The sequence below is a fragment of the Olea europaea genome, unplaced genomic scaffold (genome assembly GCF_002742605.1).
Source record: "Olea europaea var. sylvestris unplaced genomic scaffold, O_europaea_v1 scaffold1019, whole genome shotgun sequence".
Lineage (NCBI taxonomy): Eukaryota > Viridiplantae > Streptophyta > Magnoliopsida > Lamiales > Oleaceae > Olea > Olea europaea.
Window position 1 is genome coordinate 210,395 of NW_019227515.1, and position 72,089 is coordinate 282,483.

The 72,089-nt window shown below is 34.0% G+C and overlaps 5 protein-coding genes and 1 pseudogene across 6 annotated transcripts in view; 3 read left to right on the top strand and 3 right to left on the bottom strand.

The window, feature by feature from the left end:
* The first annotated feature begins 10,814 nt into the window (after positions 1-10,814).
* LOC111372636 (probable serine/threonine-protein kinase PBL7) lies at positions 10,815-13,634 on the top strand. Of its 2 annotated transcripts, XM_022995020.1 has the most exons (7): positions 10,815-11,791; positions 11,914-12,171; positions 12,283-12,455; positions 12,588-12,667; positions 12,773-12,920; positions 13,043-13,385; positions 13,497-13,634. In XM_022995020.1, the coding sequence occupies exons 1-6, from the start codon at positions 11,227-11,229 to the stop codon at positions 13,376-13,378; spliced, it is 1,560 nt and encodes a 519-aa protein (XP_022850788.1). In that variant the 5' UTR covers positions 10,815-11,226; the 3' UTR covers positions 13,379-13,385; positions 13,497-13,634. The 2 variants fall into 2 exon arrangements, with proteins under 2 accessions (XP_022850788.1, XP_022850787.1); XM_022995019.1 differs by having other exon boundaries at positions 13,043-13,634.
* Positions 13,635-13,852: 218 nt separating this feature from the next.
* On the bottom strand, positions 13,853-14,456 carry LOC111372637 (polcalcin Ole e 3). Its single transcript, XM_022995021.1, has one exon. The coding sequence runs from the start codon at positions 14,258-14,260 to the stop codon at positions 14,006-14,008; it is 255 nt and encodes an 84-aa protein (XP_022850789.1). The 5' UTR covers positions 14,261-14,456; the 3' UTR covers positions 13,853-14,005.
* A 2,196-nt stretch (positions 14,457-16,652) lies between these two features.
* Positions 16,653-20,842, bottom strand: LOC111372638 (probable fructokinase-6, chloroplastic). Its single transcript, XM_022995022.1, has 7 exons — positions 20,368-20,842; positions 19,325-19,533; positions 18,732-18,944; positions 18,293-18,490; positions 18,047-18,184; positions 17,770-17,886; positions 16,653-17,154 (listed from the first exon to the last, which is right to left on the bottom strand). The coding sequence occupies exons 1-7, from the start codon at positions 20,534-20,536 to the stop codon at positions 17,020-17,022; spliced, it is 1,179 nt and encodes a 392-aa protein (XP_022850790.1). The 5' UTR covers positions 20,537-20,842; the 3' UTR covers positions 16,653-17,019.
* A 10,066-nt stretch (positions 20,843-30,908) lies between these two features.
* On the top strand, positions 30,909-31,621 carry LOC111372639 (calcium-binding protein CML24-like). The gene has a single exon (XM_022995023.1). The coding sequence runs from the start codon at positions 30,979-30,981 to the stop codon at positions 31,432-31,434; it is 456 nt and encodes a 151-aa protein (XP_022850791.1). The 5' UTR covers positions 30,909-30,978; the 3' UTR covers positions 31,435-31,621.
* Positions 31,622-58,234: 26,613 nt separating this feature from the next.
* Positions 58,235-60,938, bottom strand: LOC111372625 (annotated as a pseudogene).
* A 10,953-nt stretch (positions 60,939-71,891) lies between these two features.
* Positions 71,892-72,089, top strand: part of LOC111372626 — a 2,157-nt gene continuing 1,959 nt past the window's right edge. Inside the window, exon 1 of the mRNA XM_022995007.1 lies at positions 71,892-72,089. This exon is cut by the window's right edge and continues 26 nt beyond it. Coding sequence (XP_022850775.1) covers positions 71,935-72,089 — 155 coding nt within the window. The 5' untranslated portion in view covers positions 71,892-71,934.

Genomic DNA, 72,089 nt, shown 5'->3' on the forward strand with positions numbered 1-72,089 from the left:
TGAGAAGTGCATAACTTGTAAACAGGCTAAATCAAAAGTTTTACCCTATGGCTTGTATACACCTTTACCTGTACCTAGTGAACCTTGGGTGAATATTTCTATGATTCCGTGTTGGGGTTACCTAGGACAAAGAAAGGTCGAGATTATATCTTTGTAGTGGTTGATAGGTTTAGTAAAATGGCACACTTTATACCATGTCACAAAACCGATGATGCTACTACATTGCTGATTTATTCTTTAGGGAGATAGTACGTTTGCATGGAGTCCCTAAGAGTATTGTGTCGGATTGAGATGTTAAATTTTTGAGTCATTCTGGCGTGTTTTGTGGAATAAGTTAGGAAATAAATTGTTGTTTTCTGCAACTTTTCACCCACAAACGGATGATCAAACTGAAGTAGTAAATAAGACCATGACTCAATTGCTTCGAACAGTTATTAATAAGAACTGAAGAAATTGGGAAGATTACTTGCCATTTATTGAGTTTGCTTATAATCGTGCTGTTCATTCGACTACTTCTTATTCACCTTTTGAAATTGTGTATGGATTTAATCCACTAACTCCATTAGAGTTATTTCATTTGCCTATGAATGAACGAGGTAGCATGGATGGTAAGAAGAAAGCTGAGATGGTAAAGGCACTTCATGAGAAGGTACATACACAATTTGAAGAAAAGAGTAAGCTCATCGCATCAAAGGCAAACAAAGGGCTGAAGCGTGTGACATTTGAACCCGGAGATTGGTTGTGGGTACATTTCAGGAAGGAACTTTTTTTGAAGCAGTGAAAGTCCAAATTGCAACCGCGGGAAAATGGTCATTTCCAAGTCACTGAGAAGATCAACGATAATGTCTACAAAGTGGACTTGCCAGGTGAGTATAATGTATCGGCTACATTTAATGTTGCTGATCTTTCCTTTTTCGATGCAGATGCAGATTTGAAGATGAATCCTTTTGAAGAGGGAGGGGATGATGTGATCCAAGAATCAAGCTTGAAGATGGCGAGTTCGAGTCGAGACCCGTTGATTATTGAAGGCGAACCCATGACGCGATTGAGAGCAAAGCAAGTGAAACAAGCGATGGGATTGCTCATTCAAGAAACCATTGATGGGACGATGTTCGAGATTCAAAATGGGACAAGTTTCATGTTTGGGTCGAAAGTCGAATCAAAGTGGATCAACTCAATACAAGCGGACGAGGACGGAGGACAAAGCAACAACCATGCGACCGCATGGTTTTAAAGTGGTACGGCCGCACAGACCTATGCATGGTTTTATCGAGGGCCAAAAGTTCCTTCCATGCGACCGCATGGTACAAAAGTCCAGCAGAATTTTCTTTTTTTCGCAAATTTTCTTATTTTGTTAGAATTTGATATCAATTAAACTTCTTTTCATATTTTGACGATTTTGCACGATTTTAGCTAGGATTTTAGCTTTAGTATAAATACTTTCTCCATTACATTTTAAAGGACTTTTGGCAATTATTATTGAATTAAAGCGAGGCTTTGCATTCTTCCAATTTGTTCTTCTTTGAACAATAATTTATAACTTATCGAGGATAATTCCTTATAGTGTTTAACACCAGATCGTGGGTTCTTCAATTTGTAAGCAAGAGGTCCATTGCATCACCGTTATCTTTGGGTTCTTTATTTCATCTTGTTGGGTTCAAATCCAAACTGATTATCAATTGGCGTTCTTGAGTTCTGCTTCAATATAGTTGTGGGTTTTGTACTCTAAGTTGCTACGGGGTTCGCATCAACACATCTAAGTTTTATAAGATGAACACTCGAAATTCTTAATGTTGATTTTTAATATTACATTTGAGAATGTGCCACCATTCAACTCCTATATTTCACCTGCAATCTTTAGATTTAGAGAATGTTTGAGATTTATTTTTATGTAAAATGCATTTTAGAATAGTAAATTGATTGAAAATGTGTGGTTGAAAAACAAAGAATTTTTTTTTAATTTTCGTGTAATATTATTTTAATAAAAACTGTGTGATTGAAAAAAAGAGACGAAAAAATGCATTTTGAAAAAAAAATGGGTACCAAGCGAGGCCTTAGTCTAAACATTTTGCTCAAAACATCAATTTCATGATAATTATGAATAATCAATATGGATAAAGTACATATTCAACATATAGAACTTTTCATTTTGAAATTATCAATAGAACGATAACATTTGATACAACATGTGCCATATTTTGTACTCAATAGGCAATACACAAAATTAGAACAATTTTCACTTCTATCATTTCTATCTCTTTTTCTTTCAGAAATTTCAGCTGTAGTTATAAGAAATTATAGATATTTCTCACCACCTCCTTAAACCATTCCCCAATTAATTATTAGAAGCTTGAGGCATCATTACCATAGCTCTTGCCGAACTCTTTCAACTCATATACACGTAAAGTTGTGGATATGAAATAAATGTAAAGAAAATGTTTAATATCCACTTTCAAGTGTTCTCTGTGATACACTGAAAAATTTATCTTCTGTAACACCTCGAAATCTTTTTCATCTTCATTAGTTTATTCTTTTATAAATATAGGCTTGAGATATTATCAAAATTTTCTTCATCTAATTTAAGCGAAAATATCATTTTTATTAAGTGTTGAAATTTGAAAATGTGATCAATAATTCGATAACGATAAAATAACAATTAAAGGAAAATTTTCATATTAAATATAAATCTTGAAATACACCATTCCAAACTATTAATTTAAGATTTAACGTAAGATGTCGAATACTGGATTTGGATCTCTAAAAATATTGAATAACGTGCATTAACATAAAAATATTATTCAAATAAAAGTTGTCAACTATATTTGCTGGAAATTTTACTTTGCGACCCCATAAACATTACTAGATCAATCTTCCACGCGTCCACACGACCCGTTCTCATCTGAAAAGTTATTGTAAACGTGAGTATTTTGAAAAACACTCAGCAAGAATACGTGCACATTCTTATTAACATGATATAAATATAAAACTAACATAACATATCGACATTTCTTAGATTTAGAGCTCAAGAAAATTCTTAACAATTCCCCACATTCCCTAGGATTTAATAAACTGACCCAAAGGTTCATTCCATACGATTTAACATACTTGACTTAACGGTCTATCCAGAAGGATTTAACATAGAATTCGAATCGAAGGCCTTGCAATATTTCATGCCAAAATTTATATAAATATCAAGAAATAAGAATTTACCACTTTGCACGATGTATTCTTACTTCAATAGCTATTGAGATATCTGAAAATATAGCTAGTAAAAAAAATTAAAAAATAAGGTAATCTAATCCTAATCCTGCTGCGCTTGCTAATCTTTCAAAGTCTAACAAAAATGGTTGTATGTATTTCATATTACCAATACTTAATTTTTTGATACTTTGTTCAATCCCAAAAGTGTTAATCTTGTGGTAGAAGAAAAATCATTCTTTCTTAAATATACGCGTATATATTTTCCACTACCATTCATGTAAGTTACATAACTTAAAAGGCATTTTTTCATGTTAATGAGGGTTAATGGAATTAATCATCATTGATTAATGATTTTAATAAAATTTAAACCAATTTAAAGAAAGGTTATTATTTAGGTTTTAAGTTAATTTACCTTGTTTAAGTTCCATTTTTTGGGGAAGAATGAATTTTTGAATAGTGTATTGATGAGAAATGTGAGGTTAAAAAATAAGGAAAAATTTTGGATTTACGTGTAATATTATTTTATTGAATAATGCATGATTAAAATAATGTCAAAATACTGTTGAAAAATAAATTTTTTCAAAGGAATGGGATTCAAACAAGGCCCCATTACCGTACTATTGAAAGCTCCATTTTCTCTCTCTCTTTATTATTATTATTATTATTATTATTATTATTATTATATATTAATAAAACATTTGTGGATAATGCTTTTTCTTTCTATTAGGATAACTTCAGCATCACTAGCTCAAAATTACTTTTTCTTGAGCACAATTTATATTATTTAACATGAGCTACAAAATGAGTATAATATAGATATATTTTTATCAATTACTAAAATACTTAATTATTCAACAAATAATTTACGATAAATTCTAAAAAGTACACGTAAGCAAAATTAATTATTTATACAAATAAGTGGGTCGCATTTATAGTTTCAACTTGTGGACTTTAGTGTGATAACAAGGTTGGCACGAACGATTTCATCTACTAAATGACCAACATTAGATTTAGTTCATATGAAAATATAATTAAAATTCGGGGTGTTACATCTTTACTGCCCGATTTTGCTACAAGATATCGATAATAAATATTACACACAATATTTGTTTATTCAATATTATATTTTCAAGCAAGGACTACTCCTCATATATTTTGCCGTGTAAATAAATAGTATGACATCATTTTTCATCTTCTCATTAATGTTTCTTTTAATCAGGTAACCAAAATATAATTCTCATTACAATAATACTAATAGTTACAAATTTCAATAGAATAAAATTACCATCAATCACAGGAGTTACATAGCGGCTAATTATGCACATTAATAATGAAATTAAACCTCTTGTAAAATATTAAATTACCAGATTAAATTCTTGTTCCATCCAATGTTATTTATCATCCCCTACATTCAAACCAAATTTCAGGAAAGATTCTAGTTTGTTTGACATCTCACCACTATAATTTCAAACCTCGTCTCTACTCCACACATTCATCGAATTTCCAAAACAGGTTTCACTTTGTGGATACCATTTTTTCTCTCAAAATTTGTGAACTTTGAATGGACATATTTATTTATTTATCTTTTATTACGTATTTGAAACCAACACATACTAATATATACTATAACCATAGATTAAATTTGCCTCTCAGAAATATCCATATGGCCAAAAATGACATCATATGAAGTGTCAGACTTCATTATGAGTACCATACATTGTATACAAATATGGTGTTTAAAAGAGTCTTAATTTCTCACCACCCGAATATCTTTTGAAAAAAATTCCAAGAATGATAATTAAAAATAAATAAATCTATACGATATGACATGAAGCATTCATAAGGCATAAATTATGCACAAATTAATAACATATTTTTTTCACAAAATGAAAATCCAAGGGATAATTTAAAAATGCAATATTGCTAGTTAAAAAATGCAATAACTACAGAATTTCAAATACTACAACATATGGTTAATAAAGCTGTAGAATAATTTAAAAATAATATAGAATGTGAAATACTCCAACAAAGATAGAAACAATGAAAAATTATAATCAATCATATGGGATTATGTAATTAACAATTAGTGAGAGTAGAAACAAATCTCAATGGTATAGACTAGTAGGTACTTACCGTGTTGAAGGAATTCATGTAGCACCTGAGTATTGAGCTTTGCAACCTTGTTGTGAATTCAAGGTCCCCCACAAAATTAATACTCGACAAAAGTATGAATTCATAGATTTCTTGTGGAATTAAACAACTTGTAAACTATGTCTGAAACAAAAGGTAGAGAAAAAATAATGGAAGATTTTCCAATATCGTGTAATATCATTTGGAACATAATAACAAAAAATAAAAATAAAAATTTAATTCATCTATAATAATTATTTAGTATTTAGGTTACATTAGGCATTCAAATTCAGAATTTAAAGTAACCAAATCGTTAAGGAATTTTTGAAATTTCAAAATGTAGATTTTGAAATATAAAAAAACAGATACAACCATGTCACATTGAAGGGTTGAGTGCATCATTGGTATTGATAACATATATTTTTTGCTAAAGTTAATTATTAACATATTATGCCAATAAATCATTGCAACTATAAGAAAATATGGGAGACGAGAATAGAAAGTATATTTTACTACTTTTCACAGTGTTTTCATGTTAGAGGATTTACTTCAAGTACTTATTTGATTACAAAAGCTTTTTGCATCTCTATCATCAAAATTCTTGAAAATAAACCATTCCAATTCACATTACATATCTAAATTTGTTAGTATACTAAGCAATATTATCATACACACAAATCAAACAACAAGACTTTAGATTGTTGAGAAATTGGTGATTTGTTTGTAGATAAACATATCAACTAATAAATATAAATAATATAATTCAATAATTGCATAAACATAATAATAATATAAACATTATAATTCAACAATAAGAAGAGAGTTAAAATGTAAGCCTTGGGGAATCATGTCAAGGACGTTATCCTAAAGTCGTATTGCCTTCCCTTCGTGTGGTTACTTTCAGCACTATACAGCTCCAAAATAAAATCAATGTGGCTTACTGCCAGTTCTCCTTCCATGGACACGACAATAGGGAAATAAGTGAACGAACCTTTATTGAATTTTCAAAACTATAGAAATATAATATGAAATATTGAGAGTATTTTCCTTTTTTTTTTTATCGGTAAATGTAAAATTCTATTGATTAAAATTCATATACAAATACACCGAGCATACCCGGGTAAAACAAAGCAAATGATTCATATAATTACTCTAGGCATACCCGGGTAAATAGAAATAAAGGATGTACTAACAAAGAATCAATAACCCAACACTAAGGACTCAAAATGAATCAAAACATATGGATACAAAGAAAACATTATTTTGTATACGTGTGTCTTAATTCGTCTCACAATACTATCCAAGTGTGGATTAAGATCTTCAAAAATCTTTCTATTCAGAGCCAACCAAATGTAGTAAATGGTGCTTGCAAGTGCAATCATCTTGGCTTTGCTTTGTCACTATGTCCCACGAGCCTCCTTTTTTATTTACTTTAACGCACTAGCAAGTGTTGTCATAGATCTTCTAATGTTAAGCCACTGTTTGATCCTCCCCCATAAGGACGATGTGAACGAAACTGTAGCACCACGCAATTCATTCTCATAATTACCATGTCCGAATAGATTATGTATTTGTAACGCACATATGATTTACGTGATAGATGTTTGTGCTTTCTTAATGTTTATTTAATGGGTACTAGATAAATAATTTTATTGTTATTGGGATTAATTTTAATTGAAACTAAGAGTAAAACATGTTATTTAATATATGTGTATGATTTTATAGCTTACTATTATTACGATAATTAATCTACCTATGAATGGTAACATTCAAGACTTTTTATATTAAGTAAATTTAATATTATTTAATTTAATTAATAGAAAGTCAATAATCGGGGCATTATCTCGGCAATGGAGCTAATTTGAAAGAGTTTTTATTTGTAAATTTACCATATTTTATTTATCTAAGAATGGAAGTCAAGATTTTACTAATTTAAAATCCACACTGCATAATGAATTACAAATTGGCATTCCTAGGATTAAATTCAATTCAATCCCTCCCAATCATTATTTATTGTTTTGACCTTTCTATAGCTAAATTATTTTTCCTATACTTCTATCCTACACCACACCAAAAGGAGACGGCAGAGAGTTATCGATACTTGAAACTTCATAATTCTTCATGCTTTTCATTAATTTTGAGGTTAGCATTCTATATTTGTTTTATTCTAACTTTTGATTTCCTTAATGATAAATATAAATGCTTATAAATGCTTATAATTAATTGTCTATAAAATATAATTTTTATATTGCATATTGGCCTTTTAGAGATCTATTGGGTTCAAAGAGGCCTTTTTTTTATCATTCTTGATATGAAATACTTATTTTCTTAACTTGATGTCCAATATCTAAATATAACATATAAAGAAAAAGAAATATAAAAATGAAACCACGTGACTATGTACACACTTTGCCGAAAATTGTTGAGATTCAAATGATATGATTTTATAAGCTGAGATTTATAAAAATTATCTATTAATAATAGTTAGAACATGGAGACTTTCTAGTTTATATGTGCTTACATACTCTTCTAGAATAATTGATAGTGTATGTTCATAATTTATTATATGGTTAGTGTGAAATGATGAAGTAAACGAACCTTAGCACATAATCTTATTTTCGCAACTTGCACGCCACAATGTTTATTGCATGCTCCCGTTTAAAACCTTCTATGTAATATATTGTTAAATACGTAATTGTACATCTACGAGTTATAAATAAATATGCAAAAAAAAGGGTATTGATATTTATGGATATGTCTATATTGTTCTAAAAATTAAGTATGTCAGAAATTTCTTATTAAATGGTGATGATTTAGGACTCTTCGACATGTTCATTTTGTAGACCGCTACAAACATCCATGTCTTATATGCTAAAAGTAAATTGTTAAGGATTTCGGCTAAATAAACTTCTCATGATCTTCATGCGCACGTTACATTATTAAACGTATATATATGTCACCAAAATCTGTTATTACGTGATCTTAATATTTGATTATTACGTTTTATGTTATTAATGCTTTTCATGACATATTCATGTATGTCAATGCATCCATAAACATACATGAAATTTCAAGAAATAAAAAATTTTCAAATATCATGGGTCAGTGAATGTTTTTAAAAGATATGTGTCCCTAATATTTTTATTACGATATGTAAGTCTATGTCATGTGAATGGAAAATGGGGCGAGGGGAGCCGGTGTACCCGACTAATGTTCAATGACAATGTTAATGTTAATCGCTTTGCGGTACACCGATAGGACTTGACCAGGTTCCAAATAATAATTACCCCCTGCATTCTGATTGGCTAGGTGATACACCAAGTAAGCTCATGACGTCAATGTTAAGTTTTCAAAAAAATAAAAGCAATGGGTACATATCGAAAAATGCCTTTTGTTTTAATGTAATTCATATGCATATCATAAGTACGCATCATATGTTTGATGTTTGTTTACTGGTGTTAGTTTATCCCACGTTACTCGCCCCCATTTTCAAATGATGAAAACAAGATGATTCCAGACGACCACTTATGATGCGATGGACTCATTACTAATACATTTAAACATCGACTTCTTTTAGAAAGTAAAGTTAACATTTAATCTTATTGTTTTTTTTTAAATTTTATTTATTTATTTAAGTGTAAAAGTTTTCTACAAGTTATGTTCATAAAATGAAGTCAATGATGTTCATTGTATTAAGAAAAATTTAATCGCTTTCGTATTTATGATTTTAAGAGAAAATGAAATGATAATTTTATGGCCAAGTTCCAGCAAATACCAAAGTAAACCCGGCTCAGTTTCACCATATAAGTCGACACCACCAACGGGTTGAGACAACTCCAATACACCACCACCAAATCCCACCTCCGGTTGCTGCAATACACTCACAAAGAGTTGGACAAGATGAAGAACAATAATATGCCCACAAGAAAACCACAAACGTCATATGAAAGAGGAGAAGTCGAGAGAGTGAGTCACAGAGAGAGATTGGACATTCTTCATATGGAGGTCGAGAGAAAGGCCAAGAATATAAGCCAAGCAAGTGATAATACACCACCACCAAATCCCACCTCCGGTTGCTGCAATACACTCACAAAGAGTTGGACAAGATGAAGAACAATAATATGCCCACAAGAAAACCACAAACGTCATATGAAAGAGGAGAAGCCGAGAGAGTGAGTCACAGAGAGAGATTGGACATTCTTCATATGGAGGTCGAGAGAAAGGCCAAGAATATAAGCCAAGCAAGTGACCAAACAAGGTAAGTTAGGTTAGGTTTATTTAGTGGACCAAACAAGGCTAAACTAAAAAATAATGGGCTTCAAATTAATACCATAGCCTTCCAAGGAAATGGGACGAACCGTGAACAAATTGCCTAACAATAATATTTCAAAATGTATTTAGATTTGGAGGTGTTACAAAAACACAATCATACCATTGAAACACAAGTTATAATATGTATCATGATGTTTTAATTGAAAATTAAGAGGTTTTAGTTTGGAAGGTTAAAACTTTTATTCTTAAGTTACAACAATGTTCACGTAAATAATTAACCTCACCCCCTAAATCCTCCTACCAAACCAGTTCCACGCTTGAAATGCTCGCACGGCCTAATTCGTACAATTCACAACGGCTATTACAGCTTTCAATTTCAAAGAGTCCCAACAAAAAGACCAGTAAAATACGACCAAACCAGAATTGAGGCTGTTTGCAACCTTTGAATTGAAGTGATTGTCAAGAGTTCCTACTAAAGAGACTACTATTCAAGTGAATAATGACAGCCTTCAACCGAAGGATTGTTGGGTAGTGTGGAAAGGTATTAAATGCACTAGTAATACATCTCAATCAAATCCATAAAAATCTTGATTACCCACAAGAATGCATAAACAGTTAACCAATTAAATGTTTAATTCAAAAACCATCTTAATGCAAAAACTTAATCAGCGAGGGAACTCATCGTGATTAGATGACTAAACTCAGTTGGCATGGTCGAGTTTTGGACAACTCATGCATAACTTCTTTATCTTTGTGGAAAATGTGTTCAGAGTGCTTAGAAAACTTGACGCAATTCAACTACAAGGACAAATCAGCCAATGACACGGCCGGGTTAAGAGCAGGCAAGGAGATCCTATCACGACTATCAAAGTATGATTATTTGTAATTTAGTAGATGACAAGTTAGGGAATTGGATGGTCACCAAACTATATGTATTGTGTCCTTTTAGTGTATTAAATATTCCTCACTTAAAAATCAAATCCTCATTGACAACAAAACTTCCCCTTTCCCCTAAACTATTATTCAATCAAATTCAAATTATCCAAACTTAATTAATTGTAATCGATCCTTAAAACTCACGAGCATTTTCCTTTCCCCCCTTCTGTCCTGCCTACTCCGGACTCCACCCTATTACATTATTTGCACCTAAATTCATATGCATGAAACTTTACTTTGTGGGCTCTTCCTGTCTTCTTCATCGTAAACATCAAGAATCTCTCTCTCTCTCACTCACACACAAACACACACACGCGCACACACATTTCTTGGTTTTAGTTTTATGCCTACTAACTACATTAGACTATATATCACCATACATTATTCTGGGTTGGTCTTCTTTTCGTTCTTGGGACTATCTCTCACCTTCTCCCATTACTATATTCCTCCCCACATTACAAAATCCCATACCATTTTATTTATGTATCTGTTTATTTATTCATATAATTTACACCCATTGGGAAAGAGACCAAGACTTGTTCTTTTTCTCTCTTGAGGAGTAATTTCTCTCCTCTCCTTTGAAGCAAAGTTGCGTCAGAACTTTTTCTCTTTTTCTTTTATCTTTATTGCTTTTTGGTTTCTGGGTTTCTGTGCGTTCACGTTTCGAGATCCATTGTTATAATCAAAATGGGTTTTGCAAGAATTGGTTTCAGCAATTCCATAGAGCCTCTGAATACCTCATTTCCCTCAAAAGCTGAAATTTTGGGCACTACTGAGGATCGTGATTATGATGAAACTGATGATGCCGAGGTAAAATTCAAGTCTTTTCTGTACAAAATGATCTGGGATTTTGGTTTAGCTTGTCTGGTTTCACCTCGACGGCGCCGGAACTCCGGCGAGGAACAGATGGTTGAGGGAAATTGTGGTGGAAACATTTTAGAGCACAACAAGGCTTGGTTGCTGGCGGAGTCTGGTGGATGCGGTGCAGAGGAACCTCACTCAGTGCACTCGTCTTTTAGGTTCAGTTTCTGCTCTCAGGTGGAACTTGAATCGATGAACGTAAACAACAGCTGTTCTTCCACCACTGTTTTAATGGTGAATTTGGATAATGGATTGCTGTCTGATTCCAAGTCCAGAGAGTTGAAATGGAGAAGAATTGAGTCCTTGGAAAGGAGTATCTCTCCAGTGGTTCACTCCTTGATTAGATTCAGCTATTCAGAAATTCTCTCTGCCACTAGATGTTTTTCAAAAGGTACTTAATCAAGTTTCCTTCAAAATTTTCGGCTCTTTTGTCCAATGATCTTCGTTTTCTTTTTCTTTTTTTTTCCTTTTAATTTTTTGCAGGATTATAACTTATTTTGTTGAAATGAATAGGTAGAGTCTTGGGGAGAGGGGCTTTGAGTTGTGTCTTTAGAGGAAGAGTGGGATTTCTGAGAACTGCAGTGGCAATTAAGCGATTGGACAAGGAAGACAAGGAGTGTTCAAAGGCATTTTGTAGGGAATTGATGATTGCTAGTAGTTTACATAACCAATACATTGTTCCTCTTGTGGGATTTTGTATTGATGCTGAGGAAGGCTTATTTTTAGTCTACAAGTATGTTTCCGGTGGAAGCTTAGAGCGATATTTGCACGGTATCATTCCATTTTTCTAGATCTTTTTTCTTTTTAATATAAGAATGCAGCTTTATTTGTAATGAAAAAATGAACATTTTGAGTGATTTGAGGTGCATTTATTGTGTGCAGAGAAGAAGACGGGTGTGAAGGGTCGTCCTGCACTTCCATGGTCCGCTAGGTATAAGGTCGCCGTGGGGATTGCAGAGGCAGTTGGGTATTTACACAACGGAACTGAAAGATGCATTGTTCACAGGGACATTAAGCCCTCCAACATCCTTATTTCTTCCAAGAAGTCACCCAAGGTTAGTAAAAACTTCATTTTCTTGAACAATATTTTAAGGTTAAAAAGTGATTTATTGATCATATTAGGTGGAAATTAGGTTCATTATGTCCAATATTGTGTAGTTTTTTAATTATTGTAATAATATATGCAGTTATGTGACTTTGGATTGGCGACATGGACTCTAGCACCTTCAGTGCCATTCCTTTGCAAGACTGTCAAAGGCACATTTGGGTATGTGCTCAATCAAGAACCTTCGTGGAAGAAGCATAAATAATGGTTTTGATGTTTCTTACTGAATATAAACTAATTTTTGTTCTTGATAAATCTCTGGGACAGGTACCTGGCTCCTGAATATTTCCAGCACGGAAAAGTGTCCGATAAAACCGATGTTTATGCATTAGGCGTTGTCCTCTTGGAACTAATAACTGGCCGGAAGCCAATTGAGTCGAAAAGAGGACCAGGAGAAGAAAATTTAGTTTTGTGGGTACGCCATTTCTTTTACTTCTGCCTAATTTGCCTCCAGCTCTGCTATGTTGCCTAAATTCATGGTGTTCGTTATATAATAATTGTATCTTAAAGGTGAATATTCTGCCTTCATCATTTTAGGCAAAACCATTACTCCAGCAAGGAGCTGTTGAAAAATTGCTTGATCCACAGCTCAAATTCACCGAAAAGAACTCGAATCAGATTGCTCGTATGGTTCAAGCAGCAAGCGCTTGCGTTAACAGTGAAGAATCACGTAGGCCTAACATGGACGAGATCATTGCAATACTGAGAGGAAAAGATCCCAGTTGCTTAAGCCGAAACAAGGCTATTTTGCCCGGTAACAGTATTGATTCTTGCCCTCAGTTACATCGTTCGAGAAGTGAAATGAAGAGTCACTTCGCATTGGCCATGCTAGGAGTCGAATTTGAGGATGACGATCACATTCACTGCCGGTGAAACACTTGTATGTTTTCAACTTCTTTGGATATTGAAAGTAGGGAGTTTTAGGCTTAGAACCAACCAGTTAGAACTTGTATATAGAATTAGTAGCCTCATGACTGTTTTGTTTGTATAGATCTGCATCTTCTTGGTTGTGCTCCCCGAGGGAGACTGGGATGGCATGATTTCTTTAACCGAAGTGGCAGATACAATAATTTGAGAAATTAGTTTGACAATTCTGAGCTGGGAGGTATATACCATTTTTTATGGTGGCCATGTGCATTTTTCTTTGTTCTTGAAATAGTCTTAATGGTGCCATGTGCAAGTTGCTGCAATCAAGAAATCATCCGACCTTGTACATGAGTAACTCCTCAACTATCAAAGCAATATTTGAAGTTTTAACGAGATGGTTCAATATGGTATCTACGATCCATTTTATGAAAATTATACATGAAAGTACAAAATAAATGTACTGGTATGAAAAAAGATTAGAAGCGAAACACATGAAACAGATTGTGAATAAGATGACGTGAAACTGTAATACAGTTTAACTACGACAACAGATATAGCCACGTAGAATGGACAGGCTACTCGAATTGAAATTGAATATAAATGAAATCCAGATGACATTTTTTGGATACAAAATTAGAATATCTTGGCAATGTCCTTGACTAATCCCCTATTGGCCCTTGCGAAAACTGTAAATTCCTCAAATGAAATGAAACCATCACCATCGGTATCAATTTCAGCCATCATGCGCTGAATTTCTTCAGGAGTGACTGAACCCAGCGTCTTCAAAGTTTCTCCTAGCTCCGAGGATGAGATTTTTCCATCCCCATTTGCATCAAATCTTTTAAAAATTCGCTCATGCTCGGCTACTTCCTGTGGATCGTCGGCCATTTAGGTTTGGATTGAAGATATGACCAGTGAATTGTTGTTTGCCTTTTCTCTTTGAAGTTTTGGTTAGAAAAGTTGGATTGAGGGAGGATGTAGATTGGCTAATAAGGAGGAGATTTTGATGAAGGATACGGTAATCCATGTGAGTCGGGAGGAGTTTGCTATTTTTAGGTACAATTTTTTTTTTTTTTTTTTTAATAGCCAGTAAACGTGTGAAGCTCAAACAGATTTACCCGTTTGTTGCTCATCCTTTCTTTCTTTATTGGTTACATTCCTATATTTCAATCCGAAAATAATACAATCTTCTAAAGTAAATATGAAAGTACCAAATAATCATCCATCATTACCCCCCCCCCCCCCCCCCTTCTAAAAAAAATAGTATTTTTTTTTTTATTTTTTTTTTTCTTCTTATGCGTTCTTCGTCATGATTATAATCATTATGTGGGACGACAATACAAAGAAATAATAATAGATAGGTTTCAATTTTCTTTGGGGAATCAGGTGTGGTATGGACCGCATGGTATAGTACCATTAATGCGATTTTGGCGCATTAAAAATTGTAACTTCAGTACACATGGATTAGATACCTTTTTCTTACCCATTTTGAGTACAAGGTTTTGTGCCGACTAGATTATACAGTATATGTACAATACTACATATAAAAAATAATTTTAAATTTATGAAAGTACGTCTTTCTTTTTTGTGGATGTAGATCTTGAAAAGGATCAAATTGTGTTGGTCCAATGTAGTTGGGCAAGAGACGGCTGTGTTGGGGCCTTCTCTCAACCCTTGAGCCGCCTTCTATTAATATTTTTCGTTCCTTTCGCAATTCGACTATAACTTGCTGGTCAAAAACTGTAAACAACAATGAATCTCGGAGCAAGTCATATTAATCCTCTTGAAAGACTGTAAAGATTAACTCGATCAATAGCTCTACATCTTTAGTTATAATGTGAATCGAAATTGGCTCCCCCTCCCTTTTAACAAAATTAATGGACTTTTTACTTAATTTCTATTTTTCAGTACAAGTTTCTCTAAAGATATGCATTTAAAGATTAAACCCCATCCTTAATTTTTTTTACAACGTATATACTACATTTGGTATATTAAATATTTATTTTCCATTCCATGAAAAGTAATTATTTACGATACTTGAAAGACTTCCTTTAGGAAACAACTATCATCTGATCATGATCATCATCGGAGGTCATGTTCATTAACTCTTTTCATCGGTAGGCTATTCCATCATTTTATTAGGACAATTCGAGAGAAGCTACCATCTATCACATTTCGTAAAATTGAAAGTGAGTTCACATAATTTATCGATAAATTAATAATTTATTCTTCGTATGAAATCTATTAATAATAATATAACAATTTTTCTTGATCCCAATAATATTATTTTATTAAGATTTTACGGTAAAGTTTGAACTTAAGAATTGAAGACTCATAATCTCAAACCAAAGCCAGTCGAGTTTGAGTAGCTTTTTGCTTCGAGCGAACATCGATAGAATGCATCTACTCAAGATTGACTTGGCCCTATCTAGGTCCTCTACCCAACAATATGAAGAGCCAAATCTCAAACAGTTCAGTTGATATTCAATTCTGCATGTTCTTGTATCAATTGAAAGGTTGTGGCACAATGATACAATTGTGTGAGTTGACCAGCTGACTTTTATTTGTTGTTTTTTAAAGTGTTAGCTGGTCCCTTAAAAACACACTTTCAATTTACAAAAATCGTGTTTCTTCTAATGGACGCTCATGATGATGCCATGTGTCAACCCCATGTCCATTGGATGACTGACCATTTGGTGACTCATATAAAAGAGAATCATAGGGTTTGAGACGCGTGATTTTTCTGGCTTTCTAGACTCTTCTATCTGCTCTCCGGCCGTTCGAGTTCATCTTCTTCTCTTCGAAAATTAAAGTTTCTATTTGATTTTCAACACTTTCTCATATCTGGTTTTGTAATCTTGAGTGATTCTTTTTGAGAAGTGTACTGTGTTCTTGTGTGAACCCTATTTGACGTGAGAAGATCGAATCTTCTATGATCTTGGGTGATTCTGGTCTGAGTGCGAAAAGTTCCTAATTTCTAAGCCTTGGTGTGCGGTCAACACTCGCAGTGGACTTGCTGGAGAAAACCGCACATATACATTTGAGAGATCTTCGAATTGATACTGGCTTAGGGCAATTTAATGAGATCCCCTTTTTCTTGTGCTTCAATATTTTCATATTGCAAGTTTTTTTTTGTTGATTAAATCTAATAGTGTTGGAACCTCCTCTTTACATCAATTTCCAGCTCAAATTGTGACAAACCTGTTTGCCTGGCTAAATGATTTGAGGTTCAAAAACAAGAAAATTCCATTAATTATTTGACGTAAAATTTGAAACCTTCTACACAAAACATCTAATTGAGTTCAATAAACGTTCAAGCATCACATCTTGTGATGACAACTGAGCCCTCAAAGCTCAATGGCTAACATAGCTTACACTTGGCGTATTGTAATTCCAGTGGATAGAACAGGCAAAATATCATCGCTCTCCATCACTTACAGATAATATTACAATCAAGATTCTAGCATACTTCAAAAAAGAAGAAGAGAAAATCAGATTTAGGAGATGAACCAGTGTTTAAATCCTAAACTAAACTAAAAATTTCAGTCAATCAGCTCCACATTATTATGCTAGATGATCTATAATGATAAATATGAGATGGACATTTGATCAGCCGGCCATGGAATTGCATAGATTTGGAGAAACGTCTATGCTACTGACTTGAATAGGGCATTTAGCACAGCTTCTCTAGTTGGCAAAGCTGGAATTGCACCTCTCTCAGTCACAGTCAAGGCACCACAAGCATTAGCAAATTTCAGAGCATCTCTCAGTTGGTTTTCGTTCTACAAGAGAGTCCAAGAAAATTCAAACAGAAACAGGAATATTAAGAACAGCGTGAAAGGGTCCATCTTTATCATGTGCCATTATCGATGTACAGAAACAAGTGCCTGAACATAAATATTTGAGATGTTCAAATCTTCCAACGAAATACATGAATTTGAATTTTTTTCCCGATGTACTTGATGAAATTTTTGTCATTTTACCTGCTTAATAGAAATGTAGGAACTACCATTGCTATTTCTTCGTAAACTCCTATTGAAATCATGCAAATATATTATATCTATAGAATGGCCAATATGAGCAAGATAATCATCAATATTTAAACGAGCACAAATAGAACTAGTAGTCATTTGATCTGAGCTCTGATATAGAATTGCTTGGCGGCATATATAGCAGTGGGTTGAGTTATTCTATGCTGCTTACGGATCAGACGTTCAATCAATTTGAAATCATAAAACCACTAAGTATTATTCTTAAGGGTATCTGTGTTATTATCTACAGAACGAGAAGTGAAAACGTGACAGTTAAAAACAAATATAAAGCAACAAATTTCATTAACAGTACACAACTCCACAATATGTCTAGCGTCATCTATTGCGTTGTTAAAAAGATAATACCTGAAGCAGTGAGATATCAGCAGCTATCTGTGATAAAATTCCAGCTACAAAAGCATCCCCGGCACCTGTTGCATCAATGCAATCCACACTCAAACCCTTAACTCTTCCATTGAACTCCTGCAAGAGTCAGAACTCCAGGCAGTATCAGATATACTGCTATCACAGGAATGTACTAATCATGGAAAACTTAGGGAGGTATACATTTACAACAAAAAATTTGCTAAAGAAGTGCCTATAACTGTTTTGCAATACAGAAAACACGCATTTAGAAGCACACCTTGGTGTAGTATCTGCAACCATCTGGGCCTTCGGTAACTAGAAGTAATTTAAGATTCGGATGGTACAATTTGCGAACGACACTGTCATCATATGGATCTTCCCCTTGGGTTAAAAAGCGTATCTCCTCCTCACTTATCTGATGAATCATGCCAAAATGCAATTTTATACTTTCATTCCAAAGTCATGGAGTGATGCACATTGGGAAGTTTATGTCATTATGCACTTGTAAAATAATGTGGAGTACCTTAATTATGTCAGCAATGTCCCATATGCTTAGGATGCCTTCTCGAGCACTTTCTGCTGATGGCCACAATGGAAGCCGCAAATTTGGATCATACGATAAGATCACACCAGCATCTTTAGCAGCTTTTGCGGCAGCAATGTGGGCCGATTTGCAAGGTTCTGTAATCAAGCTTATAGAACCATAATGGAAAACTTTGGCCTGGTGAAGGACAACAATAAGCAAAATCAACTTAGTTTCCAAAACAGTAGCACTTGTAAGATTCTCAAGTAAATAGAAATTTGAAAAGACACAAGTTTTCTAAACCAAATGCCCCTCTACTTTAATAATTGAGAACTGGTTGAAAAATGAAGTTGGTTTCTTTCCCCCTTTCATAACTTTCCTTTATTTCGTTAAGCAACAAAATGTTTCTTCCAGCAATTTATCTGTCATCCTCACATACCTTCTTAATCAAATCAAGATCAAGTTCAGCTACTTGAAGCAACATATCAGCACTAGGATTACGATAAAACATGAATTCACGCTCCCCATCCTTTCTGAGTGTTACAAATGCTAAAGCAGTTCGAGCACCAGGGTCAAACCGCATTCCTTCATTGTTCACATTGTTCTCCTTCAGAATATCAGCAAGCATGTAACCAAATTCATCTTCACCCACCTGTACACATACCAAATAAAAAATTGAAAATGATTTCATCCACCTGTCTACAATTTTACAGAATCCTCATAATGTTAGGTCAAATATCAGTTAAACACAAGAATAATAAGGACACAAAATAATGAGTACCTTTTTCATTTCATATTAAATGCCATTACATATTCTAACCTGTGCTTGATGGTGAAGAAGGTAAGCCTAAACGCTTCCCTTCATCTTATGTCTTTTTTTTAAAGTAATTACAATTTTCTTATTCACAATTTGCCTAAAAGGTAAAGCTAATGCTTGTTACCAAACCTTAAAACTCTCGAATCAGCTTGAAGGAAGAAAATTACCCATGCAAAAAACAAAAAATAATAATAATAAATTATTATCAATAATACCTTTCCAATGAAAGCTGATGAACCGCCAAGGCGAGCTATGCCAACAGCCACATTAGCAGGTGCACCTCCAGGAGCTTTCTTAAATGCCGGTGATTCAGCCAAGGAGAGTCCACTTGTGGTTGGGACGAAATCAATCAGCATTTCCCCAAAACAGACCACAAGAGACTCCTCCTTTTCCAATGCCCCATCATTGCTTTCTAGTGCTTTTCCTAAAAGAATTGAGAACAAGGAATTACTCCAAGAAATTCTTGAACTAAAAAATGTCATCCAGTAAAAAAGCCATACAAGAATTGCCTGGCCATCTTTCAAGTTTATTTAAAAATTTAGCAGGCTCTTTTTTAATATGGACACAGACACACGGTACAGTGAAGCATTTTGAACGTCCATCTCCAGCCGTGACAGAACGTACAGCTATTATTTCTTTACCTTTCCTAAATCCAGGCGACTGAGCCTAGTGGTGCTTGCGGCTTTTTCTATTTCAGCTTGGATTAAAAATATTCAATGAGAAACGAAAACTTTGTACTTTCTCTAATAGCTTAAGCTTTTAGATAATATGATATCGTCTCACCACCGTACATTTACGATAATTTCACTAACACTTTATGAATAAATGAATCCTGTGTGATATTACTGCTGAGTGCTTTAACCCTACTCCTGGTTAAAATCGATCCTCTCGCATACTTCCTCAATCCTCATGAGGTGGAACAGTCAATGCCTGTCCCATAGACAATAGGGACTGGGGTGTGGCAAACTGGCAATTAGTTGACTAGAATTGACCTGCTTCATCTTGGATACTTTTTCGGTTTTTCCTTTTGAAACTGAAAAACTAATTGACATTCTTCAATCAACTAAACTGTGTTCCAAGTTTCAACAAACATCCCAATTTATCTATACAAGGACACACAATCTAGCTTCGTAAAACAAGAAATTAAGTTCCTATCCCATAACAGATATAAAATTAAGTGAAATCAAGTTATATGGCCCACGTAAAACACTGTCCAGAATTCAATTTGCACGCAAGTATAACTGGAATAGATTCTGACCTTGAAGTCTGAAGCGTGGAAATGAAGCCGGCGACGGAAAAGAGAAAACAGGTGCTTTGACTTTGCGCTGCCGGAGAACAGAGGGCCCAAACAACCTACGGGATGGCCCAGAAGCGTGATAATTCAAGGAGACACAGCCGAAGCTCAAGACAGCCGCGTGAATCGCCATTAATTCAGCACAAAAGAAAATTAAATGATCTTACTTATGGGGAACTTGAGGGCCAAATCAAATTACTGTTTGGCGTTAAATTTGAGGGTATGAAAAGGAAATGTCAGCAGGCGAATTGATTATATCGAACAATAAGAAATATATATTAAAGAATGAGAGATAATTCTTGAGAATTTTTCAGCTGGTTTTTGAGTAGTTGGAGTGGGGGGATGTTGGGTTGGGGTTACTGTGAAGTGCAGCGGAGAAAGATGAGACAAGAGTGTAAGAAGAAATGGAGCGAGACAGTGCCAGGTGTTCATTTCTCTTTGGAGTTTGGACATCTAATGACCTTTCAGAGTTTTTTCGGGTGAAATATATTCCCGGTTTTTATTTCTCTATGTTTCAACTTGTAAATGATCTGTTTATTTTTATATGGTTTTCAGTAATTAGATAATGTGAGTCGTGTGTCTGAAATCACGCCTTAGTAAGGGTGTTTTGGTCTTTTGGATGTGGATGGCCACTTGGCAATGCCCAATTGGCCAGTTCATGTTGACACGTGTTGTGCTAGTTGAAGACTGATCATGGCCGTCCCCTTTCTGATCAAAGGCTGAGATTAATTCCCTTTGACTGATATTGTTTTTGGGATGGGTCTTTGACGGTTTAGTTCATTCATTCTGGAGTTTGAGTTTTCTTTTTATCTCTCTCTATACCCTTCGTTTTTCTTCTTGTACTTGGCTGATCGTCTTGATCTTCCATGAGATCTTAATCTTGTGTAACCCTTGTGAAAGTGCTTTGCTACAGTTTTTTGGAAGCCTGAAGATAGTGGCTGTATTTTGTAGATTTATTGAGTTTGTGAGTTGCGGTTCTTGAGTAGATTAGGGTTGTGATTTGGGAGATCCTGTTCGATCAGTGACCAAAAACTTGTTTTGATTTGGTTCTTGTTATTGTATCCCTTGTGAGGCTATTTTGCATTAGTGACACTGAGCCCCCCAAATTAGCCCTTATTTGGGTGAACTGGGTGATCAATTTTTTGTTGTTCTTGTTCTTCACATTTTCTGAATTTTATTTACTGTCGGTGATGTTGTGATTTTTGCCGAATGATAGATGAATTTTTTTGTTAGATTGAGTGGCTGAAAATATAAGATCATTGAGGTAAAATCAAACCTGGGACCAATAATCCCAACAAAAATGGTATCAGAGCTTGTATTGGAGTTCTTGAGCTTTTTTTGATTTCTGAAAAATTATCAATTGAAAATCATCCTTGGTGAAAAATCAGTTTTTCAAGTGATCTACAATTTGGGAAAAATTAATTGTAGACATTTTTCTTGGGTCATATAGTGAGGTTCTTGAAATTGGGTCTAGCGAAATCTCCAGGGTGCACACTGGTGGATTTTGTAGACATCTTTTGATAAAGATATTTGATATTATATTCTCTTTCAAAGCGCTTATTGATATTGTTTGATCAAGTGTTTCAAGTTGAATTACCGTATTGGTTTCACTAAATTGGAGGTGGACCTGCTGAACTCTGTAGCTTCTTAATAAGGAATTGGATATAGAAACATTAAACTATTGTTCAACAATTTGGTGAGATCGTTTAGATTTTTTGAATTCAAGTTAAAATCTCATACTCGTTTCTTATTGTTTAATGCAAATTGGAATTTGTTGCTGCATGCTTTATTGATATATGTTGTAATCTAGACAACATAATTGTTAATTGACGAATAACATGCTATTGCTGAGTATTACAAATACCCGGACTGCATAACTTTTAATTGACGAATTACTTGTTATTGCTGATTATAATACATGCCTGCAGCACACACAATTCACAGTAATTTGACTTTTTATTTCATCTGTTTAATTCTAAAACTGTTTCTTGACTGATCTGTAAAACCTGTGATTTTTTTTTTCAAAAAACTTTTATGCCTATTTTTGGGAATCTGAGATTGCCAAATGGCCTCAAGTTCACACCACCCTTCCACATAATCTGTTATGAGGTGAAGGTCAGAACTGTCTCAACTCGATGAAAACGGGGATTACTTGATATGAAAGCAGAAAATGAAGGCTATTTTAGTCCAACAAAAGGTTGCTAAAGCCCTTGATGATCCTGAAACATTTTCTCTTAAATTAAAATCTAAACTTGCTGAAATTGAAGAAATGAATGAGACTACATACAGCTCTATAATTTTGCATTTGTCTAATGATATTGTTAGACAAGTTGATGAAGCTAAAAATGCTAAGGATTTATGGACTGCACTTGATGTTCTATTCCTAACTAAAACATTGCTAAATAAGATTTACCTTTTGGAGAAATTGTTTAGTTTTAGGATGGACTTGAGAAAGGACTTATAAGTGAATCTAAGTGATTTTAGTATAATTGTGAAGAGTCTTGCACATAATGATAAAAAATTTGATGATGAGGATTTGGCTGTCATCTTATTGAATTATTTGCCTGACTCTTACAAGGATGTGAGAAACCCAATGAAATACTCGAGGGACAAATTCTCACAAGCAATTGTAATAAATACCCTAAGATCAAGAGATTTAGAGGTTAAAAAGGAATCAAGAGATGCTAAGGAAAAAATTATGTTTGTAAGAGGGAGAAGTGAAAATAGAGAAGATAACTTTCAGGTAAGAAAAGTAAATGGAAAATCAAAGGGGCGGTCTAAATCCAAAGATAAAAGTAACAAGAAGTCTAATGGATGTGGGGAGCTAGGGCACTTTAAGAGAGATTGCTTTGAGTGGAAAATGAAGAAAAATGATCAAAACGATATGGAATCGAACAATATTGCTGTTGGACATGAATTGGACAGCTTGTATGTTATAATTGTGTCTTGTGAAGACATTAGTCAAGATTGGATTTTAGATTCAGGGTGTATATTCCATATGAGTCCCGTCAGATCATGGTTTTATAACTATAGGGAAGTTGAACCTAGCAAGGTTTATATGGGTGATGATAATTCTCATACTGCTAGTGGTATTGGGGACATAGCTATCAAGATGTATGATGTTATTGTTAGGCAATTAAGAAATGTTAGGTATGTCCCTAATCTTGAAAAGAATCTTATATCTTTCGGAATCCTTGAGGATGAAAGACATGACTTTAAATCTCAAAATAATAAACTAAAATTCGTGAGAGATTCCCTAGTTGTAATGAAAGGACCTAAGAAAAATGGGTTGTACTACCTAATGGGTGAGGCAATTACTTCACAAGAAGCTAATCTCCTTAGTGTTACTGATGACAAATCTGAATTGTGGCACAAAAGAATGGGCATATAGGAAATAAATGTTTGAAACATTTAAGTGACCAAAAGTTACTTGGTAAAGGTCTTATTGAACCTTTAAATTTTTGTGAGACTTTGTTGGGAAAGTCTCATAGGGTGAGTTTTGAGGTGGGTTCACATATAGCAAAAAGACTTTTGGATAATGTCCATGCAGATTTGTGGGGGCCTGAAGAGCATCCCAGCTTTGGTGGAAATAAGTACTTTCTATCCTTGGTAGATGATTACTCTAGAAAAATATGTGTTTATCACTTAAAGGCTAAATTTGAGACTTTTCATAAATTTCGAAGTTGGCTTAAAATTGTGGAAAATCAATTGGATAAGAAGTTAAAAATTCTGAGAACAGATAATGGTCTAGAGTTTTGTAATGCGAAATTGATAACTTTTGTAAGCAAAGGGGAATCATGAGACAGAGGATGGTTAAGTACACATCTCAACAAGATGGGGTGGTGGAAAGAATGAATAAGACTTTGATGAATAAGGCTAGGTGTATGTTAGTCAGTTCAGGACTTGCTAAAGGGTTTTGTGCTGAGGCATTATGCACAACAACATATTTGATGAATAGATCTCCATCTAGTTGTTTTGAGTTTAAGACTCCTCAAGAACTATGGACTGGGAAGCCACAAAATTTAGCACATATTAGAGTGTTTGGGTGTATGGTGTATGCATGCCAAATTGAGGGCAAGTTGGTGCCTACGGATATTAGATGTGTTATGCTAGGCTATCCTAAGGGGATTAAAGGTTACAGGTTGTGGATTTAGGAAAACCTAGTATTAAGATCATTAACAGCAAGGACGTTGTGTTTAATGAATCTAAAATGCCTTGTTTAAAATTCAGACAACATGATGACTTTTGAGGAAATTGAATCTCACAAGAAATTTTAGAATGAGCTGAAGTTGGCAAGATATGACTTCACTCATTCAGATGAGAATGAACCTGTAATTGATGAGGTTGATGTATCTGATGGTGAAAATGAAATGAAAACTAACACCCCTACAATTGAAGAGAATTCTATCCATCATTACAAATTGGTTAGGGATAGAGGGTTTTGGGTTAATTTGCCTAATGGTCAAAGAACGGTATAATGTAAATGGATTTACAAACAGAAAGAGGGGTACGACTATATTGAGATATTTTCCCTTGTCATTGAATATAAGACAATAAGATTGTTTTTAGCATTAGTTGTTCAATTCATTTGGGAATGTGAACCACTGGATGTTAAAACATCTTTACTACATTGGGAATTGAAGGAAAATATCCATAAGAGTCAACTCTTAGGCTTTGAGGTGAAGAATGACCTTGTTTGTAAATTGAAAATGCTTGATAGGTTTATTCTTAAAGGATATGTAGATGATGACTTTGAGGGTGAGAAAGATATGAGGAAATCCATCATTGCTTATCTTTTTACATTGGGAAATGATTGTATAAATTTGAAATTTGTGAAAGAATGCATTTGGTTAAAAAGTGTTTTGTGTTATTTGAATTTTCTGCATGATACTTTTATTATTCTCATTGTTAGTCGAATTGCATTGTTGGTTATTATAAATTTTGTTCATTATGAGAAGCAAATATATGTTAAGGTGAAGTTATAAGACAGCTTCAGGTGAAGTTAAATCTTGAAAAAATTCATGTTGATGCATGTCCATTTGATATGAGACTGAAAATGCTTTCAACTGGTATGTTTAAATTTTGGTTTATCAATTCCGTATATTGATAATGGATAATTCTTTTGCAAGTACCGGGCAATGATGCATGGCTTGGCTCGTCATGTGCAAAATTAGCAACTAGAAAGAGTTGGCGATTTAAGAACTAAGGTGAAGGTTGTGAGTCGTGTTTCTGAAATCACTCATTAGTAAGGGTGTTTTGGTCTTTTGGATGTGGATGGCCACTTGGCAACCCCCAATTGGATGGTTCATGTTGATACGAGTTGTGCTAGTTGAAGAGTGATCTTGGCTGTTCCCTTTTTGATCAAAGGCTGAGATTAATTCCCTTTGTCTGATATTGCTCTTGGGACGAATCTTTGACGGTTTAGTTCATTCCTTTTGGAGTTTGAGTTTCTTTTCATCTATCTCTCTCTACACTATTCATTTTTCTTCCTGTACTTGGCTGGTCGTCTTGATCTTCCATGAGATCTTAATCTTGTGTAACCCTTGTGAAAGTGCTTTGCTACAGTGTTTTGGAGGCCTAAAATAGTGGTTGAATTTTGTAGATTTATTGAGTTTGTGGGTTACGATTCTTAAGTAGATTAGGGTTGTGATTTGGGAGATCCTATTGGATCAGTGACCAAAAACTTGTTCTGATTTGGTTCTTGTCATTGTACTTTCTCTTGTGAGGCTATTTTGCATTAGTGACGAGCTAGCCATTGAGCCCCCCAGATTAGCCCTTGTTTGGGTAAACTGGGCGACCAATTTTTGCTGTTCCCGTTCTTCACATTTTCTGCATTTTATTTACTGTTTGTGATGCTTTGATTTTTTTCGAATGATAGACGAATTTTTTGGTTTGACTGAGTGGCTAAAAATATAAGATCATTGAGGTAAAATCAAATATGGGACCAATAATCCCAACAGATAAGTTGCAAAATTACGTGGTTTCAGAATTATTATTTGACAAAAGTGATTTTTAATTTAGCATAAAATACCTTTTATAAGCAAGCAATTATTTCAAGATTTTAATTTGATTAAGCTAAGCATATTTATATCAATAATAAATATTTTATTTTTTTATAAAGTTAAGTTTAGAATCACTAGAATGCATCCAGCTGATTTTACTCGTTTTGCACAGTGTGAATGTATTTCCATATTATACGATCAATATGTTGATTTCACCTACTTTGAATTGTGTTGTTGACTTCTTGTGTGTCCATAGTGTATGATGAATTATTGAGGCATTTGGGACCTACTCTGGTATAGTTGTATTTCGCGTAGACTTTGGACTGTGCTAGGGTGCTTAGCCCTTTGGGTACAAATCTGCACACATACGACCATATTTTTATAATTTTTGAATTCTAGCTATCATAGTGTAAGTAAGATTTTTCGTAAATATGTCTAACTGGAAGAGTATCATTATTTGAAAACTCTTCAATCACGGGGTTACAAGCTCATATATTGTCACGCATTTTCTTACCATGTAGCAGTTGAGTTGAGCAACTTTTGGAGCTTGTTGATTTGATGAGTCAAGCTATGTGACATAACTAGATTGTATGATATGTTTGTTTGATCATGTAGTACTTTGGGGCACATGTTTATCACGTTGATTAAGTTAATTTGTGCCACATATTTTTCTGGGAAAACTTTGTCAAAATTTTTATTGAATTAATTATAGTCAAAGAAGATGAATTTAGTCTTGGTGGCGGATCCAATCCTTAGATGACATCCACTATCAGCACACATCATAACTCGAAACCACTAGGATGATATGATTTGAGAGTACATAAATTTTGAGATATCATTATAAAGTGTATTTTTCAATAAAATATTTGTTGAGGATGTGTGTTTTTTTATTTGTTATGTTTTCACATAGTTCACGTATATTAACTATCAACAGTGTGTAGAAGAATTCAAAATCTAGCAATTTAAAGATTTCATTAAGTTGTTTCAAAGTTTACTGGAGAATGTCAACATTTATCAGAAATTAACTAGTTGCACGATCATTTTGTATGGATACAAATGTTTTTTTTTTTTTTTTGGATAACCCAGGTGTCCCAGCTTAGCCGGACTAAATCCTGGACCTCTAGCCCCCGACCCCTCAGTGACTAGTGGAGGTAAATCGCAGGTTGTGCCCTTATTGGTTCCCAGGTTCCCACATGGCTTTTACTCCTTCCCCAAAGGGACCCTCCTCCATGGTTATTACATCACCAAGCTGCTCCAATCCTTCCTCTGATTATTACATCACTTGGCTGCTCCAACCAGGAATCGAACTCCCCACACTTGGTTCCAGAGCCCCCCAATGTGATTGTTCCGCCAACTTGGATGTGCCCTGGGGGCGTATGGATACAAATGTTGCTAACACTTGAAGTTGTTCTATGCCAATTTCGAACATAATTTTGATTTGTTCTCCCCTCTTTTTTTGCAGGGGTGAATATCTCACGAGATGGTGGACAAGTTAGATACTGGAGTAGCTAATTCTAACTTTGTCGTGCATTTCTACATGTTTGCTTTGGAGAAGTTGGACGCCCATTCATTGAGAAAGGCGACCAAAATGGTTATCTTATTACTAAATCCAAATGTTTTCTGATGACTGATTTGTCAGTGTTCTTAATTTTTTTTTTTTTGGGTATATTTTGGAATAACATGTGATCGTGATCCCTTGTTCCTACTTCCTAGTTCTGCATTCTAAGTAACAGATTGGAACCAAATTTGTTTTGTGAGAAAGATCTTTGTTTTAGAAACTGTTATGTGTGGAAGAATATTGCTTGCTATTGACAGCTTGTTTGGGAGGGATTTTTAATCCCAAAAAATTCATTTTTTGACCGATATTTCACTATTTCAATCGTAATTTTTGACTTCTTCTCTCATAGGTGGACCCCACTTTTCTTCTAAAGATAAAAAAATCAATTTTCAAAATCCCTCTCAAACAGGGCCTGATATGGGTTTCCGTTTTACATCCTTTATCTATACTTATTGTGGTCATTGTTGCTTTAAAATTCTTCTCATCGTGGAGTGGAGAATCAGTGGTTGCGTTCAATTTAAGCAACATGTCCTTCTTGCCAAAAAATGAAGTCCTTTATGGAGAAAATGACGAACATATAGGTAGGTTAGAAATGATTCTAAAGTGGATGTCACGGTTTCTTGATCTCATAATTAAAAGATGTTTTGTTACTTCTATTAGTACTGAATTTGATGCACTCACTTTTTTCTCCCGAGAAATTAGGGCTAGGCAAATCTCCCGAATCGAACCGACCGAACCGAACCGAACCGAATCGAACCCGACGGTTCTTGTCAAATTAAATACCCGAACGGGTATCTGAATTGAGAACCGACGGGTACGGTTCGATTTTCGGTTCTAGACCAAGAACCGAAAAACTAAATAAGAATCGAATCTTTCTAATTTTTTTTTATATTGAGTAAATTAAATTATTTTAATTTTAATTTTTCTAAACAAATTAACAATTTCTAAATCTAAATTTTTAGCCCAATAATTTATTTCATTTCTGATTTTTTAGTTTTTGGCCAAATTATCCTTTTTATTACTTCATTTCTTAGCCCAACAAGATCTAATCCACTAAATAATCTTAAACACCTATACTAAAGTGCATAACATTGTCTCGACTCTCGTACTCGCTCTCGCAGCCTCGCTAATATTCCAAAACCTATACAATCGTCGACCAACACTGTGACCTCCGATCGAAACTGTGACCTTCGCCGATCGAAACTTTGACTGTAGTGATCATTTGAACAAGGTAGTTTACTAGTCTCTAACATTTTAAAACCATTGAATGTATCATTAGTTGTTTTTATATAATGTTGTTATAAATATTAAAAAATTTAATTATAGTGCAGAACCGAACGGAACGGAACGGAATCGAACTGAACCGAACGGAACCGAACCGAATCCGAACGGTTCCATAATTATATTTGGATCCGACGGTTCCATTTACTAGATACCCGAAAATTTTGGTTCGATTCGATTCTCTTAAGAATCGAACCGAACCGACCCGCGCCCACCCCTACGAGAAACCAATAATACAAATGATATCCAACTCATCAATTATTGCGATTTCCGAGCCGCAATCCACAAATAAAACTAAATGAATCATAAAGTACGTGGAATTTTATAACATAATGAATAGCATCATTGGTGGCAATAACAGTGTGACACGTGGAATTAGTCCTACACCTCTTAATCTAATTTCACAAGAATTCCTCCCCTATAAATAGTAATACAAATGTAAAGGAAAAGGGGATGGATGCTTTAAATTCTATTCAAAATTCTGTCTATTGGTCTCTCCCATGCGATGATGCTCAATCCTCGTATGCTATGTACATATAGTTGACTAAACCATCGAAATACCAACCGTGGGTGGGTGGCTGACCCTTTGTCACACGTGTCAAAGAAAGAAAACTGTTATCAATTACTTTATCTCACTTTTGTTTTAATAGGAAAAAGGACAACATTTTTTTTTATCCTAAACGTGCTTCAAAACACTAGCAAAGGTGCTATAAAACACTCAAGAAAATATTTGGTATTAATTTAAATGACATCAAACATAATTAAAAATAAAGAATGTGATAAATTTATGATTAATTATCCTAATAAATACATTTGATCAAATAAATCATGAATTTATTGTGGTAATTAATTGATGAATAAAGTGATATCGGCACGTTATAATTTTGATGGCACGGAGAGGCAAAAGCAGACCTTTCATACTAAACCCGCTTTTAACCGATCCACGCCGGGCCAGGTACAAGTCTCCATCATAAAACCGTCAAAAGCGTGTGTTTCTTAACTCTTCCTTCCACTCCACCCTAAAATCAAACTTTTTGTAATTAAAAAACATATAAATATATCTCCATAAATTGTGAAATCCCATAAGAGATGTATTCCTCTGCTCCTCCAGTATAGGCCGTTGAAAACGTGTCCACATCCAATTGGTTTCAAATATTTTTAAGTCAAAGCTTGTGTATGGTATTATTATTAAAATTTGAAATGTCCACATAATGGAAAACACAGTGTTAATTTAAATTTTATGATTGGAAAGTAAATTAATCTCCTTGATTTGTGAAATAAATTAAGCCCTTATTTGGTCTAGATTAAAATTTAAATCAAAATTAACAATTAATTAATCACATATTTTAAGGATCTTATATTTTTTCAGCTTACATTTTATCAATTTTTATTAAAATTTACTAAAAAATTTGAATTTCCTCCCTACCATATAGGGGCTAAATTTGGTAAGCGGATAACTAATTTGAACGGAATTAATTTAAAATTATTAAAAGTGTTTGGAAATAATTGACGAAACAGGAGGTGTAGAAATTTTACGTGGACGCATTCCAGAGGATCTTTGCTCTTTAGAAACAAAAATAATAAAAGACTCCCGCATTAATCATCCAAGTTGAGCCGCGTGACACTGCGCGTATGAAACCGCGTAACCTTCACCATAAATCACGCACCGGGGCCCCCCTTCTCATTGGAAAATCTCTGTTGTTAGTAGAAATTTTATTGAATTTCTCACTAACAATGGAGAAAAACTCGAAAAAACCAGCGGTTTTGTTAACCGAAGCAGAAGAAGTCGAAAAAGTTTTCGAGAAATTCGATACAAATGGAGATCACAAAATCTCCTTATCCGAACTCGGTGAAATTATGAAAGCGCTCGGCTCAAAAACTGAAGAGGAGGAATTGAAGCACATAATGTCGGAATTAGACACCGATGGTGATGGTTCAATCGATATTAACGAGTTTAAGGCGTTCTACTGTGGCAGTGGCGACAATGAGTTGAAGGAGGCGTTTGATTTGTACGACAAGGACAAGAATGGGAAGATTTCGGCGAGTGAGTTGCACTCGGTACTCAAGGGTCTCGGTGAGAAGTGTAGCCTCAAGGACTGCCGGCGTATGATCAGCTCTGTCGATGTTGACGGCGATGGTTGCGTTAACTTCGAAGAATTCAAGAAGATGATGAGTAGGCCTTCATCGTAGTATGTAACTCTTAGAATTTCTGAATTCTGACTTCCACTTTTCTGTTCTATTGCAATTTAAGTAACTTTCAGATGGTCTAATTAGGGTTTAATAACCGAATTTGTATATTCACAATAACAGTCCATCTTCTAATATGTTGTTCTATTTTCACTGGTTATGGAAGGAAAATTGTGAATTACTCCTAAAATTTTCTTGCATCTGCAACTAGTTTAGGGCAAACTATTAACAAAAAACTGTTAGCACGAAAACTGGTGGTGGAACTATTGCAATTTTAATTCAATGAACTCGTAATCTGTTGACCATTCAACGGAATATGATCAAGTGTGATTAGTAAGAATTTTGATAATTAATTTTTTTTTACTGTTAGAGATAAAGTGGATTTGTATTGTGACAGAAAAATTTAAAAAAATCGATTAAAATAATAAAATAATGATCAAAAAATTAATTTTAATTGAATTAATATCCGGACCAAACAAGATAAACCTAAGGAAAAATTGTTTGCGGCTTTAATGGATTTTTTTATGGATGTTGCATAATTATTCAACACGGAATTGAAATAATGGATTGAGAGTGATGGGGCAAAACGCGTATATCTTTTGAAGTGGTGAGAGGAAATAGCACCTACTACTGGTAGCTTTTACTTTTTGTGGTCCATGTTGATGACAACACAGGTGGTCTTAAATTTCCAATTAGACTTTGAGTTTGTTCATATCAAGATCGGCGTTTTGTCTGTCTAAAAAGTTAATTTTTGGATTAAAATCAAATTTTTAACAAGTTTTGATGAAGTTAATTAAATATATAGTTAAAAAGTTGATAAAACTTGTAGATGATATAAAGCCCCTGTTTGGCCCCCATTACGGGGAAAATTTAATGTATAGAATAGTGTTTTTTGAAAAATGAGTGGTTGAAAAAGAAAGAAAAATTTTCGATTTACGTGTAATATTATTTTATGAAAGATTGTGTGGTTAAAAATAGGAGAGAGAAAAATGTAATGTAATGTAATTAAAATCAAACAAGGGCAAAATGTGTTGTTGAAAATGAGTTTTAAAAAATAAAAGTAAAACACAGACTTTCTATCAAGTATATTTTTTAAGGGTACGTTTAATTGCAAACATGAAATTTGAATAAAAATAAAATAACTTTTAGGTAATTCAATTATTTAAAATTTATTTGTATGAAAATTATCAATTAAATGTGTTTGATTAATTTAATTTTTAACTTTGAAAATAATATTGTTGTCCATTTTTTATTAATGAATAGATGAGAGAGAGTGGATAAATGAGAGATGGAAAGGCAGAGTGGGTTCTCCCTTAAAGAAAATATTTTCCTTGATTTTGAGGAAAATATGGTCACATGACAAAAAGTAAAAAAATATTTTTTATGAAAAAATAGCAATCAAAATAGTACAAAAGTAGAAATTTGGATAGAAAAAACATATTTTTCATGACAATCAAACACGCCTTAACTTTTTTTTTTTTTTTTTTTTTTTTCCAAAAAAAAACAAAACTTTTTTTTTTTTTTTTTTTATAAATTTTTTTTTTTTGCCATGTACGCTAGTTTAATGATTTGTTGAGATTTTGCTTATGGAGCTAACGATCTTGATGAGATAACATGAAGAAGCTAGAAAACCATGTTTGACACGTAATTTTGATTTCATTTGAACGTTTTAACTTTCAATTTATTTTTGATTTATTCTTGATGGAGATATTAATGTGGTTGATCTTTAACCATGTCATAATTTTAGTTCGCTACGTAAGTCTTGCAGCCGGATTCGCAGCCGAATTCATTAATGGACTAATAGATTTGTGGTATGTGAAAAAAGAATTCAAGGGCTAACAAGTGCAACCTTCTGGAAGCCACAATATACAAATTGTACGAGAAAACATTAAAGATAGAAAAGCGTGTTGACATGCAATTTTAATTTCATTTGGACGTTTTAACTTTCAATTTATTTTTGATGGAGATATTAACAGCTTGTTTGGGAGTGATTTTTTTGGCCCAAAAAATTGATTTTTTGATCGTTATTTCACTATTTCAACCGTCATATTTGACTTCTTCTCTCATAAGTGGACCATACTTTTCTCCTAACGATCAAAAAATCAATTCTTAAAATCACTCCCAAACAAGTTCTAATATGGTCAATCTTTGGCCATGTCATAATTTTAGTTTGCTATATAAGTTTCGCAGTCAGATCCAAAGCCGAATTCATTAAATAAATTTATAGATTTGGAGCGAGCATTTTCAAGAGAGTTTCTAAACATGAGATACTCTCTATTTTAAAGAGTCAATATTTAAAATCATGCTCCAAGAAATTCTTTAAATTAACATTTTAATATCTCTCCAAATTTGGAGAGTTAAATTTACTCTCTAATTAAATGTATTTAAAGTGTTTTAATTTTCAATGTAGGAAAATAATAAAATAATCTAAAAAGAAGTTAGTTCAAATAAAAGATAGAAAAAAAATCATAAATGTTTTTTTAGGAATAATAAAATTAAGAGTGTTTGGTGGGAATTAAAATTAGATATTTTAGTACATTGTGATAGAAAATTTTGAAATGTGTTGTTGAAAAATTGTGAAATCCATAAAAGATGTGGTTAATACTGATTGTTTGATTTTGACTTAAATTAAAATTTAATTTTAATCCAAAACAAACAGGTTTTAAGTTTTATGTATAAAAAAGTTTGTTAGAGTAATTCAAAATTTTAGTTATCTGAATTTATAGATGCTCTCTAAATGCTAATATATGTTCTTTAAGAATAGAGAATCTCTTTAAAATGGTTTAAAGCTACAATACACCTAGTATGCGAAAACTAAAGTGCTATCTTTTGAAAGCTACGACACAATCGTAAAGGGTGAAAATACCTGAGGGACCCTGTGTCCAAAATGGGGGAACCATGGGGTTTAGGTCAGAGAAAAAATATTTCATTCCATTCCATTTCCGGTAGCTCTAAAGGTAAGTGCGATTGATAGAAAAACGAATCGGCTATTAGTGTATTATAAAAGTGCTGTATAAAATAAATAAATTTAACTTATTCTAAAGTACAACCATCTTTTAATAATTAGGGAAATGTGGAAATCATTACAATTGTCCCATTTCAGAGCACGACGGGTGGATGACGGCCTGGCTTTAACTTTCTCAATAGCCATTAGTCATAATAATATATAAAAATGAACAGAAGCTCACGGGCAGTGGCAACTTATGATTCGTTCTACATGCAATTTATATCACATGCTCGCCAAATATTTTTCGCTGGCCATGTTACGATGCTTTGTCATTTGCAAACAGAATACGCTTTCTTGCAGGGACGGTTCCAAGACTTCAGCTCAATTAGGGATGTGTTTATTAATATTAAATTAAATAATATAAATTTTTTTTTCCATCTATATATAAATGTACTAAAACATAAAAAATTATATATTTATTTGAAAATATAATTCAATATAATGCTAAATAAAAATATAAAATATGTGATATTGCCTCACTCTGTAGCTATAAGGATCCGTTTAATTGCAAAAATGAAATTTGGGTGAAAAGAAAATGAATTCTAAATAATTTAATTGTCTACAACTTATTTTACTAGAAATTGTCCATTAAATGTGCTTGATTAGTATAATTATTCACTTGAAAAATGTTGAAATTTTAAATCTTTTTGTGTTCGTTTGACTTTGTTTTTTATGAAAATTCTCAATTAAAAAAATAAAATTTGTTTCTATTGTCAAAAAAATTAAAAAAGAAAAGAAAAGATGAAAAATCCAGTTCCTACCAAAACCAAAGGAATTGATTTTCCTTCAAATGCAAGAAAAGGTGGTCATGTAGGGAGTTCTATGGAAAATCAATTCCATGAAAATTTTGGCTATTAAACATACCAAAACAGTGGAAAATGGAACTTATCAAATAGGCTCTAAGTTCAGAAATTGCATTCTACGAGGTCTCATGTTTTGAAATCCATGCAAGATTGCGTCATTTTCAACTTTTTGAAAAAATCTCTTTCTCCATGATTTAAGTTTTAATTTCCAATTTTCAACGCCAATTTATCCCAAATCAAAAATCCCAAATTTATCATTTTCCATTTTCAACAATCGCAATACACTCCTATTAAATTTTTGTTGAAAAATAATAACAAATAATAGTGTTACCGTAATTTATATTTGGGTAGAGTAACGACGTTTGGATGGTTTTGAATGGTCGAGGCAAGAGTTCAACTCTTTCTTCTTAAAACAATAATGCCCCGCACTGGTACTAACGGTATTGCAGCACTCGTTTCCCAAGATACAACGACCTCGTCTTGTAATAGTAGTACTCCAAATTACAAGACCCGACAAACCCGTAAAGTTTAGATCTCTCCACACACACTGGATGAGTGAAATGCACGAAAAGTAATTTTCAAGAACTGAATTATAAAAACAGAAATTATGCAGGGACAAAGGGATAATTTCAGGAGAGTAGAAAATCAATTCTGATTTTTGGAATGAATAAAAATCGGGGTATGGGAGCCTATTTATAGATATTGAAAGGTTGTGTCCCAATAGACACAATTGTCGAAAAGTTGTGTCTAAAAGACACAAATTGTTTGGACAGTCAACCGCCACTTTGGATAGTCAACCGTCACTTAGACAGTCAACTACCACAACCTGCTAAATTCTAGAAGCACCGTACCATGTGTCACACACAGAAAATTCGGGGAAGAAAAAAATAATATAATTAAATGTTATTTTACCAAAAAATATATATCAGCTTGGCCCAAGCCCACGACCCGTGATCGTGCCGTGCCGTGCCGAACCGAGCCGAGTCGGCCGGTCGGACGGACGGTGGCGGCGGCGCGCGCGTGTGGGCTTTGGCTTAACCTACTAGCATGTAGGTTCTCTCCCCCTCAAAGACTATTGGTATCCCTTGGGGCCCAAACCCAAGTCCCAAACTTGAGCTATATAAGGTAGTTTATATTCTTCTAGTTTTCCTATGTGGGATTGGTATTTTCCAATTTTTCACCTATTTTATTTCAACATCAAGTGGGCATCTTTTGACATTAATTTCTCATTCACCCTAAATTGGCTTTGAGAAAATAAATATACCATATTAATCTACTCATGGAGTAAAACACATTCGGCCAAAGAAATCTTATTTCTGATTAACGGGACCCACTAAATTAATTGGTCAAACCAACTAATTAAAATCAATTTTTCCAACAATCCCCCACGTGAATGGAAATTAATGCAGTAGACTATACAAACCCTATAGAGAGATTAGGCGGAACGTTATCGTATCTGGATAGGTACCTTATGGGTTTGAACCTTCCGTAGTAGAATACTATCGGATTTACTTGGCTAATCAGTGAACGCAGTGTCTTGAACTGTCAGCCGTTTTTGTAAATCAAGACAATAGTATCAACACAATAACCTTCCTAACATTTCCGAGTTCTCACTGTTGTGTTCATTTTGGCCCTGAACAACTCTTGGATTTCATAAGTGCTTTAGAGAATTCAAGCCTTTGAAATATTCTCATAGAAGCGGCCACACTTCACACTTGTATAGGTGATCTCCTATTAAGAGTACCTGCCGTACTCCACTTAGGTAGTCTAAGATATAGGAATCATTAAAAGTATAACTTCACCTAAAACTTTCTGTAGATAGCACTTCCTTATCATAGGAATGGGTAAGAGTTAACTCCGAAGTGCTTATTGAATCTTCATAACTTAGTTGTCCCATTGAACCAAGATTTTGGGATCTCCAGTCAGCAAGGTTGGGTTACCATTACAAAGATTCTTATGTAGTAGGCTTTAAGCCCATTCCCCTTGATAGACAGTATACTTGATCTCTTGGTAAGCCTTTGGTAAGCGGATCTGCTAGATTTTCTCTAGACTTTACATAATCTATGGAAATAATACAATTTGAGATCAACTGCTTAACTGTATTATGTCTTCGACGTATATGTCGAGACTTACCATTATACATACTACTTTGTGCTCTACCAATAGCCGACTGACTATCACAATGTATACTAATTGCAGGCACAGGTTTAGGCCAACATGGAATATCCTCTAAAAAATTTCGAAGCCATTCTGCTTACTCTCCAGCTTTATCTAAAGCTATGAATTTAGATTTCATTGTGGATCGAGCTATACATGTTTGTTTACAGGATTTTCAAGATATAGCCGCACCACTAATGGTAAAAACATACCCACTAGTGGATTTTGAGTCTTTTGTATCTGATATCCAATTAGCATCACTATGTCCTTCTAATACAGCTGGATATCTCGTATAATGTAATCCAACATTTAAGGTGTATCGTAGATATCTTAGAACCCTTACCAGTGCTTTCCAATGGTCATTATTTGGGTTACTTGTATATCTACTAAGTTTGTTTACTGCATATGCAATATCCGGACGAGTGCAGTTTGTAATATACATTAGACTGCCTATTATCCGAGAGTATTCTAATTGAGATACGGGTTCGCCTTTATATTTGGCCAAATGTAGACTTAAATCTACTGGTGTTTTAACTGGACTTTCATCATACATATTAAACTTTTTAAATACAGTCTCAATATAGTGAGATTGAGACATTACAAGTCCCTCAGATGTTTTAAGAATTTTAATTCCTAATATTACATCTGCAATACTCATATCTTTCATGTCAAAATGTTTTGTCAACATTTTCTTGATATTTGTTATCATATCATAACTACTACCCACAATTAGCATGTCATCAACGTATAGACATGCAATTATATATGCATTATGTGTGGTTTTAATATAGACACATTTATCACATTCGTTAATCTTAAAATCATTTGACAACATAGTTTTGTCAAATTTTGCATGCCATTGTTTTGGCGCTTGTTTTAGTCCATATAATGACTTGACGAGTCTACACACCTTTTTCTCTTCTCCAGGAGTGATGAACCCTTCGGGTTGTTCCATGTAAATTTCTTCTTCTAGCTCACCATTTAAGAAAGCTGTTTTGACGTCCATCTGATAGATTTCCAAATTATACAATGTTGCGATTGCAATTAATACTCTAATTGATGTTATTCTTGTCACAGGTGAGTATGTATCGAAAAAATCAAGGCCTTCCCTTTGTTTGAATCCTTTAGCTACCAATCTGGCCTTGTATTTATCAACTGATCCATCAGTCTTTAATTTTCTTTTGAAAATCCATTTACAACCTAATGGTTTATTACCAGGTGGGAGATCTACCAATTTCCAGGTATGATTCTGCATAATAGAATCAATTTCACTATTGATAGCCTCTTTCCAGAATGGAGTTTCTGGACTAGACATTGCTTCATTGAATGTCCTAAACTCATTTTCTAACATATAAGTTAAAAAATTTGGATCAAAAGATGTAGATGTTTTGGTTCTTTTGCTGTATCTTGGTTTTCGTCACTTTGAGGATTACTAATTGCAGAATCATAAGTTCGATTTTGCGGGCTTATTTCTTTCCTATCTTTACAAGGAAACTTGTCCTCAAAAAATACAACATTCATAAATTCAATGATAGTATTTTCATGTATATCCGGAATGTCAGACTTATGTACGAGGAACCGATAAGCACTACTGTTATTAGCATATCCAATGAATATGCAATCGATAGTTTTAGGCCCTATTTTAATTTGTTTAGGCTTTGGTATTTGTACCTTAGCCAAATACTCCCACACTTTTAAGTATTTGTACGAAGGTTTATGACATTTCCATACCTCATAAGGAGTTTCGTTCCTACCTTTGTGTGGTACTTTATTTAGAATGTGGTTAGTTAAGAGAATTGCTTCCCCCCACAAATTCTGTGGTAAACCAGAACTAACCAACATAACGTTCATCATCTCTTTTAGAGTGCGATTTTTGCATTCCGCAATACCGTTTGATTGAAGTGAATAAGAAGCTGTAGTTTGATGAATAATCCCAGAATCCGAACAAAATTCATCAAATGGTGCTCCATATTCTCCACCTCTATCACTACGAACAATTTTTATTCGTTTGCTTAGTTGATTCTCAACCTCATTCTTGTACTGTTTAAATGCTTCTAAAGCCTTGTCTTTACTCCTTAATAAAAAGATATAACAATACCTTGTGCAATTATCTATAAAAGTAATAAAATACTTTTTATCTCCTCTAGTTTGCACAAACTTTAAATTACAAATATCACTGTGAATCAATTCTAGAGGATTCGAGTTCCTTTCAACTGAATGAAACAGTGTTTTTGCTAATTTAGCCTCTACACATGTTTCGCATCGATGATTTTGATCAAAGGACATTGAAGGTAATAAATCTAAACTTACTAATTTTCGTAATGTATTAACATTTACATGTCCTAACCTATCATGCCATAAGTTAGAAGACTCAATCAAGTAAGTAGAAGATTTATTTTTATTAATATCAAAATCACGGAGTACAGACATTACATTCAATTTGAATAGCCTATTGGCTAAGTACCCTTTTCCTACAAACATTCCATTTTTTGGTGAGTACAAACTTGTCAGATTCAAATACCAGCCTAAACCCATTCTTGCTTAAAAGAGCTCCGGATACCAAGTTTTTGCGAATATCGGGAACATACAGCACATCAATGAGTGTTACTTCTTTCCCTGATATCATCTTCAACACTACTTTACCTAGACCAATAACTTTTGATGTTGCTGAGTTGCCCATGAAGAGTTGTCGTCCATTGATAGGAGTGTAAGATGAAAACATCTCCTTATTCGCACAAACGTGACGAGTAGCGCCAGTATCAACGAAACATTCTCTCGGATTATCCACCATGTTTGCTTCAAATACAACAGCAGAGAGCATTAGTTCAGACACTCCGTTAGACAGCCTGTCTTCTTCAGTCAAGTGCACTTGGTCCTTTTTGCTTTGCTTTTTTTGTCGGCAGTCCTTTGCAATATGACCAGGCTTACCGCAGTTATAGCAATCTCCTTTGAATTTCTTGGCCTTACTCTTTTGCTTGCTATTATTTGGGTACTTCCTTTTCTTACTAGTATTTGGTTTCACCAAGTTGACTTTAGCCTCCATTTGCTGCTTTCCAGACTTCTTTTCAGCGTTTCGATTGTCTTCCTTAATTCTTAATCTAACAATCAAATCTTCAAGTCCCATTTCCTTGCATTTATGTTTCAGGTAGTTCTTGAAATCTTTCCACATTGGTGGTAATTTTTCGATAATTGCAGCTACCTGAAATGGTTCACAGAGCTTTATGCCTTTTGCATGTATATCGTGCAAGATAAGTTGTATCTCTTGGACTTGAATCATTACTGTTTTAGAATCTACCATTTTGAAGTCCAGGAATTTGCCTACAACGAATTTCTTCAATCCGGCATCTTCTGTTTTGTACTTCTTTTCCAATGACTCCTATAGTAATTTAGCCGTTTTGACGGAAAAGTATACGTTGTATAGTGTGTTGTCAAGGCAATTGAGGATGTAATTTCTGCACAAGAAGTCACTATGACTCCAAGCATCAAATGCTGCTCGTTTTTGAGAATCTGTTTCCTTCTCCTCAACAATTGGAGCATCCTCTTTCAAGATTTTGACCAGATTCAGAGTCGTGAGATAGAACAACATTTTCTGTTGCCATCTCTTAAAATCCACTCCTATGAATTTTTCCAGTTTCTCCCCGTGAGCATTGTTAGGGGGTACGACAGACGTACTAGGGGGTACAACAGACGTACTACTACTTGCCATTATCGTTTTAAGATTGTTGAAAAATAATAGCAAATAATAGTGTTACCATAATTTATATTTGGCCAGAGTAACGACGTTTGGATGGTTTTGAATGGTCGAGGCAAGAGTTCGATTCTTTCTCCTTAAAACGATAATACCCCGCACTGGTACTAATGGTATTGCAGCACTCGTTTCCCAAGATACAACGACCTCGTCTTGTAATAGTAGTACTTCAAATTACAAGACCCGACGAACCCGTAAAGTTTAGATCTCTCCACACACAATGGATGAGTGAAATGCACGAAAAGTAATTTTCGAGGACTGAATTATAAAAATAGAAATTATGCAGGGACAAAGGGATAATTTCGGGAGAGTAGAAAATCAATTCTGATTTTTGGAATGAATAAAAATCGAGGTATGGGGGTCTATTTATAGATGTTGAAAGGTTGTGTCTCAAAATATATATCAGCTTGGCCCAAGCCTATGACCCGTGATAGTGCCGAGCCGGTCGGTCGGACGGACGGCGACTCGTGCACGTGGGCTTTGACTTAACCTACTAGCATGTAGGTTCTCTCCCCCTCAAAGACTATTGGTACCCCTTGGGGCCCAAACCCAAGTCTCAAACTTGAGCTATATAAGGTGGTATATTCTTTTAGTTTTCCTATGTGGGATTGGTATTTTTCAATTTCCACCTATTTTATTTCAACATCAAGTGGGCATTTTTTGGCCTTAATTTCTCATTCACTCTAAATTGGTTTTGAGAAAATAAATATACCATATTAATCTACTCATGAAGTAGAACACATTCGGCCAAAGAAATCTTATTTCCGATTAACGGAACCCACTAAATTAATTGGTCAAAAATTGGTCAAACCAACTAATTAAAACCAAATTTTCCGACAATTTTAACATAACATATTCTCAAATTTTCAAATAACTCATAATTTATAATCATAACTCATAAATCATAAAATACTCAAAACAACATTTAAACAACAAAAATCCAAAAAAATTGTAAGGAACCGAAGAAGAGACTGATCAGAGCAAGCCCGAGTGTGGCGGTGACAGGCAGCTAGAGAGAGAAGACAAGAGGTCATGTCTGGCGTCTGGAGGCAGGCTACAGCAGGAGCTTGGAGCGAAAATCTGGTCTGGACAGCATGGGCAGATGGTTGAAACTAATTGCAATTGTGTTTAAATGTATATTGGTTTTGTATAGTTTCTATTCAGGCTTCATTTTTTTTTTTTTTTTTTTTTTTTTTNATTTTAATTTCATTTGGACGTTTTAACTTTCAATTTATTTTTGATGGAGATATTAACAGCTTGTTTGGGAGTGATTTTTTTGGTCCAAAAAATTGATTTTTTGATCGTTATTTCACTATTTCAACCGTCATATTTGACTTCTTCTCTCATAGGTGGACCATACTTTTCTCCTAACGATCAAAAAATCAATTCTTAAAATCACTCCCAAACAAGTTCTAATGTGGTCAATCTTTGGCCATGTCATAATTTTAGTTTGCTATATAAGTTTCGCAGTCAGATCCAAAGCCGAATTCATTAAATAAATTCATAGATTTGGAGCGAGCATTTTCAAGAGAGTTTCTAAACATGAGATACTCTCTATTTTAAGGAGTCAATATTTAAAATCATGCTTCAAGAAATTCTTTAAATTAACATTTTAATAGCTCTCCAAATTTGAAGAGTTAAATTTACTCTCTAATTAAATGTATTTAAAGTGTTTTAATTTTCAATGTAGGAAAATAATAAAATAATCTAAAGAAAAGCTAGTTCAAATAAACGATAGAAAAAATTAATAAATATTTTTTTAGGAATAATAAAATTAAGAGTGTTTGGTGGGAATTAAAATTAGATATTTTAGTACTTTGTGATAGAAAATTTTGAAATATATTGTTGAAAAATTGTGGAATCCATGAAAGATGTGGTTAATATTGATTGTTTGATTTTGACTTAAATTAAAATTTAATTTTAATCCAAAACAAACAGGTTTTAAGTTTTATGTATAAAAAAGTTTGTTAGAGTAATTCAAAATTTTAGTTATCTGAATTTATAGATGCTCTCTAAATGCTAATATATGTTCTTTAAGAATAGAAAATCTCTTTAAAATGGTTTAAAGCTACAATAGACATAGTATGCGAAAACTAAAGTGCTATCTTTTGAAAGCTACGACACAATCGTAAAGGGTGAAAATACCCGAGGGACCCTGTGTCCAAAATGGGGGAACCATGGGGTTTAGGTCAGAGAAAAAATATTTCATTCCATTCCATTTCCGGTAGCTCTAAAGGTAAGTGCGATTGATAGAAAAATGAAACGGCTATTAGTGTATTATAAAAGTGTTGTATAAAAAATAAGTAAATTTAACTTACTCTAAAGTACAACCATCTTTTAATAGTTAGGGAAATGTGGAAATCATTACAATTGTCCCATTTCAGAGCACGACGCGTGTATGACGGCCTGGCTTTAACTTTCTCAATAGCCCTAAGTCATAGTAATATATAAAAATGAACAGAATCTCACGGGCAGTGGCAACTTATGATTCGTTCGACATGCAATTTATATCACATGCTCGCCAAATATTTTTCGCTGGCCATGTTACGATGCTTTGTCATTTGCAAACAGAATACGCTTTCTTGCAGGGATGGTTCCAAGACTTCAGCTCAATTAGGGATGTGTTTATTAATATTAAATTAAATAATATAATTTTTTTTCCATCTATATATAAATGTACTAAAACATAAAAAATTATATATTTATTTGAAAATATAATTCAATATAATGCTAAATAAAAATATAAAATATGTGATATTGCCTCACTCTGTTGCTATAAGGATCCGTTTGATTGCAAAAATGAAATTTTGGGTGAAAAGAAAATGAATTCTAGATAATTTAATTGTCTATAACTTGTTTTACTAGAAATTGTCCATTAAATGTGCTTGATTAGTATAATTATTCACTTGAAAAATGTTAAAATTTTAAATCTTTTTGTGTTCGTTTGACTTTGTTTTTTATGAAAATTCTCAATTAAAAAGATAAATTTTGTTTCTATTGTCAAAAAAATTAAAAAAGAAAAGAAAAGATGAAAAATCCAATTCCTACCAAAACCAAAGGAATTGATTTTCCTTCAAATGCAAGAAAAGGTGGTCATTTAGGGGGTTCTATGGAAAATCAATTCCATGAAAATTTTGGCTATTAAACATACCAAAACAGTGGAAAATGGAACTTATCAAATAGGCTCTAAGTTCAGAAATTGCATTTTACGAGGTCTCATGTTTTGAAATCCATGCAAGATTGCGTCATTTTCAACTTTTTGAAAAAATCTCTTTCTCCATGATTTAAGTTTTAATTTCCAATTTTCAACGCCAATTTATCCCAAATCAAAAATCCCAAATTTATCATTTCCATTTTCAACAATCACAATACACTCCTATTAAATTTTTGTTGAAAAATAATAGCAAATAATAGTGTTACCGTAATTTATATTTGGGTAGAGTAACGACGTTTGGATGGTTTTGAATAGTCGAGGCAAGAGTTCAACTCTTTCTCCTTAAAACAATAATGCCCCGCACTGGTACTAACGGTATTGCAGCACTCGTTTCCCAAGATACAACGACCTCGTCTTGTAATAATAGTACTCCAAATTACAAGACCCGACAAACCCGTAAAGTTTAGATCTCTCCACACACACTGGATGAGTGAAATGCACGAAAAGTAATTTTCAAGAATTGAATTATAAAAACAGAAATTATGCAGGGACAAAGGGATAATTTCAGGAGAGTAGAAAATCAATTCTGATTTTTGGAATGAATAAAAATCGGGGTATGGGGGCCTATTTATAGAAATTGAAAGGTTGTGTCCCAATAGACACAATTGTCGAAAAGTTGTGTCTAAAAGACACAAATTGTTTGGACAGTCAACCGCCACTTTGGATAGTCAACCGTCACTTAGACAGTCAACTGCCACAACCTGCTAAATTCTAGAAGCACCATACCACGTGTCACACACAGAAAATTTGGGGAAGAAAAAAATAATATAATTAAATGTTATTTTACCAAAAAATATATATCAGCTTGGCCCAAGCCCACGACCCGTGATCGTGCCGTGCCGTGCCGTGCCGAACCGAGCCGAGCCTGCCGGTCGGACGGACGGTGGCGACGGCGCGCGCGTGTGGGCTTTGGCTTAACCTACTAGCATGTAGGTTCTCTCCTCCTCAAAGACTATTGGTATCCCTTGGGGCCCAAACCCAAGTCCCAAACTTGAGCTATATAAGGTAGTTTATATTCTTCTAGTTTTCTTATGTGGGATTGGTATTTTCCAAATTTTCACCTATTTTATTTCAACATCAAGTGGGCATCTTTTGACCTTAATTTCTCATTCACCCTAAATTGGTTTTGAGAAAATAAATATACCATATTAATCTACTCATAGAGTAGAACACATTCGGCCAAAGAAATCTTATTTCCGATTAACGGGACCCACTAAATTAATTGGTCAAACCAACTAATTAAAACCAATTTTTCCAACAATCCCCCACGTGAATGGAAATTAATGCAGTAGACTATGCAAACCCTATAGAGAGATCAGGCGGAACGTTATCGCATCTGGATAGGTACCTTATGGGTTTGAACCTTCCGTAGTAGAATACTATCGGATTTACTTGGCTAATCAGTGAACGCGGTGTCTTGAACTGTCAGCCGTTTTTGTAAATCAAGACAATAGTATCAACACAATAACCTTCCTAACATTTTCGAGTTCTCACTGTTGTATTCATTTTGGCCCTGAACAACTCTTGGATTTCATAAGTGCTTTAGAGAATTCAAGCCTTTGAAATATTCTCATAGAAGCGGCCACACTTCACACTTGTATATGTGATCTCCTATTAAGAGTACCTGCCGTACTCCACTTAGGTAGTCCAAGATATAGGAATCATTAAAAGTATAACTTCACCTAAAACTTTCTGCTGATAGCACTTCCTTATCATAGGAATGGGTAGGAGTTAACTCCGAAGTGCTTATTGAATCTTCATAACTTAATTGTCCCATTGAACCAAGATTTTGGGATCTCCAGTCAGCAAGGTTGGGTTACTATTACAAAGATTCTTATGTAGTAGGCTTTAAGCCCATTCCCCTTGATAGACAGTATACTTGATCTCTTGGTAAGCCTTTGGTAAGCGGATCTGCCAGATTTTCTCTAGACTTTACATAATCTATGGAAATAATACCATTTGAGATCAACTGCTTAACTGTATTATGTCTTCGACGTATATGTCGAGACTTACCATTATACATACTACTTTGTGCTCTACCGATAGCCGACTGACTATCATAATGTATACTAATTGCAGGCACAGGCTTAGGCCAACATGGAATATCCTCTAAAAAATTTCGAAGCCATTCTGCTTACTCTCCAGCTTTATCTAAAGCTATGAATTCAGATTTCATTGTGGATCGAGCTATACATGTTTGTTTACAGGATTTTCAAGATACAGCCGCACCACCAATGGTAAAAACATACCCACTAGTGGATTTTGAGTCTTTTGTATCTGATATCCAATTAGCATCACTGTATCCTTCTAATACAACTGGATATCTCGTATAATGTAATCCAACATTTAAGGTGTATCGTAGATATCTTAGAACCCTTACCAGTGCTTTCCAATGGTCATTATTTGGGTTACTTGTATATCTACTAAGTTTGTTTACTGCATATGCAATATCCGGACGAGTGCAGTTTGTAATATACATTAGACTGCCTATTATCCGAGAGTATTCTAATTGAGATACGAGTTCGCCTTTATGTTTGGCCAAATGTAGACTTAAATCTACTGGTATTTTAACTGGACTTTCATCATACATATTAAACTTTTTAAGTACAGTCTCAATATAGTGATATTGAGACATTACAAGTCCCTCAGATGTTTTAAGAATTTTAATTCCTAATATTACATCTGCAATACTCATATCTTTCATGTCAAAATGTTTTGTCAACATTTTATTGGTATTTGTTATCATATCATAACTACTACCCACAATTAGCATGTCATCAACGTATAGACATGCAATTACATATGCATTAGGTGTGGTTTTAATATAGACACATTTATCACATTCGTTAATCTTAAAACCATTTGACAACATAGTTTTGTCAAATTTTGCATGCCATTGTTTTGGTGCTTGTTTTAGTCCATATAATGACTTGACGAGTCTACACACCTTTTTCTCTTGTCCAGGAGTGATGAACCCTTCGGGTTGTTCCATGTAAATTTCTTCTTCTAGCTCACCATTTAAGAAAGCTGTTTTGACGTCCATCTGATAGATTTCCAAATTATACAATGTTGCGATTGCAATTAATACTCTAATTGATGTTATTCTTGTCACAGGTGAGTATGTATCGAAAAAATCAAGGCCTTCCCTTTGTTTGAATCCTTTAGCTACCAATCTGGCCTTGTATTTATCAACTGATCCATCAGTCTTTAATTTTCTTTTGAAAATCCATTTACAACCTAATGGTTTATTACCAGGTGGGAGATCTACCAATTCCCAGGTATGATTCTGCATAATAGAATCAATTTCACTATTGATAGCCTCTTTCCAGAATGGAGTTTCTGGACTAGACATTGCTTCATTGAATGTCCTAAGCTCATTTTCTATCATATAAGTTAAAAAATCTGGATCAAAAGATGCAGATGTTTTGGTTCTTTTGCTGCATCTTGGTTTTCGTCACTTTGAGGATTACTAATTGCAGAATCATAAGTTCGATTTTGCGGGCTTATTTCTTTCCTATCTTTACAAGGAAACTTGTCCTCAAAAAATACAACATTCCTAAATTCAATGATAGTATTTTCATGTATATCCGGAATGTCAGACTTATGTACGAGGAACCGATAAGCACTACTGTTATTAGCATATCCAATGAATATGCAATCGATAGTTTTAGGCCCTATTTTAATTTGTTTAGGCTTTGGTATTTGTACCTTAGCCAAATACTCCCACACTTTTAAGTATTTGTACGAAGGTTTATGACCTTTCCATACCTCATAAGGAGTTTCGTTCCTACCTTTGTGTGGTACTTTATTTAGAATGTGGTTAGTTAAGAGAATTGCTTCCCCCCACAAATTCTGTGGTAAACCAGAACTAACGTTCATCATCTCTTTTAGAGTGCGATTTTTGCATTCCGCAATACCGTTTGATTGAGGTGAATAAGGAGCTGTAGTTTGATGAATAATCCCAGAATCTGAACAAAATTCATCAAATGGTGCTCCATATTCTCCACCTCTATCACTACGAACAATTTTTATTCGTTTGCTTAGTTGATTCTCAACCTCATTCTTGTACTGTTTAAATGCTTCTAAAGCCTTGTCTTTACTCCTTAACAAAAAGATATAACAATACCTTGTGCAATTATCTACAAAAGTAATAAAATACTTTTTATCTCCTCTAGTTTGTACAAACTTTAAATTACAAATATCACTGTGAATCAATGCTAGAGGATTCGAGTTCCTTTCAACTGAATGAAACGGTGTTTTTGCTAATTTAGCCTCTACACATGTTTCGCATCGATGATTTTGATCAAAGGACATTGAAGGTAATAAATCTAAACTTACTAATTTTCGTAATGTATTAACATTTACATGTCCTAACCTATCATGCCATAAGTTAGAAGACTCAATCAAGTAAGTAGAAGATTTATTTTTATTAATATCAAAATCACGGAGTACAGGCATTACATTCAATTTGAATAGCCCATTGGCTAAGTACCCTTTTCCTACAAGCATTCCATTTTTGGTGAGTACAAACTTGTCAGATTCAAATACCAGCCTAAACCCATTCTTGCTTAAAAGAGCTCCGGATACCAAGTTTTTACGAATATCGGGAACATGCAGCACATCGATGAGTGTTACTTCTTTCCCTGATATCATCTTCAACACTACTTTACCTAGACCAATAACTTTTGATGTTGCTGAGTTGCCCATGAAGAGTTGTCGTCCATTGATAGGAGTGTAAGGTGAAAACATCTCCTTATCCGCACAAACGTGACGAGTAGCGCCAGTATCAACGAAACATTCTCTCGGATTATCCACCATGTTTGCTTCAAATACAACAGCAGAGAGCATTAGTTCAGACACTCCGTTAGACAGCCTGTCTTCTTCAGTCAAGTGCACTTGGTCCTTTTTGTTTTGCTTTTTTTGTCGGCAGTTCTTTGCAATATGACCAGGCTTACCGCAGTTATAGCAATCTCCTTTGAATTTCTTGGCCTTACTCTTTTGCTTGCTATTATTTGGGTGCTTCCTTTTCTTGCTAGTATTTGGTTCCACCAAGTTGACTTTAGCCTCCATTTGCTGCTTTCCAGACTTCTTTTCAGCGTTTCGATTGTCTTCCTCAATTCTTAATCTAACAATCAAATCTTCAAGTTCCATTTCCTTGCGTTTATGTTTCAGGTAGTTCTTGAAATCTTTCCACATTGGTGGTAATTTTTCGATAATTGCAGCTACCTGAAATGGTTCACAGAGCTTTATGCCTTTTGCATGTATATCGTGCAAGATAAGTTGTATCTCTTGGACTTGAGTCATTACTGTTTTAGAATCTACCATTTTGAAGTCCAGGAATTTGCCTACAACGAATTTCTTCAAACCGGCATCTTCTATTTTGTACTTCTTTTCCAATGACTCCCATAGTAATTTAGCCGTTTTGACGGAAAAGTATACGTTGTATAGTGTGTTGTCAAGGCAATTGAGGATGTAATTTCTGCACAAGAAGTCACTATGACTCCAAGCATCAAATGCTGCTCATTTTTGAGAATTTGTTTCATTCTCCTCAACAATTGGAGCATCCTCTTTCAAGATTTTGACCAGATTCAGAGTCGTGAGAAAGAACAACATTTTCTGTTGCCATCTCTTAAAATCCACTCCCGTGAATTTTTCCAGTTTCTCCCAGTGAGCATTGTTAGGGGGTACGACAGACGTACTAGGGGGTACAACAGATGTACTACTACTTGCCATTATCGTTTTAAGATTGTTGAAAAATAATAGCAAATAATAGTGTTACCATAATTTATATTTGGGCAGAGTAACGACGTTTGGATGATTTTGAATGGTCGAGGCAAGAGTTCGATTCTTTCTCCTTAAAACGATAATACCCCGCACTGGTACTAATGGTATTGCAGCACTCGTTTTCCAAGATACAACGACCTCGTCTTGTAATTGTAGTACTCCAAATTACAAGACCCGACGAACCCGTAAAGTTTAGATCTCTCCACACACACTGGATGAGTGAAATGCACGAAAAGTAATTTTCGAGGACTGAATTATAAAAATAGAAATTATGCAGGGACAAAGGGATAATTTCGGGAGAGTAGAAAATCAATTCTGATTTTTGGAATGAATAAAAATCGAGGTATGGGGGTCTATTTATAGATGTTGAAAGGTTGTGTCTCAAAATATATATCAGCTTGGTCCAAGCCTATGACCCGTGACCGTGCCGAGCCGGCCGATTGGACGGACGGCGACTCGTGCACGTGGGCTTTGGCTTAACCTACTAGCATGTAGGTTCTTTCCCCCTCAAAGACTATTGGTACCCCTTGGGGCCCAAACCCAAGTCCCAAACTTGAGCTATATAAGGTGGTTTATATTCTTCTAGTTTTCCTATGTGGGATTGGTATTTTTCAATTTCCCACCTATTTTATTTCAACATCAAGTGAGCATCTTTTGGCCTTAATTTCTCATTCACTCTAAATTGGTTTTGAGAAAATAAATATACCATATTAATCTACTCATGGAGTAGAACACATTCGGCCAAAGAAATCTTATTTCCGATTAACGGAACCCACTAAATTAATTGGTCAAAAATTGGTCAAACCAACTAATTAAAACCAATTTTTCCAACAATTTTAACATAACATATTCTCAAATTTTCAAATAACTCATAATTTATAATCATAACTCATAAATCATAAAATACTCAAAACAACATTTAAACAACAAAAATCCAAAAAAATTGTAAGGAACCGAAGAAGAGACTGATCAGAGCAAGCCCGAGTGTGGCGGTGACAGGCAGCTAGAGAGAGAAGACAAGAGGTCATGTCTGGCGTCTGGAGGCAGGCTACAGCAGGAGCTTGGAGCGAAAATCTGGTCTGGATCACCAGCAATCTTCAAAATTAAAAAAAATTATTTTTTCACATTACAATAATTTTTTAACTAGATCTATTGCAATATAAGTAGTATAAATAGAAATGGCAAATTATAAACACAACCACTCAAATAATCCATTTAGAAGCTGAAATCATTCCTCCAAACATACCCAATAACTCAAACCCATAATCTCGCCCCCATTTATGCCCAATTACTCCTGCCACATTTACCCCTATTACCCAGGTCACTATTACAACTTTCAAACCAAAAATTGAAAAATTAAAACCCTAGAATCTCCATTACACACAAGAAATCCTCAAATCGTATCTCAATCCTTGTTTATGGAATGTCTATATCCACAAAAATCGATTTCGAGCACTAATATCTGGGCATATTGATATTCCTGCGCTGTTATTTAAACCCGTGCGTGAACGATTCACCAGAAAAGTTGATGTCGCAATGAGAGATGAATTGGTGATGCAAATATTCCATGTATGGATGCCGGAAGAGGAGACGTTTTGGAAGAGGAAACCTGACTTTCTGGAACCTTATCTTTTCCTAGATTTTATGTATTCAGTAGTTATTCTCGAGATAGCCAAGAATGAATAGTCGGCAGGAGTTTTTAGATATCAGTTTGTTTTGTATGCAAAACCTTGTGGTTCTTTGGAGTGATTCCAAGTTCCATTTCCATTGTTAATCCCATCAATTGAAATAAATTTTTTTGCTTCATTTTTTCCCGCTGCTTCAATTGGCTTTTATGCGTGAGTGATTCCATTGTGGAAATCATTCCATCAGTCAAAGAATTTTCAGGTGGCAGGACCTCGAGGTTATGATGGCTGAAAAATGATAGATATATATGTGAATCTTCCAGCCCTCAAGACCTCGAGGTTATGATGGCTGAAAAATGATAGATATATATGTGAATCTTCCAGCCCTCAAGAAATTAGATGCAATGCTAATTAGCATCTTGGATGGTTTTCGTGGCATTAAGTTTTACTATTTTGAGAGTGGGATGGGTGTTGCTGATGCGGAACACGTTGAAGCAAATCCTTTGTTCCCCATTCTTCATCACATTGTATTTGACTCTAGCAATCTCTGACAGGCTGATGCATAGAAGATTGGCAAGTTATTTTCACCAAGAAATAACCCAAAACGCAATCTCTTAGCACTTTTTTATGCAATGATGTGTAGTTGCTGTTAAGAACATTTAGGATGTATCCAGTGGCTTTGTATGTGTAATTTTCTTATGCATTGTTGTCTCTTTTGATTTGGGATATACTGATGTTTATTTCAGACTCTGTTGTACACAAGAATCTAGCATTCATCTCATTTGTTGGCTCAAAAGTGTAATATACACCATCAAACAAATTTAATCCATTTTATATGTTAACGTGCTTCTATTGCTACCACGTATATTAACATGTATTCCCATATGCATAGCCTGCTTGCCATGTGAACTATCAAACGAATTCAATCCATTTTATTCAAAAACATCCTATACCACCATCTACACCAACCTGGAAAAATGCACTCCCTGAAGCATCACAAATCCATAAGCTTATTGGTATAAGCTATAAAATCAAAGACATCCTAGTTAATTTTACTCTTTTTTTCAAGTTATGGCATAATTTAGGCACATGTATGATGGTACGACTTTTGAATATCTTTAAAATAATATAAAAATCATTATATAGCAAAGTGAGGTAATAAGATTGCATATATCTTGAATGTATAGTAGTACAACATCATTCTCCATTCTTCAATGTTATGGTACATATTATAAATACAAAAAGTATTGCACAACTAATGATACAATGGAATACTTCATAGTATGTCGAGTCGACAAAGTCAGAATTCTCTATTTTCATCATCGTTGTGTAATGACAGCCCCACAATTCCTTAAGCTTAGCTGCCTTTGTCTTAATGGAATCAATTTCATCTGCTACTATCTCCAAGTTTTCACAAAATATTTTGGCCCTTCATTTGTATTTCATGAAAACTTTCCTGACCAAATTTTTTGATGTATGTGATTCGATGATATCTTCAGTTTTGTATGCTGCATCTCGAATCTCCCTTTCCAAACATCATACTTTCTCGCTTTTTATCTACCAAGAATCATCCAGAAAATGAAGTAAAAAACTCAACTTTCCCCGAAGAGATTTTAATTTGTTGGTCCTGAAGAGGAGTCTGATGTTGTACTAGATGAGGATTTGATATCTGCTCCAGAATCTGATTGAGAGATAATGCAGCAAAATAAGCCATCTTTGATTTCTTCACAGAATCTGATTGAGAGATAATAACAAGAAATTGCAGCCCTCCTTAACAAGTGGTGGTGGATGGAAGGGATGAAGAATATTACCAAGAGAAATCAGGGATTGATATTATAACACGAAATTACAGCCCTCATTAAACAAGTAGTGGTTCTGTGCGGTAAAGTGGAGGAATTGAGTGCAGGGAAGGGATGAAGAAGAGTATAGAGAAAAAATGGGAAGGGATGAACACCGAGGCAACGAATCGCCCGTGAAACATAAAAAAATTCAAGAAAGACAAATCTTACTGGATTTAGTGATGAAAAACTCTCTGAAAGTTGAAATTAACACAAATGAACAAATGAAATTTCAAGATTTCAAAGCTCCGGCAGAAGGAGAATATCCAATTGCAGGAATGTGTTATATGTAATCATATATTCAAATTAGTTCTAGGTGGAGAAAAAACTCAATTTGGAATTCCCGCATCAGTAGTTAATAGTTAATGAAATGAGTGATAATGGCCTCTTCAAAATTTCAGTTACATTGATAAATGAGGAAAGTTTAGAGTCAGTAGTTTTGGATATGTTTAATGGAGTATATAGTACTTTCTGTAATTTTATTAGTGTTATAGTATTCTTGAAATATTTTAGATTTCATATAAAGTTTTGAATCCCCTCGCCCCCCCCGCGGCCCTTTTTTAAACAATCGGCCCAACATGAAAAGCCCTCTACTTTATAAAAATTTAAAATAAAAAATGGCCCAACACCACACAATTTTTCATCGTTCAAAATGCATCCATGGTGGTAGCTGTAAAATTCACTCCAACAACTACTCCAGCACGTGTGATTGTGCCCCCTCGCCAGGTGTTGAATCCGCTACTGCTTTCTTGGCCGTCGTAACAATATGGCACAATTAGGAGACACTCAGAAAGGCACACATTAATATATTAACAATGGTTTTTGATAATATCGTTCACAATGTTGTGTCAAAAAAGTATTCGTTGGAAAGATAAATTGTTTTTTAAACTGTTCGATAACAACGTGCCATGTGGCAAGTTATCGACAATGTTGTAAAAAAATTGTACACCAAACATGATTGTTACAAGATTGAGGGAAAATATGTATACTAAAAGTGTGGTTCACAAGACAGTTTCCAACTATCACACAACAAATTGGTCACGATTTTCGAGCAAGTTTCAAGTTTCTTAAAACCCCAATCAAGCTTCTCCATGTCCTTGGGGCCGAGTCAAGCCCAGCTCGTAAGTAGACGTCGTTTTTCATTTTTTTTTTGGGAACATATAGGTAATTTGAAAAATAAAAAAGTAATTTTTTTAACTAAAAGAGATAGAAAAAATAAAAATGAAAGCTTTATTTTTTTTAAAATAAATAAAATATAAACCCTCCTCCTTTATCCGGGCTGGAGACCGGCTACTTAAATTTTCAGTAGGCGAAGTTAAAAATTGTATACGAACAATTTTTTGTAGCGTATACAATTTTTTAAAGAAAATTAAAGTAACGATAAGAAAAGAAAAGTTTCATCAATATAATTAAATCAAATATCACTTACTTGACGACATGTAATTTCGACATATTTATTTTGTAGTAAAAAATGAACGTCCTGCCAATCCTTAACGCACATTAATGCTTCTAAAATATCTTCTTTTAGTCGGCTTCTGACCTCGCTCAAAACTCTTTTACCTGCACTAAAAGCAGACTCCGAAGCAACATTGCTAGCTGGAGTTGTCAGCAGATCTTTTGCAATCGCAGATATAACTGGCCAACGTCATTCATACCTTCGCCAGAATTCAATTATTTTGTTTGAACTTTTTTAATTGTTTTGACATATTCTGGTTGAAATAATCAATTAATTCAGCAGGCGATACATTATGAGTTGAGCCTGTAGATGTATGATGAGAATGAGATACAGATGGTGATGACATGGCAGTGGTATTGGTAGTAGATGAACACATTGCAGATGAATCAAATCTATACGAATTAATGCCTTAAAATAAATTAAATATTTCCACATCTTCTTCTTCAATTTCAGTGGAAGGAGTAGGTGCAGATGATATCCGACTAATATTGGTACCCATTCGGTTCGCATATAATTCATACATTTCACATAATGTTTGTTTTAAATTTCTATATGTGATAGGTGTATCAAATGTTAAGGCGTTTGAAATTTGATTAATTATATATTTAGTTCCTGATCAATCATATCGGGGGTCTATTACGTATGCTAAAGGAAATAATATAGGCAAATCTTCCCAATATTTTCTAAATTTTAATTTCATAGCAATTATAATTTCACTAAAATCAGGGTCATTTCTGTATTTATGAAATGTTCTTGCAATTATATAAAGATGTTCAAGCACCATACAGCTGATGGGATAGTAAACGCTCGATAAAATTTTAGTGGTTTCATAAAAAGATGTCAAAATTTTTTTAACTTTCAAAGCTAAATGCCAAACACGTTCGGTCAACATACCATCGTCATCACTTCTAACATGTCTATTGTTATAAAAGTCGGTTATTAAATGTTCAAAATCTTCACATGACTTTAATAATTAGTAAGTAGAGTTCTACTTATGACCTACGTTGCTAACAAATATTTTAGCATTTTGCACTCCTAATTCGGCACAATAATCCTCAAATGCTTGTTTTCTACTTGGAGAGATTGTGATATATATTAGCGCGTTCCTAATATTTTGAAGTTCATCCTTTATATATTTTAAACCATCTTGGATAGTTAAATTCAAAATATGACATACAAAATGAATATGAAATAAATACCTACCAAAATCAGGTTGTAGTACCCTATGCAATTTTTCAGCAACTACTTTATTAATACTAGCATTATCGAAAGTAAATGGACGAATTTTACCTTTGCAATGATATTCTTTAACAATACTAATAATAGCATTAAATATATTATTAGCGTTGTGAGGAAACTGAATAATTTTAAAAGAAATAATTTTTTTATGCATGCACCAAAGTGAATTTATATAATGTGCAGTTGCAGCTATATATGCTCTTTTATTAATTATTTCCCATATATCAGAAGTTAAAGATATGATACCCCCATATTTTTGCAAATCCATAATTAATTGTTGTTTTGTTGAAGTAAAATATTGGTATCGGAACGAAGAGTATTTCGACTTACCCCAGCGTATCTTGGTTGCAGATATTCTTTCACATACGAGACGTAGTGTTGGTTGTCAATTAATGCCAAAGGCAACTCAACACCAGCAACAAGCTTCACCATTCCGGTTCGAGCTTTCTCCTTCGAATACACCCATGTGGATAGGGGTGTAGTAGAACCACCAGCATCTGGACTGCCAAATTGTAATTGTGTTTGACAGCTTGGAATAAGTTCGTGTTTGGCCGCACATACTTTGTAATGACGGTTGAGATGGGTGGTATCAATTCCTCTTTGCTATGCCTATTTTTGTTGGCAGTATTTACATACTGCTTTGAATTTTTAGACTCCATTGACGATTTTTCCCGTTGAAATCAACTTAAAGTGTTCCCAACATTTTACTTTTTTTCCCTTTTCGCTTTCCCCTCATATCAGGAATTTTTAATTCAGCCTCTTCTTCCTGATCGTGTCCCACTTCGGGAACGTCAACATCATCCAAATTAATTGGATAATTCGGATTGCCGTTTACATGATGATGAAGATCCAAATCTGGAATATTTTCAGGTAGGGGTACGTCATTTAGACCTTCAAATTGATTCTGAATAGGCGATTTGTTTCCTCCCACACCCAACAAGCTTTCAACAAACGAGCGTGGATCCATTTGTTTAGTTGTAATAAGTAATAACTAGTAGAAAAATAATTCTATAAATGTAGTGAGAAATGAAAATTGGATGGAATTTCAATAAATATAGTGAGCACTGAGAAATGAGAAATGGATATTGTATAAATTGTATATAAAAATGCAAGTTATCAACACAATACAAAAAAGTTGAGAGAAAGATAATTGAGAGTTGAGAGAATTGTAAAAAAATTTGTGGCTAAATGCCACTAATTATAGAAGAAGAAAACAAAAAAAACAAAATATAAGGACCAAAACGGTCACTGAATTTTAACGGTCAAAAAAAAGAAAAAAAAATGGGGGACTAAAACGGTCACTGACAAAAGTCAATGACCGTTTCGGTCACATTTAACACGAGCTCGTGGGCTCATTCCAAACGAGCTGCTCGCGGCTCATTTTTTGTGCGAGCCGAGCCCACCGAACCGGCCAGCTCGGCTCGCACTCGGACTTGTGTTTTTACGAACATGAGCCGTCCACGAGCTCCGTTTTCACGAGCCGAGCGGGTGAGCTGACGAGCCGCTCGGCCCATTTGCCACCCCTATGTGCTTGTTTTTCAGTTTAAGACTGCCATTTCATCGACAAAAAGTCACAATTAGCTTCTAATGCAATATTGAAATATATTGATAGCATAAGTGAAATAGATATCTAGAACTCCAAACAGAGTAAAAGTCAAATTATTTGTCTATATTGAAAAATTTATGCTATATTATATACGAATCATTTTTACCAAGTGTGACTTATTAATCGCCTAAAGAGTTATTCTCCAAAATTCATATTAGTATAGACTAATCACCGAACGATCTTATCCTAAGTTACATCTTATTACTAACACGATTATGATTTTCAATTGACTAAAAATATCTCCATGTTATGTAAGATGATGGGAAGTGTTAGAATTTGGGAACTAAAGTTCTTCTCCAGGTTGCGAAAAGGTTCTTTTGACCCAATCAACTATTAGTATATTGAAAGGAATTGGCAACAGCATTGGATAAATTGCACGACTTGCATCCACCCTTAAAAAACAGACCGGGCACAGGATAATCCAGTAACCTAGATACTATCACCCTATTATCCTTTGTCCCCTTGCTGGTCATTAATTTGAAACTTGTTGCTTTCTCTATTGGTAATGGAAGTTAGAAGTAAGATACATGTCAACAAACAATTAAGACAATTAATAAAGTCAAACAAAGAGCTGCGTGATGAATCATATCGAACTAAATTACAGAATGCCAGCTTTATCACCTGGAAGTGGAGGTGATTGATGGTGGTAAATGCACCCAAACTATTATAACCCACTCTGAAAGCGGGATCTGCTATTTCTCTAGCTAAGTGAAGGGCATGCAAGAAACTTGCACGATCAATCCTTTGCGGAAAACAATCAAGAACACGGGTATCAGAAGTAAGTGCCCATATGTGACATAACTCACGTGAAAAAACAAGATATAGGCCAGGGATGGACGCAAACATTTTGGGTTAAGGGATCACAATCAAACTTTCAGTAGTAGTGTCGGAACGGTGAAGTGGTAGACTGGTGGCTGGTGGGTAAATGGTAACGGTAGTCGGCAAGGGCTTTATTCAAATGGTTTGTGAGACTTGACTTGAGAGCGACAAAGAAATGGTTGGAGTCGAGAGAGAGAGAGAGAGAGAGAGATGCCTGCTGCTGTTTGCATTATGTATGCTTTAAACTTTCACTTTCTAATTAATTTTTTTTTTTAAACAAAAACTAGGGGGTCACGTGACCCCCTAGGCCATCCCTAGGTCCGCCCTTGATGTAGGCACTCTATAATTCAAAAGCTATCTACATTTTATGCAACTGATTTCAGGGATGGACGCAAAAATTTTTAGTTAGGGGGACACGATCAAATTCTGTACGAATCGAATACTTTGTTATTAATTTTTGAATGATTTATATTTGATCCGAGAAAATACATATTTATATTTAAAAAAATATTTATTCATTAATACTTTGCTCATAATTTTCATCCATTTGATTTTAAATAGTCATTTTATTAATATTTTGCTCATAATAAGAAAATTCATATTTACGTTTCAAATTTGTTTAGTGTATTTAATACAAATAATCAATTTAAGTGATTGAAAGGAAAAATATATTACCAACATTCAATCAAATTAATACAATTCGTTAAGTATAAATTAAATTAGATATAATTAGTTCAAACACACCGTATACACAAATAGGATAAGAGAAAATGTAAATTTAGGTTTTAATTCATTGCATTTTTGATTGGAAAGTGAAAATTATAATGAATGTGATAATTTGTAGAAAAATTATAAATAAATTTTAAAAAACTAGAAGGGTTAAGATTTTGGTAAATGTGAGGGAGAGAGTAAGATAGAGTGAGAGAAAATGAAAAAAAATTCAAATTTATTGTGATTTTGCCCCGTTTTGTAGGGGTCAAAATCAGGTTTTTAGTAAATTTTGATAAAAGTTAAAAAGTTAAAGATTCTAATAAATATGTTATTAAAATTAATTATTAATTTTGATTTAGATTAAAATTAAAATTTTAATCGATTCCAAATATGACTTATAAAAAAAGAAATTCAAAAGTTAGGGGTCACATGACCCCCTAGGACCCTCTTAGGTCCGTTCTCGACTGATTTGAAGTAACAAAATAACTTACATTGATGGTAACAATGCTGGGTGAGCTAGAAGCAACATCAACTGCTGAATTGGGGAAGTAATGCAATTCATTGTCATTTCTTGATTCAAACTTGAAGAGGACTTCCTCTTGGCCGACTTTTGTGAAGTCGAATTTTTCATCATCAAATGGTAGAAGAGCTTGATCAATATTAAAATTCAGTTGCTCATTTCTTAAGGTGGCAACCCTTGTTTAGTTGTGCAACAAAACCATGTCTGCCTCGAATGACCTTTGTCTCACATGTGGTCATGTCATACCTAAAAAGGTCCTGGCAACAAATTATTCAAAAGGGATGTTGACCCAAAAAAATGGGCTAACAAAATTTCGACCTCGTCTCCTCTATGTAGATATCACCTACACACCGAGTACTCCGCTAGAAGGCAAAGGTCATCGGTCAAAAAAAGGTCGGACGGCCGTTTGCACTCTGATGGTGAAGTCAAAGGCTGGATGAAATATAAAGAGTGCAAGAGATGGGAGAGGGATTTCGGTTAGGATTTTAGAACGTACCTTGAAAATGAATAAAACTAACATTTATATAGAAAATGGAAATGGGCATCGTACCTATATATATGCGTTGCTGTATATGTATGATGTGTGGGTGTGAATTGAGAAGCAAGAAGAAAAAGTATGAAGAGAGACAGAAAGTACAGAGAATTGAGTAGAGTTAGGGGAGTAATAAAATAAGGTGAGTGCATGAAGTGTTAATTTAAGAGAGAGATTAGTGTGTGTCCAAAATTGTTAAAATACTTTTGTTAATAAAATTATATTCGTTTAGTCTTTAAACTCAACAATTTGGTATCAGAGCTACATGGTCGGGCTAATTTTTGAGCTTCTTGAGATCGTGCACAAAAGAAAATTGTGAAGCTTTCATAAAGTTTGCTTGATTATGGAAAGGTAATTCAAGTTACGATAAGCGGCCTACAAATGGTAGGCAAAATGAAAAAGCTCTATAATCAGAACTACACAATATGACAGACTTGCATGAAGTCATACCTCCAAGAGCAAGATCTATGGGAAGTAGCTGGTGAAAATGACGTGACGCAATGCCACTAGAAGAAATTGAAGCTCTGGAGAAGTGGAAATCAAAGCGGGTAAGGCTTTGTGCGCTATAAATACAACAATAGAGGAAAATGAATGTGACACTTTGGCCACACTCTCTCATAGAAAAACAATTGAGGTTGCAATTGCTAGAAAATGAGTTGCTCTCGATTACTCAAAGAGAATTAATGGTAAGTTAATATTTTAATAAAGTTAAATATCTCTGTTGTGAAATTATAGAGTTAGATGCTTTAAGTAAAATTTCAGGGCCTCGAGTGAGAAGAATAATCATACATGGTTTAAGACTCGAATTTAGAAGTTTTATTGTTACAATATAAGGTTGGCCAGAGCAACCTTCATCGATCAATTTTGAGAATTTGTTGACGGATCAAAAAGTGTTGACCAGACAAATGTTAGGGGTCTCAATAAAGAACGAGGTGGAAGAAGCATTATTTATCTACAAAAGAGGAGGTTAATTTCATCAATAGAATAATAAAAAATTTAAAGAAAATAAACATGAAGAAGGTTCTGTGATAAGGGGAGCCAAACAAAGTCACGACAAGAGAGGTCAGCCGTCCAATGAATTTCAACAAATTAATGACTTGTGTTTCGTATGTGGTAAGCGAGGTCATTATGCTAGAGACTGTTGGTTTAAAAAGGAGCTAGCATAAAGTAATATAACATCTAACAAGTAAGAGAAATACAATAGTGAAAAAGAAGCAGAAAGTAATATAACAAGATCTATCAAGCAAGAGAAATACAATAGTGAAGAAGAATAAGATACTGAGATATCCACAACAATAACTGAGCAGGCTCGAGAAAATAAATTTTATTCAAGTTTAAAGGATGAATTAGTATTAGTAGCGGTCCTCTTTGAACAAATGGATTATGAAGATGATTAAATTGATGACTTAGGAGAAGATGATTGGATCGATAGCTCCAGAGAGGAATCATGTTTCGTGAAGAGTCTTCTTGGTGGACTCCATAGAGGAAGGAGCTACCAGACTTGGAAAATGTGTTTGAAGAAGCATGTGCTTGGCAAATACCTCAGAGTCTGGAATTGTTAGATTCAATGCTAGATTCAAAGGAAATGGATGTTAAGTCAAAGGAGGAGGTGCCAAAACAAATCAATGAACTAAGATAGAAGCTCGAGAAAATATAGGATTTGATGGAAATAATCAATGAACGAGTGCATGCAATGACGAGTACGCATCTGATAGCAACGTTAGAGGAGATAAAGCTAAGTCAACAAGAATAGATTAAGGTATGTAAAAACTCACAATCACTAATAAAGAAGTTGAGTAGACATGAACAATCAAGTATCAATCTAAAAATTTGACTTGGAAGAAGTGTTTGGAAAAGCAAGTGCTTGGCAGACACCTCAAAGGGTGGAAATGTTAGATTCAAAAGAAATGGATGACAAGTCGAAGAAGGATGTGCCTAAACAAATCAATGAAGTAAGACAGAAGCTTGAGAAAAAAACAAGATGTGATAGAAATAATCAATGTACGAGAGCATGCAAAGACGAGTATGCATCAGATAACAACAACATAGGAGATAAACCAAGTCAACAAGAAGAGACCGAGGTACGTACATGTTAGTCTAAATATTAGTGAATGAATTTCGGATTAACAAATACCATATACCGGATTTGCAACTTACCGGATTGACACATACTGTATATGCATCAAACTTAGATACTACCCAAAATGTAGCAGATTAAATTATAATAAATTGAACAAATTAATCTAGATTAAATTCTAATCAACAGAAAGAGTGAATCTAACTAGCAAAAAACTGGAAAAAAAATTAAATTTGAACCGAGGCTTGTGTGAACACAGTTTCCTTAAAACATATTCGTCCTCTCACTGTAGGTACTTGAGGTTTGACTTGGACGTCTATCTCCCAGGATACAACGAAAGATACTAGAATTTGAGCACATATTGTGTCTGAACAATATCACCAAAATACTTCTGGATGGATAGGGGACTGTGTAACTATGCATTATGCAGACAAAAAATTATGCAAAAACTGTGTGCTGTAAATTATGCAGAAAGTGTATGCTGTATTGTTTTTCTCTTGTGTAGAATTGTTAGAAATCAGGTTGCTTATATAAGTTTAACTCTATGAATATCATTAACTCGTATTGTAATGACAATAGATATAGGAGTTTCAACAGTTTTGAAATTTAAACGGTCAGTTGGAAGAAAAAAAATAGCAAAACATAGGCTCTTTTAAGCGGCCAATTCCACATTCGAAACTTATTTTGGTTCAATTTGCCACCTTGCGCGTGTACGTAAATAGGGCCTCTATGCTACACATGATCAAACATTTCCAAAGTACAATCCTATTTAATGTGGTATTTGCTTTCATAATTTTCCTTTGTGGGATAAACCTCAAATGATTTCTCTCTAACACATAAACTCATTTTAATTGGCACATTTTGAGCTCCAATTTTTTTATTTACCTGAACATTATTTTTGACAAGTAAATACATGATTTCAATGTTCTCACGAAGGAGAACACAAATCATTCTTGAACTTCCGAAATAACCAATTGGGTCCCACTCAAATTTTATGTCAAACTTAGCAACTCAACCCATTTTTTGCAACAATCTCTCACATGAATGAAAAGTGGGAGAGACACAAGACTGTGAAACAAAAGATTTGGTGATAAAGTTCAACGGTTGAAACTTGTATAGGATAGGTAGGTATTATCCGTTGAACCTTTCTCTTGTGAATGTATATTTACTTTACTAGCTGACCAGTAGACGTGTTGTCTTTGAACTGTTCTGCCGTTTGTGTAAATGATGATATACTCCACACAGGATTCTCCCTAACAAAATTCAGTTTTCATTATTATGTTCGTTTTGGTCATGAACATACGCCTGATTCTGTAAGAGTTTCTAAGAATTAAGCCCCACGCAATTATCTTAGAAGCGGTCTCACTTCTCTCTCACATAGGTGATTTCTTATTACAAGTAACTCGAATTACTTGACTTGAACTTTGACGTATAATAATCATTAAAAGTCTATTACTTATCTTTCATCCTTACAGACATCATTGTTACATCATATGAATGGATAGGAGGTAACATCCCATAGTGATTTGATTAAGTCTTTATAATTAAGTTGTCCATTTGAACCTGGATCTTAGATCTCTAGTCAATTAGGTTGGATTTTCTTTGTAATAACTTATCCGTTTAAGGGCTTGAATCTCATTCCTTTCGATGATTTTCCAACTAACTCTCTATTTAATCCTTTGGTCAACGGATCCGCAATGTTATCTTTTAACTTTACATAGTATATAGTGATAAGTCCAGTTGAGAATAGTTGTCTTATAATATTGTGTCTACGATACATATGTCTAGATTTGCCATTGTACATGTTACTCTGTGCCTTTTCAATTGCTGGTTGATTGTCACAATATATGCAAATTGCTGGCACAGATTTTGTTTATCTTGTAATATCCTCTAAGATGTTACGCAGTCACTTAACTTCTTCACCACATTTGTTTAGAGTTATAAACTCAAATTCCTTAAGATCTGGTTAGAATTGTTTGCTTAGAGGATTTTTAGGATGTGACAACACCTCCCAATGTGAACACAAATCCATTAGTAGAATTTGAATCTTTTATATTAGATATCCAATTAGCATAATTATATCCTTCAATGATTGCTAGATATTTGTTATATTGTAGTCCAAAATTAGGAGTATATCTTAAGTACCTTAGTATTCTTACTATTCATTTCCAGTGATCAGTTATTGGATTACTTGTATATTCACTTAGTTTACTAACTGTGTAGACTATGTCTGGTCTTATACAACTCATCAAGTACATTAGATTTTTAATAATTTTCGAGTATTCTACTCGAGAAACACTTTCACTTTTATTTTTAGATAGATATTGACTTGTATCTATTGGTATTCTAACCAAACTAGTATCACATTTACTTAACTTTTTAATTTTTTTTCCCACACAATGTGATTGACTTAGAACAAGCCCATCTAATGTTATTGAGATTTTGATTCCATGTATAACATCAGCTAAACCCATATCATTCATGTCAAATCTTGAATTTAACATATCTTTAGAGAATTTAATCATCTTATTGTCATTGCCAACAATAATCATGTTGTCAACGTAAATATATAAAATGACATAATCATCTTTAGTGTCTTTGATGCAAACATATTTGTCATACTCATTGATTTTAAAACCACGCGCCATTATGATATTATCAAACTTTTCATACCATTGTTTTGGTGCTTGTTTCAAACTATACGATGACTTCACCAGTTTACAAACTTTGTTTTCCTGTCCTGGTGACAAAAATCCCTTGAGTTGTTCCATATAGATTTCTTTTTCTAAATCTCCATATAAAAATGCGATTTTAACATCCATTTGATTTACATCAAGATTTCGTAAAGTGGTAATCGCAAGTATGATCCTAATAAATGTTATTCTCGTCACTGGAGAATACTTATCAAAGTAATCAAGGCCTTCATTTTGTAACTTTTTATTACTATTTTGGCCTTATACTTTTTGATAGTTCCATATACTTTCATTTTTCTATTGAAAATTCACTTGTAGCCTAGTGATTTGCTTCATAGAGGAAGATCCACTAGTTCTCATGTATGACTTTGCAGTATGAAATCATTTCACTTTTAATGACATCCTTCCAATGGGGTCCTTTCAAAACATTCATGGATTTTTGATAATTTTGAGGTTCACTCTAGCATATACGTCAGAAAATTAGGACCATAGGATTTTTCTGTCTTTTCTCGTTTGCTACATCTAACCTCAATCTCCTCTTCTAGTTTTTCGTCCTGACTATTTTTCAGTTATAGTCTCATATGTTCATTTGGAGGAGCTTACTTCCTCTTTGGATTTGTACGGTAATACATGTTCAAAGAATGAAGCATTTCTTGATTCCAATATTGTGTTTCTACGTATGTTTGGAATTTTAGACTCGTGCATAAGAAATCGATAAGCACTATTGTTATTTGCATAGCCAATAAAGATACAATCTACAGATTTGGGCCTATATGTAATTTCTTTGATGTTGGAACAACCACTTTAACAAGACACCCCAACACTTGTAAGTATTTATAGGAAAACTTTCTTCCTTTTTCATAACTCATAAGGGCTTTTTTTTTTTCATTTTCTTTCGGGACACCTTATTTTAAAGGTAATGATAACACATTGCTTCCTAAATGTTCTGAGGTAACCCATAACATTAAGGCACGATTTTTCCATTCAGCAATACCATTTTATTGTAGAGAATAAGGTGTAGTGGTTTCATGTATAATTCCATGCTGTGCATAGAATTCAACAAAAGGTGCTTCATACTCACCACCTCAATCACTTTGCAACGCCTTAATTTTCTTATTAAGTTGACTTTCAATTTCATTCTTACAGAGAACAAATTTTTATATGGCTTCGTCCTTTGCCACCTCTTGTTTGTACAAGTTTTAAATCATATACGACGCTGTGAATTAAATCAAGTGGTTTTGTATTCCGTTCAATTGATTTAAAGGATGACATTGTTAATTTTGTCTCAAGACTAGTTTTGCACTTATGGTTGGAATCATCAATGTGGAACATGGGTATGCATTTCAAGTTAACTAGTCTACGTAAAGTATCATAGTTAACATGTTTTAGTGTACCGTGCTACAAGTTGGAAGACTCAAACAAGTAAGCAGAAGAGTTTACTTTATTCACTTTTTACTTAACAACCATTACATTCAATGTAAACATACCATCGAAAACATAACATTTTTTGACAAACATTTCACTCTTTGACAGAATAACTTTCTCTGACTCAAATACAATATGAAAATCATGCTTATTAAAAAATGATTCGGACACAAGATTCTTGTGAATTTTCGGCACATATAGTACATTGTTAATAGTCAATTCCTTTCTCGATGTCAACTTCAGAACACTTGATTTCAGAAATTGTTGAATTTTTCATGAACAACTTCTCTTCATTCTCAATTGCTTCGAATGCAGCAAGCAACTCTTTATCAGAGCACGCACCCCGTGTAACACCGGTGTCAATCCACTACTGTTTTGAGTTAGAAACCACCATATTTATTTCAGAAATGACTGCTGTAAGATTTATTTCCAACACATTATGTGCCATGTATTCTTCTTTGGCAATCTACACTCCTAAGACTTGAGGCCTACTTTGCCATAATTGAAGTATTTTCTTTGATATTTCTTCTTAGAAATACTCCCTTTCGGTCCCAGCTTAGTACCTTTGCCGCCAGATGTCTTAATGTTGTTCTTTAAAATTTTAGAACTTTGACCGTGCTCAATAATATTGGCTTTAGCTACAATAGGATTGAACCCCTTCTTTTCTGAACTTCTGTTGTCTTTTTTAATTCGAAGTCTAACAATCAGTTTTTCAATGTTCATTTTCTTTCATTTGTGTTTAAGGCAATTATTGAAATCTTTCCACGCAACTGGCAGTTTTTCAATAATTGCAGTCACTTTGAAGGTTTCATTCAAAATCATCTATTCGATATGAATCTCATGAAGAATCACTTGAAATTTTTGAACTTGATTGGTTATTGTTTTGGAGTCCACCATCTTATAATCCAAGAATCGGCCAACAATGAATTTTTTGGCCCTAGCATCCTCAGTCTTATATTTTCAATCCAATAACTTCCATAGCTCCTTAGTAGTTTTCAAAGTATTATACGAATTGTCTAGTGAGTTTGCTAAACTTTTCATAATGTAGTTTCGACATAGAAAATTCAAATGTTTTCAAGCATCGACCTCACTGATTGCTTGGACATCTCCCTCACCCTATTGAGTTTTGGAGCAGTTTCATTCAAGAATCTCGCAAGATCCAAGGTGGTCAGGTAAAATAACATTTTCTGCTACCACATCTTGAAATTCAAGTTATTGAATTTCTCCAATTTTTTCTCTATGATTAATCAGAACAGTAACTGTATAGCTGGTTGTTGGAGCCACAAATTTACTCACAATATGACTTGACAATTTAGCTACAGTCTAAACCACAACAAAGCTGGGCACTTGAGCCACAGCAGAGCCCACGGGCTGATTTCCAGTGGCAATAGTTTATGACACATCCATGTTGATTGATTTGGTTGCCATTTTTGAAAGACAAATGGAAAATTAGTTTCTAAATTAACAATATAAGAAACCAATTTTTTTTCTTTTTCAATTTATTTTTAGTTTGTTGGACTAAATATTAGTGAATGAATACCGGATTAACAAATACCATACACCGAATTTGCAACTTTCCAAATTGACACATACTGTTTATGCAGCAAACTTGGATACTACTCAAAATATAGCAGATTAAATTGCAATAAATTGAACAAATTAATCTAATTAGCCAAAATAGAGCAGATTAAATTCCAATAAATAGAAAGAGTGAATCTAATCAGCAAAAAAAAGAAATCAAAATAAATTTGAACCGAGGCCTGTGTGAACACAGACTCCTTAAAATAGATTCGCCTCCTCACCGTAGGTGTTTGAGGTTTGATTCGGACGTCTGTCTCTAAGATACAATGGAGGAACAGTAAAATTTGAGAACCTCAGATATTACTCTGCTGAACAGAACTTATGTCTGAACAATATCACTAAAATACTTTCGGATAGATAGGGGACTGTGTGACTATGCAGTATGCAAACCAAAAATTATGCAGAAACTGTATGCTATATTATTTTTCTCTTGTGTAGAATTGTTAGAAATCGGGTTACTTATATAGGCTTAACCCCATGAATGTCATTAACTCGTATTATAATGACAATGAATATAGGAGTTTCAACAATTTTGGAATTTAAACGGTCAGTTGGAGAAAAAAATTAGCAAAATGTAAGCTCTTCTAAAGGGTCAATTTCCACGTCCGAAATTTATATTGGTTCAATTTGCCCCCCTTCCGCGCGCACGTAGAGAGGGCTTCTATGTTACACATGATCATACCTTTCCAAAGTGGAATCCTATTTAATGTGGTATTTGCTTTCATAATTTTCTTATATAGGACAAACCTGAAATGGTTTCCCTCCGACACATAAACCCCTTTCAATTAACACACTTTGAGCCCCAATTTCGAACATTATTTTTTGCAACTAAATACATGATTTTGATGTTCTCATGGAGGAGAACCATGAGAACACGGATCAATCTTAAACTTCCAAAATAACCAATTGGGTTCCACTCAAATTTTATGCCAAAATTAACCACTCAATCCATTTTTTCCAACAATGCAAACTCACAATCACTAATGTTGTGTAGACATGAAAAATCAAGTATCAATCTAAAAATTGATGAAGAAGAAAGTATGGAAGAACTAAATATATTTAAAGTAGCATATGTGTTGAATAAAAAATTGAACACTTCAAAATTCGTAGAGGCAAAATCGGACGTAACGAAAAAAAAGAGTCAAAATGAAAAGTCGGTGCTAAAGGGGAGAATTGAAGAATCATCACTGGTTTCCAGATTTTTCCATAGTTGTTGGCATTAGAGAAGGATCTAAAATATTATTGGATAATTTTGCCTCCACCACATGCTAGAATTCTCCGGACAAAGGAAGGCGACACTTACACTAAATCCTATGCCTATATATATGCGTTGCTATATATGTATGGTGAGTGAGTTTGAATTGAGAAGCAGGAAGAAAAAATGAGGGGAGAGAGAGAGAGAGTGAGAAAGTGCAAAGAATTGAGTAGAGTTATTGGAGTGATGAAATAAGGGTGAGTGCATTAAGAGAGATTAATTTGTGTCCAAAATTGTAAAATATTTTTGTTAATAAAATCTATTCGTTTGGTCTTTAAACTCAACAAAAGTCACCACCAGCAAGGAAGAGCAGATCGGAGGGGCAGCGACCTTCAGAGGATAAAGCACCCCGGCGGGAAAAGTAACCGAGGGATTCAAGAAAAGCCGTGATTGAAATTTTTGTTTGATTGCTATTTAATTGCTTATATATGGTAATGAACAGCATTAAATTTATGGAAGAAATTGTATACTAGATTTTGCATTCATGGAGACTAAGGGATTGGTATTCCAATTGTTTCTCTCCCTTTTGTTGATCATTCACTGTTTTACGTTTAAATTCAACTGGTTTGTTTTCTAGTCTCGGTTGTTACTCTCATAACATTGCAAGGTACGAGACTTGAATCACACATCAAAAGTATGGCTTCCGGTGTGTAGTTTATATATGTTTGGGCTCTTCAACTTCAATAACTAGTTTTAAGTATGACTTTTAAAATCTATATCAATGGTATTAGAGTAAGCACCATGTCTCTCGGCTGCAATCGAGTGGCGTGGATGGTGATGTCGGCATATTGAGGTCGAGTTGAATTGGGTCTCAAATTATGAATTAAAAATCGAATTCAACCCAATCCGACTAATTGAAAAATATAATACCTAAAATGAAAAAATCTAAATAGACTTAATAGTGGAGACAAGAGAAGGATTTAGAATATACAACTTCCCAATTTTTACATAGGTTGATTGGTACGAATACTATGTGCAAATATAAATTATTTGACGATAAACTAAAAACTAAGGATTTGATAATAAAATGAATAAATCCAAAAAATACGTATATAAGAAGAAAATGCTACATAGTTTCAAACCTATTTAGTTTTCAAAAAAATAATTCTTTATATAGGTTAAAAATAAAGGAAATTTTCAAGTAGTTTCAAGTTTTAAAAATTATTCAAATTCAACAAAAAAAATCGAATCCAACATGAATTGGACCCAAGTCCAAGCCAACCAACCTAAACTTGAATGGTTCGAGGGTTAGGTTAGATTTAAACTAATAATCAATGAAATCGACCATGTTGGGTACCAAACCCACGTCCAGCTAGAGTGAAGTATCTTTTAATATCATTTGTTTATGTTACCTAATGATAAGTATTAACTCAAATTAAGAAAAAAATGAATGCATCAAGTATTACCAATTTGTCACTCAAAATATCCAATATTCTAATTTATCTATATTGTCATTCAACCATATATGTTGCCAACAATATTTATTAAATTAAATGCTCCTAATTGTAAAGGAATTCATGCTTCACGTGTTTCCAAGAAATTAAAAGGCATTAACTATAAGTTATAATATATTACAAATAATTAAGATTATATTGCTGTTCTATAGAATAATAAAATAATTTTTCTATTTCAGCATTTTTTTCATCCATTTAGCTGCTGATATTATCATGTTAATATCTTTTTGAACTCTGAATGGAACTAATTTCATTAGTCTAGAATATTGAATTAATAATAATTGTCCTGCATTGACTTTGTTAAAAAGACATTTATATACTAGAAAATATTGAAAAATATTATTAATATTTTGTGTCTTTACATTTTCTCGATGGTTTACATGTCAAAGAGACGAGCTACACGTAGTGTTAAAATGTATTTTGGAAACTTGAAAGTGGCGTCTTCAGATTTTTTTAGCACAAAAAATTGGGAGAACAGTATATATTTTGTATATTTCTATTTTTGTTTTTTGCTGAATAAATATTTTATACCATTTGGGGCTAAGAATTAAGCCAAACGAACATAGGCTTTGACACGATGGGTGACATAGCACTCACAAACGAGGTGTGGGTCCCCATGAATAAAATAATCCCGATCTCCTCCATGTGTGTGTGCTATGTCAATCGAAGTGTCATCCTCTATGACTATGTAGCACGGTCCTGGGGTTAAATAGTATGATTTTAATTCACCAAATTTGGAAGTCAAAATTAATTAATGATCTCGTGAAATCTTTAACAAGGCCCATATAAAGATTTGGGGGTAAAATTACATCAGCCGACCCATCTTTCATTATAATTTTACAAAATTAATTTGTTGGAAAACAACAAATCCACACTATAAATATCCACAGGACTTAGCTTCAATTCAATTCGACGTGCATTCTTGATATAACTAGGGTTTTTATTTTATAATTGATACCATGTCTCAAAAGCTTGAAGCAACCGCTGAAATACAATCTTCAGCTGACAAGTTCTATGGTTTCTTTAAAAACAGAATGAGTGATCTTGTCAATATATTCCCTGCAGGTTTCAAAAGTGCTCAAGTAATCGAAGGACAGGAGGGATCTGTTGGTGC

Bases quoted from the DNA above. Each gene is read 5' to 3' on its own strand.
- LOC111372636 (XM_022995019.1), top strand. From the start codon at position 11,227: ATGGGTTTTGCAAGAATTGGTTTCAGCAATTCCATAGAGCCTCTGAAT. The intron at 11,792-11,913 runs GTACTTAATCAA...TGAAATGAATAG, and splicing joins CACTAGATGTTTTTCAAAAG to GTAGAGTCTTGGGGAGAGGG. The intron at 12,456-12,587 runs GTTAGTAAAAAC...TAATATATGCAG, and splicing joins CTTCCAAGAAGTCACCCAAG to TTATGTGACTTTGGATTGGC.
- LOC111372637 (XM_022995021.1), bottom strand. From the start codon at position 14,260: ATGGCCGACGATCCACAGGAAGTAGCCGAGCATGAGCGAATTTTTAAA.
- LOC111372638 (XM_022995022.1), bottom strand. From the start codon at position 20,536: ATGGCGATTCACGCGGCTGTCTTGAGCTTCGGCTGTGTCTCCTTGAAT. The intron at 19,534-20,367 runs GTCAGAATCTAT...CAATTCTTTTAG, and splicing joins TCCACGCTTCAGACTTCAAG to GAAAAGCACTAGAAAGCAAT. The intron at 18,185-18,292 runs GTACTCCACATT...ATGATTCATCAG, and splicing joins ACATTGCTGACATAATTAAG to ATAAGTGAGGAGGAGATACG.
- LOC111372639 (XM_022995023.1), top strand. From the start codon at position 30,979: ATGGAGAAAAACTCGAAAAAACCAGCGGTTTTGTTAACCGAAGCAGAA.